Raw genomic sequence first — 72,089 nt, forward strand, 5'->3', positions numbered from 1 at the left:
ATTGCGGTATTAATCTAGTTAGTAAATTGTTCAGTCTGTATCGAAATAGATAAATAAAGTAAAAGTTGATAGTAAACTATATTCGAGTTCAAGTAATAAACCCAACAAATATATAAAATAAAATATATATATGTCCGAGATGAAAGGACACCGGAACCTTCGGATAGCCCCGCAACATTGCAATCTAAAGTCTACTATAACTGTAACTAAACTATTGTAGTTATTCAATCCGATTGTAATTGTTCGAGATTAGTGACGGTGAGCTTTGGCTCGAGGCGACAGTCCATCGCCCAACGTAGCCGCGGTCAAGGGATGAACGCTTTGCCCAACAAACATATGGAATAATTCTATAGCTCTCCTTAAAAGAAATATTCGTGGCGACACGCGACAGTAAACATTCCAACGGTTTCTGTCCCGTGGCTCGCCACACGCAGACCCTATTCTTCGAGTAAGATGATTGCCAGATGTCGATGCGTCTCCGCAGTACATGTTCGGCTAGCCCGAGGGCCCGTAATAAATCTTAAGGTTTAGTTAACTAAAGTCCTTCAAACAGACAAACAGTCTTTGTCCCAACTACGGGAAGATAGGGGAGACATATTTTTCAACGAGCGGCGTCTCCCACTAGCAACTTTCCCTCGAGGGCGGCTAGCATCCTTTTCTAACCACCGATATGGAGATTGACCAATTAGCAGCAACGTCAATTTCCCTTACTTCCTAAACGAAGGCTTTCCTCGACGAATCCGATGATCTCGTGTCCTTAGACACACCCCAGTATAGTTTTCCTCTGTGGAATCATCGGGACGGGACGCGCATTCTTTGACGCGCTCCCGTCGACTAAAGAGTAACGTCTTTACGCTCAGCAATTATCGTTTACGAGTCAGACTTAGATTCAGCGAGAACGCCTATCTGTCATCCCGTTGACCGCGGATTCGTTATTGAACCTGAGATCACTGTCACTAGTGTCGCGGACGTCTCACCGCCGTGATAGATTGTCAAACCTGTGTTATTCATACCTGTGTCAATAAATCGTATCTTCGCTACACCGCAACGATGGCTACCTTCAATGAAGACTCCTCAAACACCGACAACCCTACCCCACTGCTTCTCCGACATATATATATATATATATATATATATATGTATATATATGAGATGAAAGGAAAGCCGAAGCCTTTCCTTGGAAATTTTGGGAACATCCTCTAGTACCTTAGCCTAGATTTTATTATAGTTGTAATTGCTTAAGATTTGTAATAAGCGAGATTGGGTTCGAGGTGACAATCGGTCGCTGAACGTAGCCACGGTCACGGGATGGATGTTTTATCTAACGGAGGTCTGGAGTGGTTGTATGTGTTTTACGAGAAATGTGGTTGTGGCGGCATGCGGCCTCGAGAGCGGGCCTAGCCACGTGTGATGTTGCCTCGGAGGTGCCGATGCAATGGGACATACATTGTATTAGTAATCAAAACTCCAGGCAGAAACTGCCTAGCAACGGCGTTTGGAACTTTCTCGATGCTTCCAACGAGTGTGCCTAGCAACGGCGTTTGGAACCTTCTCGATGCTTCCAAACGGGTATAGAAAACAAAATGCAATCGTACAGGGAGAAAAATCTCCACGAGGCTGGCATTCTTGCGATTGCCTTGGAGAGTGATACATCGAGCATTTTCGACGATCGCATTTGCGTCTAAGTTAGTTTCGCTTAGTAAGGAGTTATCCCGGTGACCGTGGATTCGTTTGAACTCAAACATTGCTAATAGTACTATTTAATTTAATTATTCGTAGATCGTATTATTCATTAGGCTTAGTGTTTGTTAGACTTATTATTAGTTGCACTTATTATTTGTTAAGCTTAGTGATAGACCTGTATATACGTGTAAATAAAATCTCGGCTTTGTGAAACGATGGCTAGTCCACATGAAGAGTCGTCGCGCGCCCAAAATTCGAATCGTGATCCGACATATATATATATATATGCATATACGTAACAATCTAAATAATTCAACATTCAAATAAAATCCGTGCAACGAGCACAAATATTTATCTTACCCAGCTTTAATCCTCTCCCGTGCCAGTACCCTGCACATAGCAGGTTAGCCGAAAACGTGGAATTTATCTGTCAGTAGCCTGAATATTAGTTAACGCTACCCACGAGCAATTAATTCATTAATAAACCATCTAAAGAAATTTCTCTAATCGAAATAGTCCTTAGACTATTTCTGGTGGCAGCAACTACCGTGTAAATCGAAAGTTTCGATAAAAAAGAATTTTTTAAACTTTAGAAATAGAACTTAACCGGAAATCTTAAATCAATATCTTAAATACAATCATATCATTTAAATTTTCCCTTCCTATTAAATTCAAATTAAATCAAATCAAATTAAATTAAATCACCATAAACAAAACAAAAAAAAAATTGTGCAAATTTAACGGTTTAGAATCGATTTAAAACAAACAAGAACGTAACAATAAGAATAGGTAACGATGCCGTTTGGATTGAAAAATGCACCAGCCGTTTTCCAGAGAGCCATTTTCAAAGCCTTAGGCGACCTCGCTTATTCGTATGTCGTTGTTTATTTGGACGACGTTCTAATAATTGCCGACTCGATAGACCAAGCTCTAGAAAGGTTGCACGTTGTACTAAACACCCTCGTAAACGCCGGATTTTCTTTTAATTTCGCTAAATGTTCCTTTCTGAAGACGTCGGTACTTTATTTGGGATATGTAATTCGTAACGGAGAAGTTCGTCCAAATCCGGGAAAAATACAAGCTTTGAATTCTTTACCTGCACCGTCGACCGTCACACAGCTTAGGCAGTTCATAGGTTTGGCCTCTTACTTCCGAAAATTTATTCCTAAATTTTCACAAGTAATGAAACCCTTGTAGGCACTCACTTCTAGTAGCAAACACATAACTTGGACGGATAGGCACGAAAAGATAAGACAAAAGGTGATTTCCGTCCTGACCGACGCGCCGGTGTTAATGATATTCGATCCCAATCTTTGGGATCGACAAAGTATTAACTCGTCTCCCCGTGAGTTCTCTAATACTACCCAGTTTTGCAATTGCAAAAATACATAACAGATATGCAAGTAGTCTAGAATATATATTATTATAATATAATACATAACAGTCATAAGTTAGTAAGTAAATTTTCATACCCAGGAGACCCCTCATGAAAAACAAACGAATATTATATGATAATTTGAGTGATGAAAGCAGGAAATGTGATGGAGGCATCACAGGTTCATTTGAAATTAGTATTGGGTTGCTCGGAAAATTCGTTCCGATTTACATTTCGATTCGATATATATTTGTTGAATTATATAAATGTCATTTCGTTCCACAACCTTCCTTCACCTTTCACGCAACTTAAATATTCCATCCGTCCAGAACTTCTAGGATTACCGGCGAAAAACTTTTCAATATGAAATAAAAAAAGTAATGGCTCTCTTGATGAAGATTGTGACAATTGACTATTCATAATAGTTATTTGGAGGGAAGCAAACGTAAAAGTAAATCTTCCAAGAAATGCTTCGGTACTAAATGCATTTTGTTTAATATTTGACGATAATCACTCTTCCTTTAGCAAAAACAATGCCCCAACATCAACAAATATTAAAGAAGAGGAATATACGTTGTCAAACAACGAACCAACAAAATTGAAGCGACTACACCAAATCGAAATCAAAGCGAGCAGCTCCAGGACAAAGTTCGCTGAACTCACGCATACACCAATAACGCACAACAGGGGAAATTCCCTTTCTCCCAGAAGCATGGTGACGAAGATGTGCCTCCAAAACTTCTCCGGGAATTTCATTAGCAAAACGGACTTTTACACAACGATCGGTATCAACGACTTCAACCAGAGGGGGTTCCCACTCCAATCCGACGGTCTCTGCATCGAAGAAACTCTCATCGACAGTAACAAGATTGTCAAAGCTCTATTCCGACGGGAAATCCACGGCCTCGGCATCAATGTCGAATAGTTCCTCCGACCACTCTGGTACTTGTGGTTCATCACAGCGCCGCATGCGTTTGGTGGGTCTTCTCGAGTCGCCCATGGGTTCTTCGGAATCCCTCTTTCTCTTGCGCCGAAACAACACAATATAGTTTAAATAGAACGAAACAGGACGAATCAAGCGGACTAAAAACAAGACAAAATACGCCCCAGAGAAGTCTGCATAGGAACCTCTGATGGAAATGCCTCCGCAAACATTGTTCAAACGTCGATCACCCAAGCCTAGGGAAACAACAAAAAAAGGAAGAAGGATCAAAATCACGAAAACAACCATAATATGCAAATATCCATCTAAACCAAACTTACGCAAAATAACTCGAAGGAGGAGGTCCTTGTTATGGGAGAGTAGCGGATTGCGCGTGTTGCCCGAGCAAACATCGAAATGATAATGATGCTGCAGCCGCCAGCCCTTGCACGCGCCGAAGAAACACAGGTAATTCCCACGGTAGATCAGCAGGGAATGCTTCAAGCCTCCTAGACGCTAGCTCAGCAGAAACACTGGACCGATGGAAACTAAGTCGAAATACGGAATTTACATTCCCTCGCGTACGATTCCAAGAAACCCAAACTGCAACATCCCGATTCCCACGGAAGCGCACCCCCAGTGGACCACCACCCCGTGGGGGATGGCATTATAAATAATGCGTAGCAACATAGAGCAGAGCGCATTTTATTATAATTTTACGTACCATATTGTGCTCATTATTATTGTGATCTTTGTTATTACGGCTCATTATTATTTTAATCATTCTTTGTACTCAGTACTATCGTGCTTTTATTACTTTCGTTCAGAAATTTCACATAGCATTTACCGTATTAATCAGATTAGTAAATTGTAAGGCCTGTATCTAGATAAGACAAATAAAGAAAAAATTGGAAATTAACTATATTCGAGTTCAAGTAAAAAACCCAGAAGTAAAAACATCGACGATCACCGGAGCAGGCGAAGTAATGGCACCCGACAGCACTTTTTCCTCAAGGTAAGTGTTACGCCGCCTAAAACATCTGTACGCCAGCCCGCGCGACCGGACAACAACCGGCCTGCGTAACGTCACTTCGACCCTCAATAAACCTAAGGACCCACCGTAACTTTCACTTCCCTGTATTGTTTCGCCATGTGTCTTCAATCCGTTTGCCTTGAAGAATTTCTAAAGCTTCAAAATATTCTCGAAACACAGTCGGTTTTTAGAGACGTCCTTGGGTTTATTAGGCGCACTTAAAACACGGAGAAAGCTGGTATGCGCCCATTAGGAAAATCCGAATAGCCCTCTAATAAAACAAGCTGGGTTTTCTTCACGAATACGGTTATCTATCCACCACGATGGTAGGAGACTTCCTACTCATCCCTTCGAGCAGTAGGGCAGACCATTACCAATCAACACCGCGGTTCGTTACCCTCACTTTTCCTAACGAAAGTGGGAACAGCGAATCCGCGTTCTTTAGGCACAGGGGCACACCCACATCGAACTTTTCGTCCGTATTAGAAAAAGAGCGACAGTCAGTCTAAAACTAACGCCTAACGCGGCAGTCTACACATACTTCACGCAAATCTTTTGTCGGTTCTCGGTGTTGTCGAACATACATCTCCTCTCCTAAATATATTATAGTGCTACGTCCATTAATACATTAACTTCCATTATAAGAGCCCTGCTCTAGCGTACATATCTATCGCATCTTCGTGCGACAAGTGTCATCTATTTATTTCTCTTCGACAGTGTAATCTAAGTGTAGGAAATATATAATTTATAATTCTGTGAATCACAGTGTTATACAAACTCAATCACCCCTATTATCTCAGCGGAAATCAGGGGATCGGTCAATTCATGGTGTTACGCCATGCGGCTTGCCATAGATCATATTCTTAACTGTCGGTCGCGGCACTATAATGTCGCAGACGGATCGTCGCGGCTGCCCGGCAAACAAACATTGTAGTGGCAAGCGCATGGTTCATTAAGCAGGGCGACCTCCAGAAACGTCGATTCGTGGCCGTTATTTTACCTCGCGTAAAAGAATGTGGCGTGATCCGAACGTAGTGGGGGTCGCCTTCCAGAAAAAACGGAAAAAATCGAAAGGCGTGCAGAACGTTTCGAGAAGCCGAACAGTCAACACATATCTTATATCGCGCATTACGTAGTTACATTTCTTTTTGTTGTTCTCTTTATGTCTTCCTAGTTGATAATTTGTTAAAATAAACGTTAATTTATTTGTGTTAATACAGTGTTATATTCATTAAACCACCTCTGTTATCCTAAACGAAACAGGGGAACGACTATTTCGCGGCGTCGATTAACATGATCGTAGCGAGAATTTACAACTCTCGTTGACGTGCTATCTCGCGATCGCGTCTCTCCGCGAACGGTCGTAACATTTGGTCCTTCGAGCCGGATCACGTGCCAGTGAAGAGTGCACTTACCAGTGACCACACAGTGCCATGTGACTTTATCAAAACCAGCAGCGGGAGCAGGAGCATCCACTACAGCGAAACCAGTGACGTCAGGCGCGTCATCTTCGAAGAAACACATCCCATTGGCAAAGGAACGCAACCACGCAGCCTTCCGTCGCAGCTGGACAATCATCAACGCAACGAATTTCACAACTTAACACTACAACCGAACGAGTGGCCGTCGGGAAGGAACAAGGCGTTCCTCACCAAACATACACGCGACCTCACGCCGCACGACAGTAAGGTAAGCTCGTTCCTTATTTCGACCATCTCCTATCCTCGGCAACGATGACGAGCAAAGACCAACTCATCTCCCTGCGTCGGAAACGAGGCTATTGTAGAACGTTTAATAAAGGAAAAATTAAAAAGAAAATGATAGATACTTCTACCTCTCAGAGGGATCAAGCAAAAGGACCAAACGCATCGAGATCTACAGTAAGACACGGTAAACCGGCCTATCCTGTTCAATATCCATGTTTAGTGTCCTATTATAAATGTATGGCATGAACAAGAACGGCAATCAAAATAATAAATCAGCAATAGCATTCGTAAATGATATGGTAATAAACAATAAAACAAGAAACAATAAACCGTGACAAATAAAAATCCAGCTGCAAGACCTAGTCAAGAAAGTAGAAAATTACGCTTTCCAACACGGAAGCTAAGAATCTACACCCATAAATGTGAAACAATCTCGTTCAGTCCATATATTTCAAAAACTTCAAAAGCAAAGTACGGCGTGAGAATAAATTCGAAAATATTCTTCCATACAACAGAAAATATCAACGGAAAATTTTTCGATGCAAACAAAGTTAGATGCTTCGGAGTCCATCTAAACTTCGGGTTAAATCACAACGACAACATAAAGACACAGTTATAGAAAGCAAATAAATTCTTCTTATACCTCATAAGACTACCTTACTCGAAAGATTCGCACAGATCAATAAAACTTCACTGCTACAAAACACTAATTAGACCAACCATTCTAATGTATGGTCGTTAAATCTGTTTCAATGTAAGTGTCAACGCCACGGAAAAATTAAGAATCATTGAAAGAAAATACATCACAGCATGTTTAGGAATATATAGATTGCCAGAATTGAAATTTAGCAAATATAGCAAATCACAAGCTATACGAAGAGCCCAAATTAATCCATATCGATTGTTCATTCTTAAATTAGTCAGACCACTGGTCAAAGATACACAAAATAATCATAAACTTCATCGTCGCCCACAATCTATAGTCAAACCCGTTATACCATAAACACGTTCAAAAAACAGGTTATTTCCCCCCGGAATCCTTCACCTGTTTAGATAGCGTGAAATTAATCCAAAACAATAATAACTTAGCATTATTCTATCACTACAGCAGAAACGTAATAATAAAAAATACTGTACGATAGCGACATAGACCATAAGGATAGCAATATAAGACTTATGTATAAATTGTCAACCGTAGATTTAAGTAAGACACTCAAAGACAATAAAGATAAAAATAAATAAGACAATAAAGATAAATAACCACCGTAGAAAATTAAATTATAGCAATAAGAAAACCGTATGTTTAGTTAGTAAATGAACCAAAGATTGTAAGCAAAGATCACTAAAGAACAATGCAAATGTCACGTAAACTTGAGGGTTAGACGATAAAATAAAATAGCTGAGTCGTAACACAACTATTGATTTTGTTTTCATTAATCTTTATTATGAATTCAGCAATCACAATGAAATACACACTGAATTAACACACACAAATCACAATTCACTCCAATCACCTTATGTAAAACCTAGTTACACTGATACGTTAAGTACGCGACTGTTATAAGAATAGAGACCGGTAAAGATATGTTGACTATTCTAAGGATACGGAATAAGTGAAGTTTTACTGACGATACTGTGTCTGGGGAAAGCTAGGGATGGGTGTGTCTAAGGACACGGGACTATCGGACTTGTTGATGATAATTTTGGTTAAGGAAGTGAGGGTAGTAGACATCTTTCTCCGATTGGATAATAAGACGGTTGGTGGACCAGGAAGGGTTTTAGCCGCCCTCGTGAGAAAGTTGCTAACGCAACATAGCAGACGCGAGGAAAACCTACTTTCCCTGTTAACCCGTAGTAAACAATAAACGTAAAAGGAAATCTAAGACAAGAGATACTCGCTTGGCCTGAAGGACCTTAACTATGAAAATTCCAAGACCCCTGGTGGGTACTTAGGACTACTGAGGGCACGCGCCAAGGATGTACAGACATCTGGGCGCCATCCTGCCCGCGGTGTGTGGCCTGGTCTCTGATGTGAATTGACGTTATACAAACACAGTTAAATTAAGAAAATGTTCCCTGCAATTGTGTAATCATATATACGTAATTATATATCTCATACGTTTATTCTCTTTCTTCCCCCTCCTAAAATGTCAGCGATCCATAATACAATATCGGGCCTCCCTATACTAGTTTGTAAGTTCATAGTCTAAGGAATGGTTACATTGTAAGTCAATAAATGGTAGTATGAAGTGCAACGTTTATGTGAGCACCTATACTAGGCGTACATTACGCAAACATTAAAAACTTCCCACAAGCTGAGACCCTCAACTCATAAATCAAATTCTTTTTATTTTTGATTCATTGTAGTAAATGAAATCATTTACCAACATATTTGTCACACTTTTCTCATTCAGATAAGACCAAGCACGATATAATTTGGAGCATATTTGCTTACCGAGTAAATGATAATTAAATACATATCAATAAGTAAATCTAACATCACAAATATATTAGTAAAAGTTTAATTTTGGAAAAGTTAGAAATAAAAAAGTTTTACTTTTGATTCAGCACATAGATACATTGTCTCCGCGCTATCTGCCACTGGACCATATTACACCACCACAAAATATCCCGAAGTTCTTGTTGGACTCAACGGGTATAACATCGCATATACTTTGCATATTTACTGCATAGGCCTCCGCAGTTTATTTAATTTTTTATAATCATTGTAACAAAAGTTAGTGTTATAATTTCATTTTATTGCAGCATAAGTCCAGTTTTTGTGTGTGCAATAAAATATTGTTATACTACTATCACCAGGAACGATGTGTAAAAGTACACTTACAAGAAAAGATAAAAATTTATTTCACAGTTATACTTAAATGTGGCATAAAGAGTAATATGTGAAAGAAAATTTCAGAAACATTGATTTCCAGAATTATTTCATTACTTTCCACATACAGTTGTCAATATCCACAGTTGGCTGAATCCCACATGTAGAGTGTAATAAAAGAAGAACAAGACAATACGATAAAATGTTGTAAGAAACAAGAAATTCTAACAGTGAAATAAATAAAAAAACAGAAAAAGATAAAACAGATAATAGGAAACTACAACGGAACAAAGAAAGCTCAAGAAAGTAGACAGTTACAACTAAAATGGCAGAGGAAAGAAACACAAGAGGAAAATTAGAAAAACACATCATAAACAGCAAAATGGCAACAAAAGACAAAGAATAGATAACAACAAGTATAAACAAAGGAAATATAGTTGTGAACACAGGGAATAAAGGCATGAAATTTGAAATCCTGAAAAAGATAGATATGTTTAGGGAAATGAGAAATTTTTTTTTTTTTTTATTTATTTGTTGAAATTATAATCAATTCTCGCGTTGAGAAGAAATGAGAAATATGAAAGACAAATTAAAGGAGATAAGAAAGGCAAATAATATATTTAGTTACACCTAATACAAGATGTTAAGCTAGAGAAAAATAACAGGAGATAAGGAAATAAAATGGATAGAAAAAAGAAGAAAACTTGAAACTACAAGATAAGATAGATGAACTCGAAGGGATGACGATAAATTAAAAGTGATAAATGAAGCGGAATATATTCAAGAGATAAAAACAAAACACCATTAAAAGCTGTAACAGTTATACTTTCAGACCAGAAGAATAAGATGAGAGTATAAGTAAATGAAAAGATATGGAACATTCAAGGACATTAGATATAGCATTGCAAAGAAAGGACAAGATCATACATGATCTATCACAAACGCTATCATACTTTGAGAAAAATATATTTTTTATCTTTCTTAAAATCCTTTTTAAGAAGGAAAAATGATTTGAAACAAGAACAAAAGAAACTTTCAATCATTTTTCTTGCCTTAAATCGCAGTGTAAAAATAAAGATGAAAATTTGGGGAAATTAGGATTACATCAACATGGATTTTAGCAACAGGTTTGGAACCATGCAGGATCTTAATCCTACTACAGAATTTATCATCAATACTTTTGCGACATAAATTCCTGAAGATGGATTTCTAATATCTTCATTGGAATTTTGTAAATTTCTACCAGAATAAAATATCCAAAATTAAAGCTAGTGGTTTGTTGAATGACTTGACATATCTCATAGCTGTGTATCCTTATATTCTAGAATGAAGCTGATAAAAAATAAACAGTGTTCAATGTTATAGCGGATTGTAAAGACAATACAATGAACGAGCATACCTTGTTGTCGCGAATTGAAACGTTGCTCGTCACCGTGTGTGTCTGATTTGACGTGCAAGACATTTCCTTGCGGAAGTTGACCCTCTAGTTGTTGGCGCGAGGTTCGCCGCTAACGGTTGCTGCGATGCTGATGATGATGTGATCATGTGGCACTGTATGATTTACTGCTGTATCTCTGTTCACTTGATCGTCCAATGCTCGTGATCCGGCTCGAAGGACCAAATGTTACGACCGTTCGCGTAGAGACGCGATCGCGAGGGAAACGTGTGACCGGGAGACGTAAATTTTTGCTACGATTATGATAATCGACGCCGCGAATTAGTCGTTCCCCTGTTTCGTTTAGAATAACAGAGATAGTTCAAATGATTTTAACTTTGAATTAACACGGTTAATATAAACGTGCATATTTAACGATATTTAAAGTTATAATGAATACGTCACAAATGATTTAACGATGATACAATTAGTTTGTTACAGTAAGTTGACCCGATTTTATGATATTTCTCGATGTATTCGTTAGACTAAGCGACTTTGATTTTATTCGTCTGAACCTTTCGATGCATCCCGTTTGAATTCTCATTTGCCACTGACTGCCCTTCCATTTTGTCCTTTGTCTTCTCTGAGATACGACCCCCACTACGCTCGGATCACGCCACCGTTCGCGCCTATGATCACGTATACCAGCTTCTTTGTGCGGATAAAATAACGCACCGAAGGCGAATAGATGTTTCTGGAACTCGCTGCTTGACGACAACTATGCGTTTATCGCTACTTTGTGTATATCTCGACGGTCGTGTAAGACGATCTGTTTGCGACGGTTAGGAACACGGCCTATAGTAAGCCTTGGGGCGTAATAAACGGAGAGAATAGAATAATCTACAGGATTATCAACGGTGAAGTATATAAATATACTAACGACTCAGAAAACATAATTGAAGCGAGTTGCTTAGATATGAAATTATTGTTAATAACTAAAAGAATAATAGTACAAGTTAGATTAGCAGAGAGACAAACGTGATTGTGCAGTGAGTCTAGGAAACAGGATAAAATATAAAACAAATAAAAATGGAATATGCAATACGTCCTATCCAAGAAGATTGGATACCAACTAATGCATAATAAAAGAATGTCCGCAATATTTGGAATTAAGAACAAAATTCTTAAAATAAACAACCACCATCTTTATGAACAGAGAAAATTGATTATTGAGACTAAAGAATTTTATTAAGAAACAACATGACGCTCAGAGCATAATAACTGAAGTTATAATAACCTGAGCACAACTCAAAAACTTAGCTATGACCCTTTTGTAATAACTAACAAACAAACATTTCAAACTTAATTAATTATAAACAAGCTACAGATAATTTGAAGTTGGATATGAACAAGCTTAATAACAAAATTAAATAAATAGAATTTTTCTTTTTTAAATGCGACAGTTCGTAGTACAAAACAAATTTTGTTCAGGAATAAGGTTTTCTGAAAATTTCCAGCGAAAATTTTTGCAAAAATTTCCTAAAGGAATTATAACCTATGAGATAAATGAAATAAAAATACAAAAACCAACTGATATTAAAAGAAGAATGATTATTTTACAGGATAATATGGAACTGTGTAAGGGATTACATATGTAACATATTGTCCCGATGTACACATATCTGCGAAGCGACTTACTACCCTGTATATTCCAGAAACTTCTTAGTTTGCCCCAGCCTTAGCAATTTGAGACTATTTTATTAAAATTAAGAATTTTCCACATTAGATCGAACGCACTTCTAATAGGTACCAAACAGTATATATATATATATATATATATATATATATATATATATATATATATATATATAGCAAGATTTCACATATCTCTAAATTATTCACAGAAAATTAATACGGCACATAAATTAGACTTCGGATTGTAAAAATTAAGAATAAATAACCGATACAGTCTCACAAAAATAGAAGGATAAAGATAGAGATAAGGGATCAAAAACAACAGTTATTTTTCAAATTTGTATGAAAAGCCCTTAAGAAAATAAGTTCCTCCTTAAATTGAAAACAGTTATATGTATAGAAATCAAACTTGCGATAAAAGTAAAAAAGATAGAAAATAAGAAAATTGTATTTGTTTTTATGACTCACTTTTACATGTAGTATAATTTCCACCGCTATTTTAGTACAGAACAAATTTTTAGGTTAAAATTATTCATACAAAGCTAGTACGTAGTTGAATATTTTTTCATTTTATAGAAATTTATAGAAATTTCAGAAATCAACCTTCTAATAATCAAATTATGTTCTTCACTCATCAGATATTACCAATTAATGCTTGGTGGGCAAAAGAATTGTTTTAGTAAATGTCTATTTAATGTGTATCACGTATCCGAAAGACGACTCAACTCAGACGATAACTGATTCCGCGACACTGTGAATCTGACGACAACAGACTAATGCTGTATAAATACATATGACACTGTTATTTTGCGGCATGCTTGTGAAGTCTAGACGTGATTCTATTGTTAGCTTTTCATGATTGTACTACAAATTTTAGACTGATTAAATAAATATCTAATAACGGTTTTAACGCGTTGACTGTCACGCGTGTTTTCAAAGAAATCTCTGTCAGGCCACGCGTACAGCAGTACCGAGCGTTTTCTGCTAGGTGCTCCCCATCGATGTTTTAGTAATACGAGTTGCTCAAGTGGTGATCTCAAGAATGATCTTTCGTTTCATTTGTTCGCAACATTAAAACCACTATCTCTCGTTGAATATAATGAAGGAAAGTGTGGTATAGATTATTCCGACCAAATGGTTTCTTATGCCACCACAATTAGAAAAGGAATCAAATGGTACAGAAAACTTGGCATTCAATTCCTTCTGAGAATTTCTGTTGTAAACGCTTTGACGGTTTAGAAAATTGCAACAAGGAAAAATATAAATATTAGAATATTTAGACAATTATTAGTTGCAAAATTATTAAGGTTGTCTGAAAATACAAAAAATCCTTGTCTTCGACGGAGTCAGCATAATATCGCCATTCGCAAAAATTATTCCGGAAGAAGCATTAGACGCGCATGCAAACTATCTATGTTATGCAAATAAAAGACGTCGGGTGGACCGAACAATGGCACAAAAGAATTTGAAGAAAACAACAACTTATTGACCAAATTGTCCCGACCAACCTCAGCTACGTATAGAATGCTTTAAGGTTTTACATTCTAAATAATTTTTTAATAAACCATTTTCGTATTTCTATTTTATAACAATTCAACAGTTTTATTATTATGGAATATCTTTTCAAATACCTACGACGATCCTTCGCAAGTAGTCAAATAAGCGACATCCGAATATGGGTTACGCGGCCTGGTCAGAAACTTTGCTGACACCCGAATACAGGTGTCGTGGCAGTCAACGTGTTAATACTTAAAAATAATGATTATTATACCACGAATTTTTATATGGATAATAATATAATAAAATTTGTAAAATATGTATATGTCGGTCTAGCCTTTCTCAGACATAGTATCGCCAGAAAAACTCACTTATTCTGTATCCTTAGAATAGTCAATGTATCTATACCGGTCTCTATCCTTATAACAATCGCGTACTTAACGTATTGTTGTAACTAAATCTTACATAACGTGGTTGGAGTGAGTTGTGATTTATGTTAATTCAGTGTGTGTTACATTGTGATTGCTGAATTAATAATAAAGTTTAATTAAAACAAAGTTAATAGTTGTGTTACGACTCAGCTATTTTATTTTCACCAATCAACCTCAAAAATTACGTGACACTGTCGTAGTCAACGACGCGAGTGAACTAGCGAAGATGAGCACATCTGAGGGCAGATGTAATTACCAGTACGGCAGAGTGTAGTATCGTGGACGAAGGGTCTAGCGAGAGGAGGGGGGGGGGCGTGCGAATTATAAACAAGCGGTTGCTGAGCATGTGCGTGGTGCGGCTAAAACAAAAGATATAAGGTTAAGACAAAAGAAAGGGGGTTGCTAAGGGACGATAAACGAATTAACAGCAATATGAATTGAGAGGCCAGAGAGTGCGGGTTGCGTTGTTGAGATAGTGTTGTTAGCGTTGTGAAGAGAGAGTTGAATCTGTGTTGACGAGAGTTGTTAATTAATTATCTAGTTGTCTTAATTATAATACGTTTTTGCGATTAGTTCGTGTTAAATAATCATTGTTTTCTGTTTAATTAACATCTGTTTAATCAATTTATTATTAATAAACTAATTATAATAGTTTACGATACTACAATATATTTAAATCAATGACTTTATGTACATCTGTATCAAAAAACTGTATCAAAATCATTCACGTATATAGTGAAATCATTGACGTTGATGTTTGTATTAAAAATCATCTTATATAGACATATAAAGTGATTCAGATAATATGGGAAGTACGGAGGCCAATTCACCACACTAAAACGAGGAGAAAGGTCTATATAAACATTTACCCAATATAACCGGGGTTTCGAATGACAGCTTATTTTGTGTTGTAGCATGTAATTTTTCACAGAAATGCGACGGAATTGGTGGTTGGTTTAGCGCTTTTTTACGTTGTTTGAGTATCATGTAAACATTGTGTTATGTTAACGTACAAGTTACATTCACTGAATCAGAGTCTGTATGGGAAACGATTTTCGAATCGCCGTTTGCTTGAGAGGAAAATGTTACAAATAATAAACGAGCGTTTTCGAAATACCCGTTCTTAGAGGAAGCTTACAACAAAAGGAAATGCGCGTGTCGGTAAAAGTGTTAGACAAGAACGAGGTTAAGAAGTACGAGGGGGGAGGGGAGAACAAGAGGAAAGTAAAAAGTGATATGCAGCTTGGTAGAGGTTCAGAAGAAAAGTCTGAGGAAATTGTGAAAGGAAAATGTCTGACATAAAATGTGATGATTAAGAAAAGAGTGGGGCATGAAACATGTTATATAAAATATATCTTATATGTTCTATTTTGGTTCATATATATGTCGGAGATAAAAGAACATCGGTGCATTCCCTTTGGAACTTCAGGAAAATCCCTTAACACCGTAATCCAGATTCTATCATAGGCATAATTAAACAATTGTCGTCTTTTAATCCGATTGTATTTGTTCGAGATTTGTAATAATGAGCTTGGGCTCGAGGCGACAGCCAGTCGCCGAACGTAGCTGCGATCACGGGATGAACGCTTTGTCTAACAAAGGTATGGAGTAATTCTATAGCTCTCCTTAAAAGAAATATTTGTGGCGGCACGCGACAGTAAACATTCCAACGGTTTCTGTCCCCTGGCTCGCCACACGCAGACCCTATTCTTCGAGTAAGATGATTGCCAGATGTCGATGCGTCTCCGCAGTACATGTTCAGCTAGCCTGTGGAGCCGCTATAAATCTTAGGATTTAGTTAACTAAAGTCCTTCAAACAAACAGTCTTTGTCCCAGCTACGGGAAGATAGGAGAGACCTATTTTTCAACGAACGGCGTCTCCAACTAGCAACATTCCCTCGAGGGCGGCTAGCATCTTTTTCTAACCACCAATATGGAAATTGACCAATTAGCAGCAACGTCAATTTCCCTTACTTTCTGAACGAAGGCTATCCTCGACGAATCCGATGATCTCGTGTCCTTAGACACACCCCATCATAGTTTTTCTCTGTGGCATCATCGGGACGGAAATTCATTCTTTCTTGCGATCTCATCGACGAAAAGAGTAACCCCATACGACCAGTGAATATTACGCGTTTTATTAACAAAGAGTCCGACTTAGATTTTGTGAGCCCGTACATCTACTATCCCGTTGACCGCGGATTCGTTATTGCACTTAGGATCATTGTCATTAGTTTCTCGAGTATCTAATTACCACGGTTACTTGTCCGATTCTATAATAATCGCAGTTGCACTAGTCAATGTCTTCTCTATTGCACAACGACAATGTGTAATCCAAATGAAGATTCGTTTCACGCCCCTAACCCTAATTCTAATGTAAACCCGACATTTATAATGTAAAAAATGTATATGTAATACAAAAAGAATGCAGAATATAGGTACTAATGTTTAATCTGATTTTCTGTAATTTTGACAGTTTTGTAATCTTTTATTTTTATATTTTTATATTTTCTATATCTTTGTGCTCTTGTATTTTTCATACAATTCTATATTCAAGTAACAGTATAAAAAGGATACGAAAAGTATGGAATGGCAATGCATGTAACGGTACGTGAATGTTACGCGTGCGCAAGATAACCAGGAGAGGTTGTATAGGAATCAAGAGGTCGTTGGACAAAGAGAACGTTTTTTAGCATTACCTTATGTTTAAGACATTCATATATTCTGCAGATATTAGTTCCTATCAGTATACCCACGTCGTTATTAACAAGATGTTTATGTATTTCCATTATCTTTGTTCTAAAATTCACTGTTATTTTGGGAATTTGTTAAAAAATCTCTTAATCCTTTTAGGAGATGTATCACTCTAAACTGAGATCTAAACTCAGATCACAGTTTTTTTTTTATTTTATAGATTAGATTCACAATTTGTCCAGTTTGGACATTTGGTAGAATTTTTTAGCTGTTAGATTATTATGTGGGTAGCTACCCCCAGTGGGATACCATCTTCGTGTTTGTTTGGTTGTGTCCTTTGTGAGGTCTGCTGGGTATTTCCCTTTCAGCCTTCTATCCATGTTTGAGGTGTTGATCGTTTCCGCAGCTAGCCAGTTTGGCTGTGTTCCTATTCTTTCTTTGTATTTTTCTGCGTGTCTGCTAATTTTCTCTTTGACCATTGGTATTCCCAGGTCCTTCCGTATGCCTTCGCTTCTAACGTACCATGGGGCGTTTACTATTGTTCTAAGAATTTTAGTTTGTACTGTCTCTATTTTGTTTATATGGCTCATTGCCGCTGCCCCCCATAGTGGTATTCCGTACGTCCAGATTGGTTTTATGATCGTTTTGTATATTTTTAATTTATTTTCTATGCTTAATTTGGATTTTCGACTTGTTAGCCAATGCATTTGTCTCCTTGTTGTCTGTATTTTGTCTATTATTGATTTAGTATGCTGTTTCTATGTGAGTTGTGTTTCTAGGTGGTCTAGTCCTAGGTATTTGACTTGCCTTGTTTGCGGTATGTGCGTGCCGTTCAGTAGGATGTTTGATGGTGTCTGTTTTCGCAGTGTGAGTGTAATATGGTTGCATTTATCGGGGTTTGCTTTTATTTGTTTATCTTGCAGCCACTTTTCTATTTTTGTGATATGTTCTTGTAGTAATTTGACTGCTGTTTCTGGGTTAGTGTGCCTGACTAGTACAGCTGTGTCGTCCGTGAGTGTCAGTATTTTGCTATTGGTAGTTGTTGGTATGTTTTGTGTATAGTATTGATCCTAAGACGCTTCCTCGCGGAACCCCTGCCTTTATGTCTTTAACTTCAGAGTATGTGTCCTTGATTTTTATTACGAAGGTTCTGCTGCTTAAGTAAGATTTTATTAATTGGTATATTTGCTCCGGAAATTGTTTCCTGATTGTTTGTAGTAGGCTTTCGTGGTTTATTTTGTCAAATGCTTTATCTATGTCCATAGAGAGGGCTGTACAGTATTGTTTGTTTTCTAATGCTAGTATTATTTCTTTAATGAGCCTGTGCATTTGCTCTATAGTGGAGTGTATGTTTCTGAATCGAAATTGGTGATCTGGTATTAATTTTTCCTTCTATATTTGTTAGGGAAGTGATACATTTACACTGTACATGAGAGTGTGTGTGTAAGGGTTAGAGGGCGTCAAGGACTCAGTGGAAACAAAAGACTGTTGCCAGATGTTAGAAGAAAAACAATAGACAACGTTAGATCAGAAGGACGGTTTCAAGGTGGGACGACCGAAAGGTCAGAGTGTGCGAGTCGAAAAGTGTGTGTGTTGCGAGAGACAGAGCTAATCGAGTCGTCGAAGAGTAGAGTCGTTAGAGTTAATCGAGACACCGAAGAGTAGAGTCGGTTGGCAACCAGCGTGCGTGCAAGACGTTCTTAGAGAGGAATATAGATGTATAACTGTTGTATGGGAAATATAGCCAATAATTTGTATTCCCAAATCCTCGAATTTCCTTAACAATATTATTGGTTTTATGCGGTTGCATATTATTTCCTCTAGTATTTTGGAAAACACAGGAAGTAGTGATATTGGTCTGTAAGATGCAGTTTGGTGTGGTTCTTTGCCTGGTTTAGGTAACATTATCTCCTGTGCTAGTTTCCACAGTTTAGGAAAGTATTGGATTCTTAGTATTGCATTGAATATTATTGTCATTAGTGTTATCGCTTTTGGCGGAAGGTTTTTCAAGATTTTACCATTGATTAGGTCGATTCGTGGTGCTTTATTGCTTTTTGTTTTCTCGATTATGTTTCTAATTTCTTGTGCTGTTGTTTTAGGTATGGTATAGTGGTTGTCAGTTGAGGTACTAGTGGTAAACGCATCCTCGTCCGTATGACATTTGGGGTTGCTGTTGTTGATATTATGTGGTATAAATGTGTTTCAAAGGTGGTTGGAAAATTCTTCAGCTTGCTCTTCGTTGCTTCTTGCCCATGTGTTGTCTGCCGTCCTGATTGCTGGGACTAGTTTTATTGGTTTCTTTTTTTTTCGTGGCTTTCCATAGGGAGTAGTTGGAGTTCTCGTGAGCAGAGAGTGACTCTATGAATTTTGTGAATTCGTTATTGTTGTGCACTTTTATTTTGTTTTTTATTTCCTTTGCAAGTTTGTTTAGGTGATTTTTGTTTTCTCGTGTTCTATGTTTTTGCCATTTTGCTTTCGCTTTTCTTTTTTCTCTAATTTTTTCAAGTATGTCTGATGGAATTATTTTTGTTTGTCTGTTGGTTGGTTCAGGTATAGTGGTTGTCCATGATGCTTCTTGGATAGTTTCTGTCAATGGTGTTACTGCCTGTTCGACGTGTTCGGGTGTTTCCAATGGGATGCTGGAACTGGTTTTGCTCTCGATTATTTCTTTAAAAATTTGCCATTTGGTTGTTCTGTTGCATAGTGTCCCTGGATTGCTATAAAGTATTAATTTGTTTCTGTAAGCAATTGGGCTGTATGCAATGAGGCTGGGTGTTATTTTTAGTTTATTTGCGTTTAGTCCCTTTGTAACTGCAAAATCGAGTAGGCCAGGTATTTTGCTCAGGTCTGTCGGCCAGTATGTCTTCCTGTGGATAATATATTGAGGTTGTTGTTAATGTATTTTTCCAGGGTTCTACCTCGAGGTGTGGTAATTCTTGATCCCCATAGCGTGGGTTTGCATTGTAGTCTCCCGTTGCGATATACTTGTCACCTAAGTGTTGAAAGTACTCTTCCCACGTTTGTGATGTCATTTTGTGTCGCGGTAGTACATATACTGCTGACAACTGTAAATGGTTGCTGCTAGTTTGTACAGTAACGGTGGTTGCTTGTATATATTCCTTACTAGCTTGGCTGTGTTAGTGGTGTTTAATGTCGTTTCTTGTTATTACTGCGGTCCCTCCGTGTGATTTTCCTGAGGGATGCTTGGTATCATATATTGTGTAGTACGGTATTTTTATGTAATTTTTTATAGTGAAGTGTGTTTCCGATACGAGTAGTATGTCGATATTATTATTATACAGGAATGTTTTAGTTTCTAGGGCCCTTTGTTGTAGTACGTTAGAGTTCCAGGCTGCTATTCTAAGCATGTCCATTTTTATTTTTTACTTAGCAAGTTGTTTGTTGTACTTGTTGCCTTAGTATTGTGTTTTTCTCACTTACCATTTTTCTTAATATCTCTGTACCTTTAATGGATTGTCTGAGCATTTCTTTGATTTCTGTATCGTCTTCGGTGTTGTTGCTTTGATTCTGTTTGTTTGTGGGCGTTGTTTGTCTAATGTTTTGGGTTACTTGCGCGTAGCTGCGGTTTCCTTGGGGATCGGTGTTTCCGTTTATAGCTTTTGGTTCATTTTGTGCTTTCAATGTTGCTTAATTATCCGTTATACTTTGTTGTGGTTGGTAGTTATTGATTGATCTATTGCCAAGTGGTGGAAACTGTTTACGTTGTGATTGTTTTCTGATTTCGCATCCTTTATAGCTGGCTGGGTGGTTTCCATTACAGTTGTAACATTTTACATCATTTATTTTCCCTACGTATGGACAGTGTGTTGTTAAATGCTTCGTATCGTATCTTGTCATATTGTTTATTGCTCTTGTTTGGTGACCAATTTTTGCTAATTCGTCACTTAATTTTTTTTGTGTTAGTTTTTGAATGTAGTCCTCTTATAACTATTTCGTAGCTCCTTTCCGTTTTCAGCTGGTATGTGTGGTACACAGCGTTTTTTCTTTTAATTCTTTTATCACTTTCCTATAATTTTCTGGGGTGTTTATTTGAATTTTTACTTGTTCTAATTTTGTTTGTTTTATTGTGTAGTTTTCCTTCCCAACTATATCGTTTAGTCGATCAATAAGCGGGTCTATTATCTGGGCGTCGACAAATATTGGTGGTGGTTTTGTAGTTTGCGTTGATTTAGTTGTGTTTTTGGTTGTTGGGTCGTCTATTTCTTCCGTAAGTGAGCTGAAGGAGTTTCTTAATGGTAATTCTTGCAGCCATCGCTGCTTTTCTGTATCTGAATTTCCTGTTATTTTTCGTTTCTTGTTATAACTTGCCACCTTCCAGCTTTCATCTTGTTGGGTTAATTCGTTATTGGTAATATTCTCTTCATTGTTTGGTATTGTTTCCATATCAACTTCGTTTGTAGCTGAGCATTCCTGTTCTTCGTTTATTGGTTGGCTTGGTTTTGATATGTTTGTTGTTTTATTTATGTAGTATTGTTCGTCTTTGTTAATTATTTTTATCGGTGGGATGTGCTTTTTCATTTTAGTTTTGCTTGTAGTCTTCTTAGTAGAAGACACGAGTTTCCACCATTTAGCTATGGGCGTTGCCGTTCGTAACTTTTTCTTCCCCACTTGCCGCACTTTTTCTGAAGCACTGTTTTACACGTCCGTTTGGCTCGGTTGCTCTGGCAGAACTCGATTTACAACATTGAGAACATTTATATCGAAAATTCTTTCTCGCATGAAGCTTCTGTATTAATACAAAAGGCACGAATTAAGATATATGATTGTTCACAAGTATTAGAGCACTTGCTGATCTTATAGATTTTATAGAAAATGTGATACATGATTGACCAAGATTATTAAGAAAATGAAGTTTACATCCGTATGAGATTAACGATCCGAAATACACGCTTTGTGAAAATTCGTGACAGTTGGAGGAAAAGTAATGAATTAACGATTATGTGACAGCAATTAAAATCCATCGATCTAAGGTCTTTATTAAATTAAATAGTTCAAAATCGTTTACGTATTAGGTGATCCCATAAGTTTTTGTGTATATATTTATACACTTTTGTGTATATATTTCATGTGTCGATTTCTAAACATACGGCCATACGGGACCAATGCACTTGAGCTTAGCTGATCGAGAACAGGCTAGAGTAGATCTTCGTGGGCATAAGATCGTAATATAGTGAACACAGTGACTTCTAACAGTAAAAAATCACGAGTGAAATGCGTATCCATTTTCGACATCTCATGTTATATGAATTTCGGAAAGAAAGTTCGGTAACAATTGCCAGGAAAAACATATGTGCTGTTTACGGAGAAAATACGCTTTCATCTCGCACCTGTAGGAAGTGTTTCCAACGTTTTAGAGCTGGGAATTTCTGTTTAGAAGAGGAGGTACGCTCCGGGCGTCCTCCTCAGACAGACGGAGATAAAATTCGGGATCTTGTTGAAAAATCACCAAGTTTGACAGTTCAAGAGATGTCAAATGTCCTGAAAATACCTAAGACAACGATTCATAGGTGTTTAAAAGAAATGGGGATGGTGTCAAAGTTGAACGTTTGGGTGCCCCATGAACTTACGGAACGGAACCGTCTTGAACGAACGACAGCGTGCATGTCATTAATTGCACGTAATAAACGTGAACCATTCCTTAAACGCCCCTGGTAACTGGTGATGAAAAGTGGATACTTTTCGAAAACCCTGAACGGAAACGTAGCTGATCCCAACGAAATCAGCCACCTGAACGCTGTGCAAAACCAGGGTTACGTCCACGTAAAGTTCTTTTGTGTGTATGGTGGGATTATAAAGGAATACTCTATTTTGAACTTTTATCTAGTGGTGATACCATTAATTCAGACAAATATTGCGCTCAGTTAGAAAAATTAAGGGAAGCACTAGCTGAAAAACGGCCAGGTTTAGTGAATAGGAACAACGTTATCTTCCATCACGACAATGCTAAACCGCATGTCGCGAAAAGCGTTACAAAAAAATTGTCTGAATTTAATTGAAAAATTTTACCACATCCCCCATATTCCCCAGACATTGCCTCATCTGATTACCACCTGTTCAGAGCATTACAACACTTTTTAGTAGCTAAAAAATTTGAAAATATTGACACACTCAAAAATAGCATAGAAAATTATTTTAAAGAAAAACAAGAGAACTTTTATCGAGACGGAACCTACCAGAAAAATGGGAAGAAGTTGTACAACGAGAGGGGGATTACATTTTTTCATGAAACTGAAAGGTATGTAAACGATCTTAACATATATAACCTCTCGAAAAACGGCACGAACTTATGGGATGACCTAATAATTAAACAACTATAAATATATCAAAAGATTATAATAAAAGAATGTAATAGAATATCTAATGTCCGTACTTGTAAATACAACGAAAAACGTAACGTGTAGATTGCAGATGTTTATGAATGTAAAATTTGCGAAAAGCATATGAAAGTTATACACATAAAATATACAAATATTGATATATGCACGAAAACTATGCGTATATGCACAAAGATATGTACAATTTATGAGTAATATGTCTAATATTGATTTATTAACGTTATGTGAATTGATACAAAAGGATATTTAACAATTTCGTTTTAAATAAAAATCTATTTATGACGACGCGCCAAAATTCGCATTACGATAAATTACGATAAATTATAAATTACTTTTCCGTATCTGCAGCACTCGAATTGTACAAGTAATGTGTGCGTTTGAGGGCCCGACCTTTTGGTCGACCGCGCCATACCTGCAGTAAAAACGCATACTGGCTTCGCATTTAGATGTTCGCGTTCGACTTGGGAATGGCGCGCATAGATGGTCGGCGCGCGACTTGCCCTCTCCTTGCGGATCATTGGACAAGTTAAACCTACCCTTTCGGGCGGCAGCTCGCTTAGCTGGCGCCACGCGATACCTGCCACCATATAGCTCGGTCCCAGCAGGTTGGCTCTCCAGCCGATTATTCTTGCTCGGCAACCATTTTGTAGGCTTACCGCTTGCACCGACGGTCACAGTTTTCCTCTCCAGCTCGCACGCTTCGTGCTTTTTTCTGCGCCCCGGTTCTTCGTTACTGTTGTTTTCTTGGTTCTATCTTGTTTATTGTTCTATCTTCGATCCAGTGTTCTGTTTGTTGTATCCGTTTATTTCTTCGTTGCGATTCTTTGTTTGGTTGTTGTTGTTGTCTCTATAAACTTGAAATATAAATGCAATTTCCTTTTAAATACAGTAACGAGGTTTATTCAATTTCGATAACATTGTATTAGTAAGATATCGAAGCTAGCAACTTTTCGTTGAAGTTTATTTTATATTTCTTAAATTATTCGGGTAAAGATAACTCCACACTGACGGCCTATTGTCCACAGACAGATGTCGTAGTAATCGGCGGACAATGTCTGTCAGTGAAACTTAAGGCGCGTACGGGCAGACTACAGGCGTCTGTAGACATTGCCTGCCGACAACACATGCCAAAACATGTATATAAACTGCCTGCAAGCAACGTCGCTTGTCCAAACTAGAAGTTTGCCGGGTATCACTGCGTATCGATGAGTCGAAGATGCCTTGGAGATGCAACACACGGATCGTTTAAATCTACCTGTAATCCAATCAAGCTAGCCTAAAAAAAAGACAAATTCAACATTAAATTGTATCGGACATTTTGCTACAACGCTCAACTGATAGAAATCATGCTCAGGAACAAATATATGTCTTTGCTAACTTTCTAAATATATGTAGACGACGTTTTAAATTGCTAGTAGTTGAAACAAACAATATGATATATTTTTGAGTGATCTATAAGGATTTACAGGCCCACTGGGAAATCTTATTAGTGTTCTCTTGCACTATGTATTAAAGCGCATCAACACCGATAGAAGCACTGTACACGCGATATCGTCGCAGTGTCTCCTGAAAATCGGCGATAAGTCGCTCGAAACTTTACTGGAAACATTTCTCCATGTTCTACTGACAATCACATAGCATGTGTCATTGCTGGAATTTGATAAATTTGGTTGAGAACACGAAAGAATTTTCCGTTTACAGTAAAGCAAGGGACTATCGAGTTGGAACAATTCGCGTTTGAAAATAGCGTTCTATGCTAAAATAGCGGTGGAAATTATACTACATGTAAAAGTGAGTCATAAAAACAAATACAATTTTCTTATTTTCTATCTTTTTTACTTTTATCGCAAGTTTGATTTCTATACATATAACTGTTTTCAATTTAAGGAGGAACTTATTTTCTTAAGGGCTTTTCATACAAATTTGAAAAATAACTGTTGTTTTTGATCCCTTATCTCTATCTTTATCCTTCTATTTTTGTGAGACTGTATCGGTTATTTATTCTTAATATTTACAATCCGAAGTCTAATTTATGTGCCGTATTAATTTTTTGTGAATAATTTAGAGATATGTGAAATCTTGCTATATATATATATATATATATATACTGTTTGGTACCTATTAGAAGTGCGTTCGATCTAATGTGGAAAATTCTTAATTTTAATAAAATAGTCTCAAATTGCTAAGGCTGGGGCAAACTAAGAAGTTTCTGGAATATACAGGGTAGTAAGTCGCTTCGCAGATATGTGTACATCGGGACAATATGTTACATATGTAATCCCTTACACAGTTTCGTATTATCTTGTAAAATAATCATTCTTCTTTTAATATCGGTTGGTTTTTATATTTTTATTTCATTTATCTCATAGATTATAATTCCTTTAGGAAATTTTTGCAAAAATTTTCGCGCGTATTCCAAGTTGGCCCGTTGACTAGTTGGCAAAAAGAATTCCGCCGGCAGACGTATGCCGATGCCGTAAATCATTTCGGCCGCCGTTGCGTTTAGGTCCTCCTTTATCGCGGTTCCTATACCTAATAAGACGATCGGGAGAATTCCGACCCAGTTGCTCGTGTCGTGGCATTTGATCGCCGCCTTTAATTGTCTGTGTAGGCGTTCTACCATCCCGTTAGACGCTGGATGGTAGGCCGTTGTACGCAAATGTTTGACGCCGAGCAACCGGCATAATTCCTCGAATAAACGCGATTCGAATTGACGTCCTTGATCAGTCGTAATTTTCAAGGGTACGCCGAAACGAGATATCCAGGTAGAAAGGAGGGCCGAAGCCACGGTTGACGCTTCCATATCGGCGATAGGTATGGCTTCAGGCCAACGCGAAAACGATCGATACACGTAAGGCAATAACGGTATCCTTGCGAATATTGCATTGTGATGATATCTACGTGTATATGCTCGAACCGGCCCGCTAGCGTTCCGAACGTTCCGACGGGCGAGGATACGTGTCTGGTGACTTTGTTGCGCTGACACGGTATGCATTGTCGTGTCCACGTTCGGCAATCTTTATTTACCGACGGCCAGACGAAGCGCGTCGCTACCAATTTTCGTGTAGCTCGCATCCCCGGGTGGGAAAGTCCATGTAGCGCTTGGAATACGGTGCGGCGTAACGGTTCCGGTACGTACGGTCGCACGGTCTCGGTTTTAATATCGCAGTATAACTCGACGTTGTGATCGGGAAATCGTACTTTTCTCAGCTGCAACGCGCTCGAGCCAGCGTTGATAATTTTGCGTAGCTCGCTATCCTTTTCTTGCGCTGCAGCTAGCGTATGGTGATCTATTGGTTTTCCGATCGCTTCGATGCGAGATAGAGTATCGGCTACGTTATTTTCTACCCCTTTTATGTGACGGATATCCGTCGTAAACTGTCCGACGTAGTCCAGATGTCGAAACTGTCTCGGCGAACACTTATCGAGCTTCTACAAACATTGTGGCCTTTTTCCTACTTAGTTCGGTAATTTTCAATTTTAAGGTGTTGAACAATTTCGTTTCGTTGTAATTTAAGATTTGTTAACGAGCACTTTTCACAAACTGACCGCTGTTACTTGTCTTTGGATCGTTGTTTTGTGAATACGGTGAATGTAGGAATAAGAAAGAAGAGAAGCAATTGAGATACAACGAGATACCTTACAGATTTTATATCTAGACAAATAAAGTCAAAAGAAATATAATTTAACCAGTGTCTGGATCCATTTGGACTAGTCAGCAAATAACGGAAGTTGTTTAACTTAGTGTCATAAGAAGCCAAGGTATCTCTAAACGACGGATTTAGTATCAACATTCATTGTAACTTCAAAGAATTGTGTCGGACTTAGGCATGGTCTTCTGTGCAGTTGACCGAACGTTGCGCATTTCCAGAGTTTAGCTATCGTCCAATATCATTTTGATCGTGAGATTCTCGAAAATCCAATTAAATCGTTTTATAACAATGAAATAAAAAATATGAAAACTTCGTTTTTCTTATTTTGGCAATTTATGAGTAATTGCGTTATCGCTGGAGCAGACAAAGAAAACACCGGAAACTACTTGCAGTGATCAGTTCCGCGAAGTAGTGGGGATAACTCGTATCCGCTTAAAATTTGAAGAGACAAATTTTCGACTCTCTGAGCGACGTTTATTTCGTCAGGACTATCAATTGTCGTTTGAACGTTGTGTTTCGATCGTTCGCGGAGAGACGCGATCGCGAGATAGCACGTCAACGAGAGTTGTAAGTTCCCGTTACGATTAAATAATCGACGCCACGAACTGATCGATTCCCTTATTTCGATTAGGATAATAAGGGTAGTTCAATGAATTCCACAGAATTAACACAAATAAATTAACGTTTATTTTAACAAATTATCAACTAGGAAGACATAAAGAGAACAACAAAAAGAAATGTAACTGCGTTTTGCTTGATAAGTAATGCGCGATATAAGAGATGTGTTGACGGTTCGGCTTCTCGAAAAGTTCTGCACGCCTTTCGATTTTTTCCGTTTTTTCTGGAAGGCGACCCCCACTACGTTCGGATCACGCCACATTCTTTTACGCGAGGTAAAATAACGGCCACGAATCGACGTTTCTGGAGGTCGCCCTGCTTAATGAACCATGCGCTTGCCACTACAATGTTTGTTTGCCGGGCAGCCGCGACGATCCGTCTGCGACATTATAGTGCCGCGATCGACAGTTAAGAATATGATCTATGGTAAGCCGCATGGCGTAACACGTTGCATTAATTTCTCTAATATAATTTCGCGTACCTTTAACTGTAACTCAGTTCTTTCGGTACTTAACGAGAGAGCCGAAAATTTCGTCGTTTTAAAGTTTGACGATCTCGATAATTGTTAATTGTGTAATTTCGTGCTCCTGATAAGGATCGATAACTTACAATTAATATGCATAAAAATAATTACAAATATTGTTAAATATGCCCGCCTTGATATTCAGTACATTTATTATTTCTTCGTAACATATTTTTAAAGACGCTTAATAATATCTCTTCACTTATTTGTGACACTCGCCTTTCGATATTCTCCTCAGCGGTTTCGATTTGTACACATCAGTCTCTAACATCCCACAGAGAAAGAAGATTATTCTATTCTCTCCGTTTATTACGCCCCAAGGCTTACTATAGGCCGCGTTCCTAACCGTCGCAAACAGATCGTCTTACATGACCGTCGAGATATACACAAAGTAGCGATAAACGCATAGTTGTCGTCAAGCAGCGAGTTCCAGAAACATCTATTCGCCTTCGGTGCGTTATTTTATCCGCATAAAGAAACTGGTATACGTGATCATAGGCGCGAACGGTGGCGTGATCCGAGCGTAGTGGGGGTCATCTTCCAGAGAAGACAACGAAAAGGATCGAAGAGTAATCGGTCAAACGTTATAAATTGCTTAGTCTAACGAATTCATTGAGAGATATCGCAATGTCGGGTTGAATTCCTATAACATATCAACTGTATTTATCGCTAAATAATTTGTGACGTTCTTATTATTACATTCATTATTTTTAAATATACAAGCTATATTAACCTGTTAATACAGTGTTAAATTCATTGAACCACCCCTATTATCGTAACAGAAATCAGGGGATCGATCAGTTCGTGGCGTCGGTTATCTAATTGCAACGGGAATTTACTACTCCCGTTGACGTGCTTTCTCGCGATCGCGTCTCTCCGCGAACGGTCGAAACGCCTATTTTTTAACGAACGACGTCTCCCACTAGGGACTTTCTCTCGAGAGCGGCTAGCATCCTTTTCTAACCACCGATATACAAATTGACCAATTAGCAGCAATGCCAATTTCCCTTACTTTCTGAACGAAGGTTGTCCTCGACGAATCCGATTTTTCCTCTGCAATATTTTTAAAGCTACACATTTCGAATTTTCCAATTATGCCGAAACAATTGCGTGAACCACTCTATATATTCCATACAATAAACTATTTTTTGCGTTTTAAAGTAGTTGAATATTTTATTAAAATACTCTGAGCAATTCTCAGGTTTCTGTGAAAACAAGATAACCCAAATGTAGTTGTGTTTCCTTCAGAATTATGCAGATTTTATTTGAAATATGTGAGGTGTAAGTGACCCCGACGTGATCGAGCTAATGAGATTTCAATGATCGTGATTCCGGGCGCGCTAACGATATGTCAAACAAGAATAAAACAGTTACGACCAGTGAAGTAGTCCGCGTGCCTTTGACGATGCCCTAGAAGATAGTGCTATGGTTCTCCTTACTAGAGAGATAGCTCGCGGCGGCGAGCATCGCGGGCGATGAAGAAAAATCTACCGCTGGCTGTAGATGTCGCTGCTAGGGTACTGCTGTATTTTCTTTTCATTTAAGAATCGTGGAAGAAAAATCGGACTACGGTCGCCGGGATTTAAGAACCCAGATCCCGAACGTTCGTAACTTGAGGCGCTAACCACTGCGCTGCCGTTGTCTGGTATTAGTTAGTGTCGAGTTGTCGTATTTGTGCTGTCGAGTGCCGCCACATATGTATGCATTTATGAACTGAGTGGTTTACAAGTAATTACAATCGATATACATTACAAGTAATTACAATTTATTACAAATGACTCGCTGTGCATATTACTATAACAGTCAGTACTAATTCTATAGATCAGCAGCATTATAACTTTCCAATAAACAACCGAAAATCACGTCGTTGAATAATAAATGCATTCACTGTAGAACGAAATTAGTTCAATTAATAGAAATTAGGGTAGTTCAATGAAATTCCACAGAATTAACACAAATAAATTAATGTTTATTTCAACAACTTATTAACTAGAAAGATATAAATGGAACAAAAAAAATGTAACTGCGTTTTGGTTGATAAGTAATGCGCGACATACCACATGTGTTGACGGTTCGACTTCTCGAAAAGTTCTGAACGCCTTTCGATTTTTTTCGTTTTTTCTGGAAGGCGACCCCCACTACGTTCGGATCACGCCACATTCTTTTACGCGAGGTAAAATACGGGCCACGAGTCGACGTTTCTGGAAGTCGCCCTGCTTAATGAACCATGCGGTTGCCACTACAATGTTTGTTTGCCGGGCAGACGCGACGATCCGTCTGCGACATTATAGTGCCGCGATCGATAGTTAAGAATATGACCTATGGTAAGCCGCATGGCGTAACATTCTCTCCCCGTTGAGAGGGTACCGATCAAACTAGCGAGGTGTGGTTGAAGTTCCCATCTTATTTCGTCTCGGTGGCTAGTTGTTCGGGTTTCTCGAGATCGGGTTAAATTGGCAGTGGGACAAGCCTTTTGACGCCCCGATCCAAAATGCTCTTTGCTGTCTGAACTGTAGCTGTCCGGATGACACCATCGGCGCCTGGATGAACCTTGATAACTCGGCCCAGAGGCCAATGCATGGAGGGAACGTTGTCCTCTCTGAGGATGACGATTGTGCCCTTTTGGATGCTGTGCCCACCCTTGCTCCATTTATTGCGGTTGGTTAGCTCGTTCAAATACTCCTTATGCTAGCGGTTTCAAAAATGTTGTTTAAGCTGTTGGATATGCTGCCATTTGGAGAGTCGGTTCGATGGAATGTCTCTGAAATCTCGATCACGTAAGCACATTAATGAATCGCCAATGAGGAAATGTCCGGGAGTGAGGGCTAGGAGATCATTTGGATCGGTGGAGATAGGAGTTAGCGGGCGGGAATTGAGGACTGCTTCTATTTCTATGATAAGAGTATTACGGTGTTAAGCTCATATGTTTCTGTTTCTCCACTCGCGCTGCGCCATAATATCCTTTGATATTTCCGATCCTCTGGTCGTACGAGGAATTGCCGATACATTTTCTCGATGTCGCCAGTGAGTACGTGCTGATGAGCGCGGAATCTAATTAATATACAAAATAAATTGTGAATTGATTCGAGAATATAGGATTTCCCCATTTTCATGATTATCGTGATTTTTGTATAAATATATTTTTTAACATACTAATAATTAGGTACTTATAAATTAGTATTATCAATTATTTTGCATTTATATTTCCGCCTCTAGTATAAGTGTTAATTGAAAACTAACTTTATGTTTCAAAAAGTACTAGCAAAGTCGTTGAGTAACAAGCCACTGATGCTAACACAAATAGCATTGTCGTAATTAAATATTTCTAAATATTCATTTTTCATTTTGAACCTGTAGAAACAATTTATTATATATACTATTAGCTAAGTAATTACATATTTAATTAAGTCGAAATATAAAACTTAGTTATTTTAATAATTTAAAAAATAAAAAACTGACAAACATTTCCACTTAATTTATGGTTGGAACAAAAGACAGTTATTTTTCATTAATTGAAATATTGCAATGCAGAGTACTTTCCAAAATACGCCGAGAGTATTCCTGATGGTGAAACGAGCGTTGCTTCATCGAACGCAGCTAAAGAAAACAACATCTATGTAGTTGGTGGTACGATGCCTGAAATAGAGGGCGATAAATTGTACAATACCTGTACTATTTGGGGTCCCGATGGAACTTTGATAGCAAGACACCGAAAGGTAAGTAATATATTCCTTTATGGCTTTGAATTTGAAAATATCGGGGTGAAGAAAGTGACTCTATCTAGGAATAATTTAGGAATATACATATGTACATACGTATACTATAACCAATTCTATAATTTACGGTTTATAAAATACGTTATGATACGGGAAACGCCCATTTTTGTTGTAATGTGTTTGTTGTTGTATAAATTTTTCACATACGAAAATACTTATTTTTTCTCCTTTTTAAACATTATTAAATGATAAGATTTTTTAATAAAAGAAAGTGATAAAAACGCTGTCAGTTATTAAATAAAAAATAATTAAAGTTTAGGAGTTGGTAACTTTGATATTAAATTACAAAAGTTGCAGCAATATAATTAGCGATTACATTTTTATGTTATTAGGTACATCTATTCGTGTTAAGGAAATTCGAGGATTTGGGAATACAAATAATTGACTATATTTCCCACACAACAGTTATACATCTATATTACACTCTGAAGAACGTCTTGCACGCACGCTTGTTGCCAACCGACTATCCTAGATTCTTCTAACATCTGGCAACAGTCTTTTGTCTCCACTAAGACCTTGACGCCCTCTGGCCCTTACACACACACTCTCATGTACAGTGTAAATGTATCACTTCCCTAACACAATTATCCCGGTTTAGGTTCAATCAGGTTAGTCCCACGCGAAATTGATCCAACCATGCGAAAACGAGTGTATTCTGATTTCTGTCGCAGATACTTCTGGCTAGTGCACTTCTCTTACGCTTCTCATCGCTACTTCTGACGACTAACGAAGATGTACGGCATTTTGACAGTCTACATGAAAATGATGATAATTGCGGTCCGTGTACCGCCTACCCTTCTTTCTGTTCTTCCGTTAAAGACTGGTAAGTTGATACTGATTAATTATGCGATCGAAATCCTATATAATGGCTACAAAAAATATTTGCATCATTATTCTCGTTTCCTAATGAATCGCTGTTTTAATCAAGTTTTATATTGCATCAAATTTCTGTAGTTACACGAAAGTACTAAATTATAGAAAACTTGATATACACGGATTTAATTAATTGATAAATTAGTCGATATATAGGCATTATTATTTCACGTGAAATTTTACAACGTCAAAAACCTAACATTCCTGTACGAGCAGTATTAATCAAATTGTGAGAATGCCTACTGATAAGGAAGAAAGATAATATAGAGAACGCAGACTTATGGAAAGAGAATCCCTGACATTAGACACGAATACGCGATTTCACGAAATATTTTATGGTATATCTAAGATAGAGAATATATATAGAGTACATATAAGTATATATAGAGTAAGAATATATATAGAGTATATATAAGTACCAAAAATACACCCTAAGACGTGTATGCGATCTACGCTGTATGGGACGTGTTATAAATGGTTTCCGCCACTCAACAATGACAGGAATAATTTTTTGTTACGAGTCGTTTAATTTATTCGTTCGTTAGGACGATTGGTCTGACAAATTCAAAGTCTTGTTCCGTATAAATATTTTTAAACAAGCACGTCATAAGCTTTGTATATTTTTTTTATCGCAACGAAGAAAGTTCAGAGAAATGTTGAAATTATTAATTACAAAAGAAGACATTTACGTTGTAAAAATGTTAGCGAAAACATTTGTGAAAAAGTTACTTTGTTTAAAAATTCTACAAAAAGAAATATTGAAAATCACGCCCCATTTATTCAGTTGCACGTATGAAAAGTATTTTGCATTCGCGCAAAAAAATCCCTTAAGGATACATATTTTATAATAATTGGAGTGTCAAAGTTATTACGCGGATTGGCGTACCTTAACCACGTGCCTTTTAATGAAACTACGTTATTCATTTGTTATTCGTTCCTAACTTTCAACTTTATGATTTTTGCGGAATAAAATTTTATATTCCGGTTCAGTTTATAAATGATTCAGGGTAAATACATTTATTACGATCGTTTAAAGTTTAAAGAAACACCGTTATAAAGTCGTAATACGAGACAAAGCGATTCAGAACTCGAATTCATTTGTTGGAACGACGCCATGGGCAAAAGTAGATAATGGAAAACTTTCTTCCAAAGACCATTTGATAGCGCCGACGTAATCAAGAGTGTGACGATATTGCCAGAGACGTTTCTGCAAATAGAAGACTAACTTATTTACGAATTGCCGTAACACGATTGCCGCTGGTAGTATGGTTAGTAATCGCTTTATTGAATTTTCGCTTGATGTGACATCGTCGAGAGTTTCTAGCGAAATTCTTCTCCCTGTAAAACTATGTTTCTACAGCAATGGCTGTAATTTTCGAGTTACCGTTTGCGAAGAAATCCTTTTCTTTGTTACGTGTAATAGATTATTTTTAAGTTTTAAGTTTTAAATTACATTGGTAACCTTCTATAATTTATTACTCGAAGGTGGTAATTTTTTCTTAAATAGTTTGTTTTTCCTATAATTTATTATAATATATTTTACTACAGAATCCTCAAAAACATGATGTATGTATATATATATCCTGAAATATTATCAGTCTATTGTCAAGTTATAGAACATTATGGAAATTGCCAATTAAAGTCATAAAAAACAAAAAATAAGGAAGTTCGTTAAAATATGTGATTTTCCAATCAAGATATAGAATTTATTCGAGTAATATAGATTACGGTAGAGATGGTGACGGTAACAATGAGTGGACTGATTCTTCGTGCGAAAACAAATTGGAAGCGCAGAGCGATGTATTGTTTCAGCGAATATCGATTTTAAAGCACGGTTTTAAAGCACGGTATAATCAATTTTTTTACATAAAATTATATTGTATAGGCTATTGTTATTTAAACATTTTAAATTGGATGGTTTTTACATATGCTAAAAAAATGGAAAATGATGATGATGAATCAATGACACGTAGAAAATTATAATCTATTGTATTGCTGTTATCTAATGGTGTTGTAGTTGACTGTATGTTGTTCAATATTGCTATGAAACTCGTCTGATTCATTGTCACTTATACGAAGGATGGAAGTATACGAAATTGATAAAATTATTAATAATATTTACGAAGAGAAAGTAAACTGTTGGATATATGACAAAATAATTCTATTTTAAATGAGAGACTGGTCAGCGTGGTTATTTTGTTTACAAAATCAAACGAATTTAATGAATGTAATGGTAAGGAAGTAACTATAAGTGGCTGTTAAACTATTTTTATGCTTGAAAAGTAATTCGCAAAGTAATGTAAAGCAGTACTACTGAGTTGTACATAACCTCTTTCAGAATTTGTTCTTAACCTCTTGCTTCATAACTTCCTTAATTATACTCTTCAAACTTATTGACTACTTCGATGTTGTTACGAACAGAAACTGATAAAATATTAATCTTAAATATAGATTGAAATGAAAGCTTGTCACGTAAATATATATATATATATATGTACTACTTACTCAAACTATGGATCACATAACCTATACGAAAAAAAAAAAAAAAATTATTGTACACTATAAAGCAAGAGGTTAAATCTTTAATCTGTTAAGAATTAAATTTTTTATTGTAACTGCGAAAATTATAAAAGTACCAAGCGAAGCAAGTACGGAATATATGCGGAATATGAATCGCTCAACGAACCAAAGAGCGGCTCAGTGACAAAATTAGTAAAGTAAAGACCACAAATATTACAACATTATATTCTACCACAAAATAATTCTCTATACAAAAAAGGTACACAACGAATCGATTTTTCACAACGATAAGAGTCAACAGAACCAATCAAGACCAGGCGAGACTCTCATAAGACAACGATATCAGAGGGATCAAATCAGCGACTTCAATCTATGTTACAGAGTATAGTTATCAAGAAAAATTGCTCTTTTCATGAAAAGTATGGTAATGATACTCTTATAATACATTGTATATCTGGCAGTCGGATGTGCCCGTGGCCATCGGAAATGTAAAGACGACGCTTTTAGAAAGTGATAGCGCTATCGCGTTTTAAAAACGCGTTAGAAGAAGGACGGTTTCGCTATCCAAGGCGAATCGAAAAGTGTGCGTGTTGCGAGAATCAGAGTTGATCGAGACGTCGAAGCATAGAGTCGTTAGAATTGAGTTGCGAGTGTTGTCGAGTGTTAGAGTTGCTAGTGAGAGAGAGAGAGAGAGAGAGAGAGAGAGTTACCAAATAGTTGTCAAGTTATTTGTTGTAAATACGAGCGTTGCATTTAGTTTTCCTGTTAATCAAACATCGTTTCTCTGTCTAACTAATATCTGTATTTTCAATCCATTATTAATAAATTATAATTAATCGGACAAAATTACACCTTTAATATATTCCGATATTACATTATCGCGATGTAATATTTATCATGCTTATTTTGTACGTAAAACGAATCGTTGGAATATTCCCGAAGCTAACGAAGCATTTCCCAAAAGTTAAACCGAAGAAATTAACGCGAATAGTTAAGTGAAATGTTTCCATTAACTTGCTGACCAACCGGCAAATAAAAAATCATAAAAATTGTTTCAATGTGTTGAGGTCACGCATAACTTCTTTTTTCATTGACGATTACCAAACAGGTAAAATTTCGAAATTGTACGAAGGCCACGTGACCAGATCGTATTGGAATTTGAAGTGCATGGAAAAAGACAACTCGAAGTACAAACCTTGAGCTGTACTACTCGAAGTACAAACGTGAACTAATGGATGCAGAAAAGCAATTAACGCCAAACATCCGAACAGCATCTTGGAGCCCGTCATTGTTCTGAAATAAAAGAAGTGACGAATTAAAAAGACGCAGGACTAATAATAATAAAGGAAACTTAGTTCGTATTATAAATTGAATTTACATCAGAAAAGAAGCACGATCAAGCGAAACAGATCGTAGAAATGACAAATATCATCGATATACGTTTCAGTGTAATTTCACTTTTGAAAATTATTTAGTTTAATACGATCGTATTCATCGCTCTGAAACTTTCATTGTGCTGCAATTTGTGCTGCGTCTTTTTAATTTCTCTATCTTTCTGTGTTTTCGGAAAAATTACTTGAAAGATTAAGAATTGCTTGCCTTATTTTATTTTCGATTAGTTAGGATTTGATTATTCCAGGTAAGCTTTATTATTTATAACAGGTTTTATCACTTGTTTATTATTTAGGAGTTTGTTATTTTAGGATTAGTACCTTTTAGGATTTCTTATCCTTCGAGTTTCTGTTTCAGATATCTAGGTCTATTTCAAGATGTTTTATTACATTAGGATTATTTATTCGATTAAGATAATTTAAGAGTTTCACAATGTACAAAGAAATAATCGCGTGAAATTTAGATTTATGCTTTAAACGTATTAAACACGCGGTAATTTCAATGTCTATAGCCTCGAACGTGTTCTGATTAGTTGTGTCATTGTCTGTGACATTGAAATCACAAAAATCCATTGCAAGTGTGCTGTCATGCAATGTGGATGTAATTGGGTTTTTTGGGTATTTCCTGTATCATCTGATTTGTACAGTACTATTTTAACGCAAGGACAGGAAACTTATTATATATTTCCCGTCCATTATTTGAATCGTTGTGAAGTGTAACGAATTATATTCGATTCGAGGAGATGTTAATGAATTACCCATTTCATATGTAATTACATGGAAATAAAAATCATTGCAAAAATAATTGATCTAATGACAACGGAATTTCCAATATTTTTTTGTTTCGTCACGTCTTTTTCATAATATATCTTTTATAGGTACGTGATTTATTAATCGTTCGAATGGAAATAATTATTCGTATAATATTCAAATGATTCTAGCCATAAAATAAATTAAAACGATACCTGTCAATGATATGCAATCTGCGTATGACGTCAACCTCGATCTATGCTTATACAAGAAATTTTATCAATCAATGACTAGATATACAATAATCAAATATTATAAAATTTCCTGAAAACCTTTAGGTGTTAATATTAAGGTGTTAATATCTTTAATATTTGCAAGTTATTGTTTAGCGCTAATTAGTTAGAATGTAACAAGTGGTGTACCAGAATTGAGATAATTAAGCCACACGAACAATCTTATTTAGATCTTTTTAATTTTTTAATTCTCTTTTGCTCCAATACTTTGTAAAATTAATCTTCATTAGCTACTACACATCATAGAATAACAAGAGATAATTTTTCTTATATAACGTTTCATTCATAAAATCTATCATTAAAGTATATCTTCATAAAAATATCATTCCATACTAACGGTATATTTGGTGTCATACGAGATAACAGTTACCAGTGATGACATATGTAACTTTATAAAGATATCTCGTTTTATTATATATTAAAAGAATGTACTCATTGCTGCTATATTTCAGATGAAAAAAAGGAGGCAACGATTTTACAGTAAAATCGTTCGTTTACAACTGATTCATTTACATTTCATGATAATACTGTGCATTCTGAATATGCTATGATTTGGTTTAAAATAATAAATAGTCCATTCTTGCATACTATTGCTCCAGCTTTACTTGTATTTTCGATATTGGTATAAATAGAAAGACAATTAATGTCGTTCGAGTCTATTTTCGGATCATTTATATTACGTTTAATCCATATAGTTATTATATGAGACATAGTATCGTAAAATTTGGAAGAATAAAACGTTCGTACAGGGTGTACATTTTATAAGAACTCCAACAAATCTGCGTGTGCACCTAAAATACAGACTGATAGTGATTGTTCATAAGTTTATATACATTATCTAATGTCAATCGAAGGTATCAATTCTTTTTCTCCATAAGAGTACTTTTTCATTTATATGTGTTCAAAAATACATGTGCTCAACCGTGAAGCATATGTCACCTACAACGAAAAAGAGTTTTCCTATACTTAATATTTCCTTTATATACCTATGAAAGTCTATTCTTCGCGTAGTATGAAATTATGAATAAATCTGGAATATTGTTCAATCTGAAAAGAAAAATAACTTATTGACATCATTCATTGATACGAGATTCAGAATGTTTGTTTTGTCTTGCAGAGAAAGAAGGCAGCCCTTTCTTTTAATGTGAAATAGAAAGCGAAAATTTGAAAACAGATTTTTTGGAAATTTACTTGCAAATATCGTTTTCAATATCGTGATTTTCTTCCCAATGGTACTGTACTTTCAAATTTTCCAGTATCCCTCTAAAAACAAAAAGTCGAACCTCGTTATTATTAACGTAGGCACTACAAGGAAAAGAAGTATTAGAAAGCAGCTCCTTTTTATTATGGATTTCTTTATAATCATGTAAATAAGAAATTCCGGAAATTTTTTCCTCAAGAATTTAATTCTTGTGTTTTGATTGATAATTATTACACTGCATACTAACTTTTCGCATACTGTTCGCGTCTAACAATTTCCTAATAATAACTACTTCAAAATTACATATGTTCTTGCACGAATTCAAAAGTACGTATGATACAATTACAATTGATTCTAAAATAATAATTATTTAAAGATATTAAGATACTAATTAAACGTTTCACTATATTTCAAAATCTGGAACAACAAATTTTTATTTATAAAAAATGAAACTGTGTTTATATATTCTTTGTCATGATGCTATTTCTTATTACCATGTCGACATTTTTTAAAATTCATTTTGTTATCTCTACGCAATATGAAAATTCATATACTGCTTAATATTTTTTACATATTATCCATCCACCGCATGATATCTCCTGAAAAATCAAAATATTAATGTTATATTATTACAATGCTTCTTAAATTTCAATTTTTGACAAATTTGAAATCCAATATATTTTGCACAATTATTATTTATCAAAAAATTCTAAGTTAGTAACTTTCTTTTCAAATGGCAAATAACATATACATTGACTTACCTGTAAGTTTTTGTTCCCAATCATCATTTCCTCTTATAGAACATCATTATTGTTCTCATAATTACTACCAGTGTCATAGATATTGTAGTGGCTACAACTGAATTAATAGAAAATGATAAATAACTGTGTATAACAATGACACATAACTTTTACTTACATATCAGTCGATAAGGGATTACTGTGATATCCTGTTGATGTTTCTTAAGGCACTTGATTAGGTGCGATACGGTATCATTCCTTATGGTATACTGTAGATAAGTATTTTAGAAAATGACAAGAATAAATCTAAATTATTCAGAGGTTCCAGTTTCGACTTAGACATAAATACAGGACCATTTGCAAAGAAGAAAGGGTGCGTTTCTACAGCCTCGTTATAGTAACCATGAATACCAATCTCTGAATTACTGGTTACTAAACATAAATATCCTATAAAATTTAATATATTTCTTTAATTTTTAATACATACATGAGTTAGTAGTTCTAAATTATGAATCATCCTACCTGTGATATTACACTTTTCCTTATAATATCATCACTCAAGTGAACAACATTAAGATCATGTAAACCATGTCATCCTATCTTACTGTGAAGATACTTAGTTATGTTATCTAACATTATAAAAATATCATCAAATTCAAGTCCTTTTATTCACATCACATGGCCACGACGATCTGGTTCTTCGTTATATAATGTTCTAAAATTTGTCGTACATATAGGATGTACAAACCGTGATATCAAGGTATCAGTTCTTCCTTCCCAAGGGACAGTTTCATTAAAATTCTGATAGAATTAAAAATTAATTATTAATATTCTAACAATCATATATGTTAAATACATTATAGTCAACGATATATACCTGAGCGAATGTAGGGGTGATTCCTTGATAATTATAAATGTCATCAGCCCACATCATTGTGCCACTTCTTTGTACTCCAGCCTCTGGATTAACAGCCTAAACAAACATACAAAATTTTATAGAAGCTGCACAAAATATAGTATATATGCGCAATATTGAAGCGTTCAAGGGGATATAAAGGTAATGTACATCGCATACACGTGTACTCTCATGCAACAAAATACAATTAGATTTAATAGTATAAGCTCTTTTATTCATCATAATAGATTGGAAATTTAAGTGTCTTACGAGGGTGAGTAAAAAGTTACCCGCTCTGACGGTGTAGAATTTATTTTAAGCAATTGTCAAAAAAGACATACATCATTTTTTGACATAATCACTCAATTTCTGTATACACTTTGTCCATTTGCTGAAGGACCTTCGTATTTTCTGATTAAAAAATGTTTTGGGCTGAGCTGCGAACCACGAATGCATCGTCGTCTTCACCTTTTCATCAGCTTTCTCGGCATCCATCTCGCACAAACTTTTTAAAACCCAAATCTGTCGTGCACTATTGCATAAGCAGAGCCGTGGCTGATTTGCAAATGATTTGCCACATTATCCAGCGTCACTCGTCTATTCCATAGAGCATAAGTTCATGAGCACGTTCAATGTTGTCATCGTGGATGTGGACGGGCGTCCAGCTGTTTTTTCATAACACTTGTGCGATCTTCTTTGAACTTTTGTGCCCATTCAAACACACTTCGTGACAAAACACTTTCTCCATAATGTGCATTAAATCTTTGATAAATATAGGCATCAAACATAACCTCCGACCACAAGAAACGAATCACAGCATCCTGCACTGTTTTCCTGCAAATCACCATTGCAAAGCGCCATTACTCGCGCAACGGTCACAAACGAATTGACGTAACACAATGAAACCTGCGCAGCAGCACTGAACAGATATTGACGTCATACGAAGAGTGCAGATGGATCAATACGGTCGACAGAAGTTTTAACTATCTGGAGTGCGGATAAATTTTTACCGAGAGTCGTATAGGAATCTATAATCTGTAAGTACACCTTTGGCTGAATGGAAATTTCTCTTACATATAGTCAAAAATGCAGAAACAGTGTATTGAATTGGAAAGTGATAAAAAATAAGTGAAGTTTCGAGGTTGCATGTGCTTGCATGAGTACACAGGACGTTTTTAGCGAATAAAAAATAATTTTGAAAGACACGAGACTTATCTTGTATTTCATGCACTCTCTGTGTCCGAATTTCCAGAAGCTCTCTATCTTATGAAGTGTTTTAGATTAGCCGGAAAATTTTGTATGTACATACAAGAAGTATACGATCTAAGTGGAATATTCCATTATTCTCTTGATACAACAGAAACGAAATTTACAGAACTTCTCAGAAAGTTGGTTTATTATTACCAAATTAATAGAATTAATATACGTTTATCATCTTTACATACCTAAGTCGTGGAGGTTTATCGTGCGTAAAAAATTAGTGTCGTTTCAAAGTTACATTTCGTACATTTTAAGCCTATAATTTGTAACGTACAAAACAATGTAAATTTGAGCTGTTTCTTATCTCCACAATAAGAAAATCCAACTTTACGTTTTTTACACAATGATATTTATGGAACAGTAATATCATATTATTGCATCGCTTGGAGAATGAAGTCAAGGTACGATGTGACCCTAGTGTAAACGCTGGGATAGCCAGCTGTGCCGCACTTATAAACGTAAGACACAATACCTATTAAATACGAGGTTAATTCATGTTGTATCAGCAGTGGTCCGCCGCGGTCAGCCTGAAAGGATCGTTAAATTTTTAATCAAAGATACTGAAATATATCGATCGAATTGTATTGAAATTATACTTATATACAATAATAATCTTCTATTGATTTGTGTATAGAAATACTCCAATTTATAATGTACATGTTATATGTATTTTGAACAAAACTAAGATTAGAAGGAAATTAGATTAAATACCATAATGAGGTGTGAGAAGTGGGCAAAACTATTAAATTGTGTTTATCTATTATTTCTAATGTTTAAGACGTCGATTTGATGTTAATTCGAATTGACGTGTCTTCAGATACCGTATAGTTTGTAGTAACTCTGTAACTTAATTACCGTACAAGAATCCTCTCCACCCTGAGCATGTTCCGCGCATATTATACCATCAGCGATATCAGGTGCATTAGGAAATTTGGAATAAGCTATTTTGCATTCGGCGTTCTTAATCACTGGCATTTGAACTTCCATTAATGCATTACGTCGTGGTCGTCCTACGAAGAAAATAAGAAAGATATTTAAGACTGGAACTGTTTAATTTTATTATAAAATTGATATCACTTACTATATCTTAACGCCCCCATCCAGCAACAAGGGGGTTATAGCCGACGAAGTTGCTCTTTCGTAGGGGCTCTTTCGTACAAATGGGATATACGTACCCTGAAAAATAAAAAAATAAATGAAAATGCAGGAAACGAATGACCAAAAGTATGAGAAAGAATTGTACACGCTTTATGACACAATATATGTGTACAATAAGAAATTTCAGGATATGATACTTCAGTAATACTCAATAGCATATATATATATATATATTTGTGGACTTACTCGAAAATGGCACCTCCTCCACCAATCTAAGAATGGCAATATTATGATTGTGTATGTTTTCTATTCCATCCATATGTGCACAATGTGCTGCGGTCAAAACATGCCTAGCCGTTATCAGGGAACCTCCGTACTTCCATAGTGGTTTGTCTGGGTTTCGGGGATTACGAAAACTTAATGCAGCGATCCATGGCCAAGCGCCTAAAATGCAATAGTCATAGTTGTGAATATACATAATTTTTTCTCACATAATGAGTAACAACGATTATTATCTATTTGATATTCGATCATACAGCAGACGATAAGTACATACGTACAAATACTCTGAAATAGAGATTTGATAAAGACAGAAATTAAATTTTTATTCCAGTGGAATACAAATTATTAAATAATTCTATATAATTTCTATTTGAACTATACTGAACTATAAAGTTCAAACGTGTAATTTCTGCCCTAACAGTTTTTGATCTCTATCTATATTATTACTCCTATATCAATTTTTTATTTCAAGCAAAAAGATACTCTTCCTAACATGGAGTAGAAGAAAGAAATAATTCAAGTTAATAAGTAAAGTTACTACCGATAAAATCATAGCATTATTATTTAGTCTAATTGAAATGTACATTGATGTGCTGTTTAATGCCTTTAAAGTTCATTCTTTGCAGTAAATGGCTTATTATTAATCGGAAAGAAAGACATAAAACGTGCCTTCTTGATTGTCCGGTGTGGTACGTACATTCTGGATCAAACAATTTTAAAACATTTATACAGTTCAAAGATGCGTAAGAAAGCGACACCGATTACTCAACTTTCGAAGTAAAAAGCCGATCAAGTCCACCGGATTGCCCTACAGACACGTATTAATCCGTAAGAGTTAGTCATCATGTTGATAATAATTATCTAAAGAAACTTTCCACGTGAAAATATAAAATTTTAATTGATTAGATATTGTGTTAGCCATACTTAAGAAAGAAAATGAAAATGAATGAAATGAAAGAAAAGGACTACCTTCAACCTCATTTTTTAAATAAACACTTTGTCAGTTTTGCGGTAAATAAATTCTTAGGAATTCAGGACAGTTTTTAGTGAATCATTTTGTTTCGACCGTTCGCGGAGAGACGCGATCGCGAGATAGCACGTCAACGAGAGTTGTAAGTTCCCGTTACGATTAAATAATCGACGCCACGAACTGATCGATCCCCTTATTTCGATTATGATAATAAGGGTAGTTCAATGAAATTCCACAGAATTAACACAAATAAATTAATGTTTATTTCAACAACTTATTAACTAGAAAGATATAAAAGGAACAAAAAAAATGTAACTGCGTTTTGGTTGATAAGTAATGCGCGACATACCACATGTGTTGACGGTTCGACTTCTCGAAAAGTTCTGAACGCCTTTCGATTTTTTTCGTTTTTTCTGGAAGGCGACCCCCACTACGTTCGGATCACGCCACATTCTTTTACTGCGAGGTAAAATACGGGCCACGAGTCGACGTTTCTGGAAGTCGCCCTGCTTAATGAACCACGCGCTTGCCACTACAATGTTTGTTTGCCGGGCAGACGCGACGATCCGTCTGCGACATTATAGTGGCGCTATCGATAGTTAAGAATATGACCTATGGTAAGCCGCATGGCGTAACATTCTCCCCCCGTTGAGAGGGTACCGATCAAACTAGCGAGGTGTGGTTGAAGTTCCCATCTTATTTCGTCTCGGTGGCTAGTTGTTCGGGTTTCTCGAGATCGGGTTGAATTGGCAGTGGGACAAGCCTTTTGACGCCCCGATCCAAAATGCTCTTTGCCGTCTGAACTGTAGCTGTCCGGATGACACCATCGGCGCCTGGATGAACCTTGATAACTCGGCCCAGAGGCCAATGCATGGAGGGAACGTTGTCCTCTCTGAGGATGACGATTGTGCCCTTTTGGATGCTGTGTCCACCCTTGCTCCATTTATTGCGGTTGGTTAGCTCGTTCAAATACTCCTTATGCCAGCGGTTCCAAAAATGTTGTTTAAGCTGTTGGATATGCTGCCATTTGGAGAGTCGGTTCGATGGAATGTCTCTGAAATCTCGATCACGTAAGCACATTAATGAATCGCCAATGAGGAAATGTCCGGGAGTGAGGGCTAGGAGATCATTTGGATCGGTGGAGATAGGAGTTAGCGGGCGGGAATTGAGGACTGCTTCTATTTCTATGATAAGAGTATTACGGTGTTAAGCTCATATGTTTCTGTTTCTCCACTCGCGCTGCGCCATAATATCCTTTGATATTTCCGATCCTCTGGTCGTACGAGGAATTGCCGATACATTTTCTCGATGTCGCCAGTCAGTACGTACTGATGAGCGCGGAATCTAATTAATATACAAAATAAATCTTCCTGTAACTTGGGTCCTGTGTAAAGTGTATCGTTTAGGGAGGTTCCGGCAGTGCTTGGTGCCGATCCGTCGAAAACTACACGGAGTTTGGTGGTTTGACTCGATGCTTTGGTCACGCCATGATGGGGTAAATAGTATCCGTTGTCGTCGGAGTGGTTGACATTGACCTTCGTCATGTGTCCCAATGCCAGGTATTCCTGTATTACCGTTCGATATTCTGATTCGAAGCGTTTGTCGTGCTGGAATCGGCGATTGAGTGAGGCGAGTCGTTTAATTGCCAGCGTTTTAGAGGATCCGAGTGACTGAAGCTGATCATTGAAAGGTAGAGCGACGATGTATCGTCCTTCGCTGGTGCGTCGGGTGTGGGCTTGGAAGTGTTCTTCGCATCGTCGATCTGCCCTCTGAGATATGTTTAATTGAGGGTCCTTCATCGATTTCCCAAAACCGCGAGGGGTCTGCTTGTAAAGTCGTCGTGGATGTGTGAAATATGTTTGTCGCGGTTTGGGAAGTTGGACTCCCCAACTATAATTATTTTACTACAGAATCCTCAGAAACATGATGTATGTATATATATCCTGAAATATTATCAGTCTGTTGTCAAGTTATAGAACATTATGGAAATTGCCAGTTAAAGTCATAAAAAACAAAAAATAGGGAAGTTCGTTAAAATATGTGATTTTCCAATCAAGATATAGAATTTATTCGAGTAATATAGATTACGGTAGAGATGGTGACGGTAACAATGAGTGGACTGATTCTTCGTGCGAAAACAAATTAGAAGCGCAGAGCGATGTATTGTTTCAGCGAATATCGATTTTAAAGCACGGTTTTAAAGTACGTGTGCGTTTGACTAGGTGTGTTAATTAATATTGCTGTCTGATTTTCGATATGTAAATACAATATCTACATATCTTTAAACTTATGATAATTGAACTAACAATTTTTTTAAATTTAAATTAAACTTATGATAATTGAACAAACAATTTTTTTAAATTTATATTAATATTTATCCTTTTAAATGCAACAATTTTTTTTAATAATAACTTCACTCGTAAGTCAGCTGCGCACATATTTGATCGTTCTTTAAAGCTTGAATCTCTGCGAAGAGAAAAAATCTTTCAACCAACAAGAACTGGTTCTACGTTTTCTATCCATTTCCTTCCAGATAAATCTCTCTATCTAAAATCCTTATTTCCGTATTTCCTTGAAAAGGTTAAAGTCGTTTTGTATAAAATCCAATGTAGAGAAGAAGGAAGATCCGCAAAAGATTCTTTCAGCTTTCCCTATGTTTGAGCTCGAATCAAAGCAATCCTATTCCCAATAGGGTGACTATGCGTTTAACTTCTCATAGAATCTCTCTGATTCCGTGTGATACCTTCGGTGTTTTTGAAGTATGTAATTGATATCGTAACGTCAACGCTTTGCAGTGCGAATTCAATTTTGAGTTGCAATTTCCCTGTTTGCGTGGCAAAAGCATAAAATCGATAGCGCACGTTTCGATAAACACGTTTTCTTTGCTGATGCCGCACTGTAAATATAAATATTTGAATAAATATCGCGAATTTCATGTTGCTAAAAGATTTATACTATTTATTCGTAAATAACTGTTGGATATGTTTAAGTTGAAACCACTGCATTAGGTCTTTTTTCTTGTTTAAAATTATTTGTATTGGTAAATTGAATGAAAGTTCTAACATGTAATTTGTTCTTCTTTTATAAATAGTTTACAGAGGATAAAGCGTGGGTAACTCAAGACTGTCGCGATCATGACACTATACATACTTATGTATAGCACGTATACTAAGCTAACTCAAATAGCAAGTCAGAGAAATGGAAACTTAGGAAAATCTAAAGGAAGATAAAACGTTCGAGCCTTGACAGGAATATGAGATGCTAAGTAATCTTCCTAAGTAATCTCCTCCAGCTTTTTCTATTTTGATCAATAATTATTAGTACATGTTAGGAAAACAAATAGAATTTTTGTTCTCAAGCGAGGTATAATTTAAATTTTGTATGTACACAAAAATGTTAAATATCTGTAATAAACATGGTACAATCAATTTTTTTACATAAAATTATATTGTATAGGCTATTGTTATTTAAACATTTTAAATTGGATGAAGGAAAAAAATGACGCAAATAAAACGTAGAACATTTTAATTAAAGAGACTAATATAGAGATTTATCTACTTAACTGTGATTAAATCATCTCCACTTAACGCTCTACCTCTTCTATTAATTATGCTTCGTTAAACTATGATTACAGAGAATGGGTTTTTTGATAAAATGACATTCTGACAAATATATATAGATCGATATATATAGATATAGATAGACAAATATATAGATTCTTACAACAGTAGTTACGAATGAACAGTAGTTATTGTATCAATTCCGTTCTTCAGAAGCTTCATTTGTGAAAAGACAATTCGCCAGAATATGGATTCACTGTAGTTATAGCTATAGGATTTCAATCTAGTTGACAGACTTGCTTTACGTAGAGAATATCTGTCTCTTGTTCTACCTTATCGCGATTCTCTCCTCATCTTATACGCTTTGTCGAACAAAGTAATATTGGCATATATCTCGGCTCTGGTTACAATCATTAGTTTCCGCCTAAACGGTTAGAATCACATAGCTCGCGCTCTACTCTCGTTTATTGAACATTCAGGCCATATGGTCGCATGCGACTAGTTTTATGTTAATTCCGACCGATTACAATACCTTTCTTTCGTTTACAAGGAACGACGAGACTGGCAGTTGCGTGATTTCCAATGCAAAAGCCGCGATATCTGCACGATAACCTAACCTCAACCGATTTTGTTGTACTATTCTTATGTGGACTTCGTTTGTACCACTTTCGTAACAAAAATAGAATACGTAGAACACAGCATTCCGTTATGCGATATTGTCGACTCCTAACATCCGAAAAATCAGAGATAATTTTTTCCCTACAGTTGTACATTTGTGTGAAAAATTACGAACGTAAAGTTGTTTGGTGCATGCACAGTCCTCCCCTACCCTGCATTTGCGTGGACATGCTAGAAAGATTCACTTTTCCACGGTGAAACTGTATGTATTATAATTTCATTTTTACAAAGGTCGAACATCCTACTATGCATAAATTTAATATTAATATAAGCAGGTTTCCTGTTAAGTATTACATCTGACGTATAAGCACACGTGTGTACGAGCCTTGGTTTTAAATGTCTTATAGTAGACACCGAAAAGATTATTCAGTTGGATATCTGACTCAACATCAATATTTTACTAGGAGATAACATGTTAAGAACACGTTGGTGGATGGCATGGGAGATGATGAATGAAGACATACTTCTGTGAGATACATAAAATAGTAGTCAGAACGTATTTTGGCGCTTGGGGACAGCAACAGCTGGTGATACTGTCATACACCTCCATTTATAAACTTTCGAAAATCGATGTGACCTTCAAACTTTAGTGTATTCTGTTTCACAGCACAAAATGTTTCCGAAACGTACGTTTATTGTTACAATGAACTTGACTAATGGCTCTGAAATACTATCCTTGAAAAAACAATGGGGGAATTGGAGCAAAAAAAAGAAGGAAATAAACAAAGACCTTGTTGGTTCGTAAAAATAAAATATGCTACAGGAAAAACTTTTTCCAACTGATTGAGATGCGACAAGCTTTAAAAGCTATGACGCGAATCGAGCGTTTGTCTACAAGAGCGCATTTTCGGTGGATATATAGATATACATGTATATGTGACGAAATATACTAAAGCAATATTGACCCTTTGTCGCTGAAAGTATCAAACTACAAAACTTCCTTTCAAATTTTCAGAATAAGGAAATCAGGATCATGATAAATAATTGGAACATAATTAAAAATAATATATCTTCTCTATAAGATAATGAATACATTGGTTCATTTAATTTTTATGGATATTCAAACGCTTCTGTGAAATAAAACGTCAAGATTATAGAGTATAAAATTCATAGCTATGAAATAACTAAAACTCTGATGTATTATTAAAAATATACGTTAGGTTCTATGTAGTGATACATACAAAGATTACATGTACAAACCCATAATTAACACAATGCTACCGCAACCATTCTGCAATCTACCTTGCCCAAAACACTCTTCCAGTCACCTCCAAACTCTTCAATTCTCTCCACCTAACCACCCACAAACCATTCACAAACATGCAATTCTCGACAAAAGAAGAACTTGTCGTCAGTTGTCCTTAACATCTCGTTCATTCATTTGGTCCCTATCCCCCTATTTCCTCCCACTGCGATGATCGCACTACATTTTTCCACGTCTCTATTCTATTCTCTGGATGACCTGAATTCTCGAGCAGTCGAGTGACGATTGATCTGTACAATTGATCGATTTCTGTTTACTACAGCCATGCAGGAAATTTCGTCTTGGAAAGCGATGTTGTGATTTCGAATGCTTGGACCATGTAAAAAACATTACCGGAACCGGTGAAATTTATGTCCTTGAGGATGAGAAATCCTCCAGCTCCTCGACTCACCAACAAACGTGATGAGCTCAATGGTGCTGTTGCGGCTATTTGAATTTTTCAACAAGGATCCAGATGGCGCCGTGGACGAAATTCAATCATTATAAACGTCAACGATCAACATCAGCCATCAGGTAATTTCATATTGGTGACTTATTTCTTCTGTGTTATTTCTTCTAATTTTATTGTTAGTTCTTCCATTTGTATTCCAAAAGATTGAACTCTTTTTACGTGCGTGTGTGTTTTTCTTTTTTTTGTAACTCGTCGAGTTGCAATTCTAATTTTTGCACTTCCTCCTTCATGTCCTCTATGTGCTTCTCGAACTCTTGTGTCGTCCTGTCTTTGTCGGAACATTCTACTTGAAGATCAGCGAGTTGATGCTCGGGATCGTAATTCAATTTTTGGTCATTTTATTGCTGTCATTTTATCAACTTCTTTCTTCTTCTTTCTTTTTTTTTTTTTTTTTTGAACTTAAAATCTTGATTTAAGGTTTGTGTTTCACTATATGATTTATTATTATTAACTAGTTCAACATTATTTTCAGTAGATTTTTTTTTTCGCGTGATTTTTATACTTATTTAAATAGTTTAACATGAGCAAATGCATCGTACGTCAGATATACCATTTTTAATAAATTGTCGCCTTTACAACTCGAGTTACCTCTGAACGAGTCGCATGATTGATCAATAAGCCGTGAGTAATTATGCAAATTCAGTATTTTTTTCATCTATCTATCTGAATATTATAACAAAGACTTTACATTGAATATTTTATTAAAATTGTAAGTTTTTCATAAACGCTTCAAAATCCACAGTCTATTGATCAACTCCTCTATCCTTTCTCTTTCTCCTCACTAAAATAGATAAATTCCTAATGTAGTTTGTGGATAATATTTTTTTTTTTTTTTTTTCTAAAGCAAATCACATTTATCATCTGATATATTTTTTGAAATAATTTCTGTCTGTACATTTTCTTCTTTTCCCTTACTCCTCTTTCTCTTTCTAATGAATTCTTTTTATTCCGTAAAATAGTTTCTGTATATTCAATTTTGTTAAGTGCAATCCTTATTTCTGATAACTTACTTTTATTAGATAATTCTTGTGAATCTTCTACTACATCTTCCATATCATTTTGAGTGCGGCTTCTACCTTCAGTAAATTTAATATCTTGAACCGTATCATTAATTTCAATAGCTCTTTCGGTATCAAGTAAATCGCACTTATTATTTAATATACCTTTTGAATTGACTTCTGTCTCTGTAGTTTCTTCTTTTGTATCTTCTTCGAGTTTTCTTCGTTCTTCTAATCCACCCTTCTCATTTTCTAGGATCTTCCTTGTTGTTACGCCGCCTAAAACATCTGCACGCCAGCCCGCGCCAGCTCGCGCCACCGGACAACAACCAGCCTGCGTAACGTCACTTCGACCCTCAATAAACCTAAGGACCCACCATAACTTTCACTTCCCTGTATTGTTTCGCCATGTGTCTTCAATCCGTTTGTCTTGAAGAATTTCTAAAGCTTAAAAATATTCTCGAAACACAGTCGGTTTTTAGAGAGGTCCTTGGGTTTATTAGGCGTACTTAAAACACGGAGAAAGCGGGTATGCACCCATTAGGAAAATCCGAATAGCCCTCTAATAAAACAAGCTATGTTTTCCTCACGCACACAGTCATCTATCCACCACGATGGTAGGAGACTTGCTACTCATCCCTTCGAGCAGTAGTGCAGGTCATGACCAATCGACACCGCGGTTCGTTACCCTCACTTTTCCTAACGAAAGTGGGAACAACGAATCCGCGTTCTTTAGGCACAGGGGCACACCCACACCGAACTTTTCTTCCGTATTAGAAAAAGAGCGACAGACAGTCTAAAAACTAACGCCTAACGCGGCAGTCTACACATAGCGCGAGAGTCGCATACTTCACGAAAATCTTTTGTCGGTTCTCGGTGTTGTCGAACATACATCTTCTCTCCTAAATATATTATAGTGCTAAGTCCATTAATACATTAATTTCCATTATAAGAGCCCTGCTCTAGCGTACATATCTATCACATCTTCGTGCGACAAGTTGTTAACTATTTATTTCTCTACGTCAGTGTAATCTAAGTGTTGGAAATATATAATTTATAATTCAGTGAATCACAGTGTTATACAAACTCAATCACCCCTATTATCTCAACGGAAATCAGTCGCTGCTTTAATAGTCTCCTTTAACAGTTTTCTTAACTTGATTTCGTTCTGCTTCTACATAGCGTCTAGTATGGCCCGAATACTTGGATCCACACCAGTAGCCATAGCCAAGCCGGTGAAAATTATCCTTTGTTCCGTGGTATATATAGGGTAAAACGAATGGTAGACCGCAGCATAGTGGTTTCCAACGATCCACACTTGTTCTAATTCCTCACTCAACGTCTTTCGTGTCCATTGACGTAGAAAAAGGTAAGTTATTGTAATATCGGAATATATTAAAGGTGTAATTTTGTCCGATTAATTATAATTTATTAATAATGGATTGAAAATACAGATATTAGTTAGACAGAGAAACGATGTTTGATTAACAGGAAAACTAAATGCAACGCTCGTATTTTTTATATTTGGTAACTCTCTCTCTCTCTCTCTCTCTCTCTCTCTCACTGGCAACTCTAACACTCGACAATTCTAACGACTCTATGCTTCGACGTCTCGATCAACTCTGACCCTCGCCAATGCATTCCTGCTCGGTCGTGCTCGCTCTTGCTCTCGTCCTCTCACACACACACACACACACACACGCACGCACACACGCACACGCACACGCACACGTACACACTTTCTGGCTCACATGCTCTGGCCTCTCGATTGCCACTCCTTGAAATATGAAACCGTACTTCTGTTTTGACGCTGTTTATCTTTTCTCGCGTCACTGTTACTAGGCGCTCTTGGATGTAAACAAACTACAAAAAGACGACGTACACGGTGTTTTCTAATTTCAGCCGATCTTCAATCAAAGCTATTCTACGATATTACAGAATTATATTTCCCCCTTTTTAATTAATTATATGTCGGAGAAGCAGGGGGGATAGGGTTGTCGGTATTTGAGGAGTCTTCGTTGAAGGTAGCCATCGTTGCGGTGTAAAGAAGATACGATTTATTGACACAGGTATGAATAACACAGGTTTGACAATCTACCACGGCGGTGAGACGTCCGCGGCACTAGTGACAGTGGTCTCCGGTTCAATAACGAATCCGCGGCCAACGGGATGACAGATGGGCGTTCTCGCTGAATCTAAGTCTGACTCGTAAAAATAATTGCTGAGCGTAAAGACGTTACTCTTTGGTCGACGGGAGCGCGTAAAAGAATGCCCGTCCCGTCCCGATGATGCCACAGAGGAAAACTATAATGGGGTGTGTCTAAGGACACGAGATCATCGGATTCGTCGAGGAAAGCCTTCGTTTAGGAAGTAAGGGAAATTGACGTTGCTGCTAATTGGTCAATCTCCATATCGGTGGTTAGAAAAAGATGCTAGCCGCCCTCGAGGGAAAGTTGCTAGTGGGAGACGCCGCTCGTTGAAAAATATGTCTCCCCTATCTTCCCGTAGTTAGGACAAAGACTGTCTGTTTGAAGGACTTTAGTTAACTAAACCTTAAGATTTATAACGGGCCCTCGGGCTAGCCGAACATGTACTGCGGAGACGCATCGACATCTGGCAATCATCTTACTCGAAGAATAGGGTCTGCGTGTGGCGAGCCACGGGACAGAAACCGTTGGAATGTTTACTGTCGCGTGTCGCCACGAATATTTCTTTTAAGGAGAGCTATAGAATTACTCCATACCTTGTTAGGCAAAACGTTCATCCCGTGACCGCGGCTACGTTCGGCGACTGACTGTCGCCTCGAGCCCAAGCTCATTATCACAACTCTCCAACAATTACAATCGGATTGAATAACTACAATTGTTCAATTACAGACTCCGGTGTTCTTTCATCTCCGACATATATATATTTTTTACATTTGTAGTTGCGCACAGATTTTATTAAAGAAAAGTGTTAACAATGTGTTTTCATGATTTATTTCTCGCGACTGACTTCCATTAATCCCTAATATTCCTGTCGCTATACGCGTGTAAATCTAACATGGCTGCTCATAAATGTCATCAGTAAAGTTATAGTGACGGGTCTTTAGTTTTGCTTAATATCGAAGTAATTTTCCGTCTGCCGCTCGTTTTTCCTTATTCTACCGCAATTAGAACATTTATTTATTAATATTGCTTTAAAGTGACAAAAGTATTGTTCGTGTGAATATACGTATATATTTTACAAAAAGTGGACAATAGAGATGTTAATCAGACAGAGAAGACGATTGTGGCTTAACTTGAACTACTCATACCAAACGTACAGAACACAGCGCAATCCACACTCTCTCGGCAACGCCACTCGCAACCTCCGTCTCCGCTCAACTCGCACTCGGCTTCTCCGACTCGCACTCTGTTTCTCGACTCGCACACTGTTTCTCGACTCGCGCTCTGCTTTTCGACTCGCGCTCTGCTTTTCGACTGACCCTTTCTGGCCGTTGTCGCATTCTGTTGTCCTTTTCCTAGGACCACCGCACACGTGTTCCGCAGACGCTCGTGGCCAGGGTCACGTAGGTCTTTTCCACGAAACTATGCACTTGAAAAGACCGATGACACATTGATGGGCCCGACGGCGCCTCGGCTCTCGCGACACTGTTCATAGTTCGTCCGATATTTCCCAGGCCTTTCGTCCACGATACTACATATATATATATATATATATATATATATATATATATATATATATATATATATTTATGTTGCGTGTTATTTTAATATGGCTAATGTTTTGTAATTCTTCGATTGCGTTATTTATTGTTTTGAGTAGTTTATTTTATAGAGTATTCGATAATATAAATATATATATATATATATATATATATATATATATATATATATACGTGTTCATATGCATATTTCTCTTGGCAGTGTAGTATTCATACGAAATGAAATGTCAATTATTTATTTATCCTTTACCGGAATGTAGGCCAGTTTTAAGTATGTATCTTAGATTATCGGTTTGATAGAATTCGCACACATATATATATTTCTGACAATGTAACCTTCATTTCTTTAATAATACAATATTGTATGTTTTATGTATTCGTTAAACTATTAGTTTTTGACTTCATGTATACTTATATTTCATAAATTGATAATATTGTATTTATTACATAGTATTCGAAGCACTGTCTCTAATATTTACTAGGTTATTACATGTTCGGCATATATGTTTATACTTATATGTAACTCTCCAAATTGATTGATTGAAATATATTTATATATATATATGTCGGAGATGAAAGAACAGCGGAGCCTTTGGAATTTTGGATAATCCCGCAACATTGTAACCTAGAGTCTACTATAGCTGTAATTGAACAATTGTAGTTATTCAACCCGATTGTAATTGTTCGAGAGTCGTGATAATGAGCTTGGGCTCGAGGCGACAGTCAGTCGCCGAACGTAGCCGCGGTCACGGGATGAACGTTTTGCCTAACAAGGTATGGAGTAATTCTATAGCTCTCCTTAAAAGAAATATTCGGGGCGACACGAGACAATAAACATTCCAACGGTTTCTGTCCCGTGGCTCGCCACGTGCAGACCCTATTCTTCGAGTAAGATGATTGCCAGATGTCGATGCGTCTCCGCAGGACATGTTCGGCTAGCCCGAGAGCCCGTTATAAATCTTAAGGTTTAGTTAACTAAAGTCCTTCAAACAGACAAACAGTCTTTGTCCCAACTACGGGAAGATAGGGGAGACATATTTTTCAACTAGTGGCGTCTCCCACTAGCAACTTTCCCTCGAGGGCGGCTAACATCCTTTTCTAACCACCGATATGGAGATTGACCAATTAGCAGCAACGCCAATTTGCCTTACTTTCTGAACGAAGGCTTTTCTCGACGAATCCGATGATCTCGTGTCCTTAGACACACCCCATTATAGTTTTCCTCTGTGGCATCATCGGGACAGGAAAGGCATTCTCGCTCGCGATCTCATCGATGAAAGGAGTAACCCTTTACGACCAGTGAATATTACGCGTCCGACTTAGATTTTGTGAGTACGTTCATCTATCATCCCGTCGACCGCGGATTCGTTATTGAACCTAGGATCATTGTCATTAGTTTCTCGAGTGCCTAACTACCACGGTTACTTGTCCGGCTCTATAATAATCGTATTTGCACTAGCCGATGTCTCCTCTATTGCACAACGACAACGTGTAACCCAAACGAAGATTCGTTTCACGCCCCTAACCCTAATTCTAATGTGCGCTCCGACATCAGAAGTGGGATCAGTGCCGGTTATAACAGTGCAAGAGCTTACGACCATCGTGCGCGAGTTAATTCCGTCGCTAGTGCAAGAATCGAGTGTGGAACCTAACAATTTTTCGACTCCGCTGCATGGTGCGCAGCTACCAATCTGATTATGGAGGAAAATCCTTTACAAAGCAGTTTCCTGAATATAATTTCAATACCGAGTGTCGAATCGACTTCCACGTAGTGGAGGCGCCAACTGGTAGATCAAGCCATCCGGGTGAGTCGTTTCCATTTTACCCCGATTTCGGAGCCGAGTGTTCGCTAATTAAAGAATCCGTAGTCTTGAGAATTTCTGGCAAAAGAACGATTGATATAGTAGTAATGCGAGGAATAAGAGATATTGGTACTAAACGTATCGCTCAAATCTTGCCCGTTGCAGGTGTTAGTGGTTAGAGATAAATTTTTCATGTCCTGGCTGATAGTTATTTAAAAATACGATATCGCGATTGCTCGTCAAATTTTAAGCCAAGATCTTGACGTAATATTACACAAACTAGCCTCGCTATGTGTAAAACAAAAATAATTCATGCCCGTAATAAAACCGCTGAAAACGAGATCGATGTCAATGAAGTTGACAGTGAGGTACGTGGTAGTGATAAAAGTCGATTAATCTTTCTTTTCGAAAATTCAGAGATTCATCCGTTACGGGTTCCCTACGTACTCGTACAAAAAATACAGGACAGTTAGAAGTACAATTAATTGATCCTAACATCGCCGTACAAGGAGTCCTAATAGACTTCGCGAGCGCAGAGTAGTACGTGATAGAACAAGCGACTTAATTACAGCCAAAAATCATAAAGCCTAGTAATTCACCGTTCGCGAGCCCCGTGTTACTCGTGAAGACGAACAATGGTACAGATAGATGATAGACAGATTTTCGAGAACTAAATAAACATACGGTCGCGGATCGGTAGCCTTTACCCCTCATTGCGGATCGAGTCGCGAGATTGCAAAAGCGAGATATTTTATTATTCTGGACATGGCCGGTGGGTTTCTCCAAACCCCTATTCATCCTAATTCTAGGAAGTATACAGCATTGATTACCCTCGATGAACAATTTGGATAATAAGTTGTTGTTTTCTTCGAATTCTTTTGTGCCTTTGTTCGATCCATTCGATGTCCTTTATTTGCATAACATAAGTGCGTGCGCGTTTAATGTTTCTTCCGGAAGTCATTTTCGGGACGGCGATACTATGCTGACTCCGTCGAAAATGGGGATTCTTATATCTTCGGACAACCCTAATAATTTTGCAACTCATACTTGTCTAAATATTCTAATATTTATGTTCTTCCTTGCTACAATTTTGTAAACCATCAAAGCGTTTACTACGGAAACCCTCAGGAGTAGTCGCGTGCCAAGTCTTCTGTAGCATTTGACCCTTTTTAATTGTGGTAACATAAGAAATCATTTGGTCGGAGTGATCTGTACTACACTTTCCTTCATTGTATTCAGCAGCGGCTGCTGATTTCGATGTTGCGAACAAACGAAACGAGAGATCGTTCTTGAGATTCCTTTGAAAACACGTATAACAGCCAACGTGCCATTCGTACGTTGTCGTCTATTTGGATGATGTCCTAATTATTGCCGACTCGATAGATCAAGCTCTAAAAGTATTGCACACCGTACTAGATACCCTTGTAAAAGCCGGATTCTCCTTTAACTTTTCAAAATGTTCTTTTCTAAAGGCATCGGTACTCTATTTGGAATATGTAATTTACGTCGGAGAAGTTCGTCCCAATCCGGGTAAAATGCACGCCTTGAGTTCTTTACCTGCGTCAACGACCGTCACACAGCTCAGGCAGTTCATAGGTTTAGCCCTTTATTTCCGAAAATTCGTCCCTAAATTTTCACGGGTAATGAAACCCTTGTATGCGCTTACTTCCGATAATAAAAACATGACTTGGACAGATAGGCATGGAAAAATAAGGCAAAAGGTAATTTCCGCCCTGACCGACGCGCCGGTGTTAATGGTATTTGACCCGAACTACCCGATAGAACTTCGTATCGACGCTAGTTCGGATGGATAGGAGGTCATTTTAATGCACAGGGTTGAAGGTAAAAATCAAGTAGTGGAATATTACAGCAAAAGAACTAGCCCTGCAGAATCTAGGTATCATTCCTACGAATTAGAAACGCTAGCAGTTGTAAACGCCGTCAAGCACTTCCGTCATTATCTCCACGGACGAGAATTTCTTGTCGTCTCCGATTGTAATCCTTTGAAGGCTTCCAGTAGTAAGGTAAATTTAAATGACAGGGTTTACAGGTGGTGGGCTTACTTACAAACTTTTACTTTTGACATTCTGTACCGGGAAGGTAAACGAATGGCCCACGTAAATTTTGTCTCGCGAAATCCCGTAGACTTGGATCACCTTACGATCAACGAAGTCATAGAGAAGGAAATCAATCTGACCGAAATCTCCGAAGACTAGCTATTAGTGGAATAACGTCGCGACTCCCAAATTTCTGGGATCGTCAATAAATTACAGAACGAAGAGCTCGCGGAAGACGTCGCGAATACGTATGAGTTACGGTCCGGTACCCTTCATCGTAAAATACAGAGAAAAGGCAGAACTCTCTGCTTGTCCATTGTCCCCAGAGGTTTTAGATGATCTGTTATTAACCATGTGCAACAGTCAATTATGCACTTAGGTTGGGATAAAACGCTTGAGAAACCGTGCGAGTGTTACTGGTTCGAAGGAATGGCGGAGTATGTTCGCCAATTCGTAGAGAACTGTCACGCTTGTCAAGTTTCAAAGGCCAGTTCAGGTAAAATACAAGCTGAATTACATCCTATACCTAAGACCAGCATACCTTGGCATACAGTTCACGTGGACATAACGGGCAAACTAAGCGGTAAAAGTGGTTCGAAAGAGTATGTCATTGTTTTGGTCGACGTCTTCACTAAATTCGCATATCTGCATCATACTCGCAAAGTAGATTTCCTTAGTACCGGTAAAGCACTTAAGTACTATATTTTTATTCGGCAGTCCTTGCCGGATAATAGCGGACCAAGAGAGGTGTCCTAACGGGTAAAGAATTCCAAGATTTCTGGCAAGGTGAACACTAAAACTCCACTTAATCTCAACCGGTGCGAGTAGGGCCAACGGTCAGGTAGAGCGTATTACGGTACGTTGAAAATTATGTTCACGATCATAGAAACGACCGGGCGATCGTGGCTAGACGCGGTTGGCAAAAATACGGCTGGCTTTAAATTGCACCACCAACCGCGTGACTAAATCGAGCCCATTGGAACTATTAATTGGTGGAACAGCAAAGACCTTACGACTCATTGATACCCGATAATATCGAAGAAAAAGAAGTAGATATCTCTGATGTAAGACAGCGGGCAATAGAGGATATAGAAATTAGTGCTAGGTACGATAAAGGTGGAGTTGACAAAACTAAAACTAAGGTAGTTAGGTTTAACCTTGGTGATTTTGTATTATGCAAAAACGAGGAAAGAAACTAGACGAAGTTAGATCCGAAATTCAGAAGTCCATTCGAGATAGCAAAGATTTTGGAAGGAGGTAGATATACTTTAAAAACCTTAGACGGCAAACAATCACATAAGGACAGACATGACAGACTGAGAAAGATGCTAGAAAGTTGCGCCCCTGCTGAGATGGACGTCTGTGGTGATGACAACGATGGTGATAATAACGATGCAAGTGCACTGACCTCAGAGGATCATTAACACCACGTTGTGGTCGTAGTGTATACCCACAGTGACGTTTTGCGTATCTGCAATATATCCACTGTGATGTCTCACACATCTGTAATATACCCACAGTGACGTTTTGCGTGTCTGCAATATATCCACTGTGATGTCTCATACATCTGTAATATACCCACAGTGACGTTTGCGTATCTGCAATATATCCACTGTGATGTCTCATACATCTGTGATATACCCACAGTGACGTTTGCGTATTTGCAATATATCCACTGTGATGTCTCATGTATCTGTAATATACCCACAGTGACGTTTTGCGTATCTGCAATATATCCACTGTGATGTCTCATGTATCTGTAATATACCCACAGTGACGTTTTGCGTATCTGCAATATATCCACTGTGATGTCTCATACATCTGTAATATACCCACAGTGACGTTTTGCGTGTCTGCAATATATCCACTGTGATGTTTCATACATCTGCAATATACCCATAGTGATACACCCAACGTAGCAATATGATCCAACCAACTGAGATTCATCAGTGTACGAAATCGAACATGATCTGTCGTGTCATTACGGTCTGGTGACTCACAGAACGCAACTAGCACTTTGAATACAAATTATAACGCTACAAATTCTTGTTCTCTTTTAGTTTTGTGTTGTCAAGCCTCCGAACGAAATTTTGTTATTGCACTGGACCCTTGACTTGCTTGGACATTTAGTTAAATCGTAAATAATGTCAGTTGAATCTAATGAAAGAAAACACGATATTTTAGTTACACACGAGGACGTGTGATAGTCAGGAAGGCCGTGTCGGAGATGAAAGAACAGCGGAGCCTTTGGAATTTTGGATAATCCCGCAACATTGTAACCTAGAGTCTACTATAGCTGTAATTGAACAATTGTAGTTATTCAACCCGATTGTAATTGTTCGAGAGTCGTGATAATGAGCTTGGGCTCGAGGCGACAGTCAGTCGCCGAACGTAGCCGCGGTCACGGGATGAACGTTTTGCCTAACAAGGTATGGAGTAATTCTATAGCTCTCCTTAAAAGAAATATTCGGGGCGACACGAGACAATAAACATTCCAACGGTTTCTGTCCCGTGGCTCGCCACGTGCAGACCCTATTCTTCGAGTAAGATGATTGCCAGATGTCGATGCGTCTCCGCAGGACATGTTCGGCTAGCCCGAGAGCCCGTTATAAATCTTAAGGTTTAGTTAACTAAAGTCCTTCAAACAGACAAACAGTCTTTGTCCCAACTACGGCAAGATAGGGGAGACATATTTTTCAACTAGTGGCGTCTCCCACTAGCAACTTTCCCTCGAGGGCGGCTAACATCCTTTTCTAACCACCGATATGGAGATTGACCAATTAGCAGCAACGCCAATTTCCCTTACTTTCTGAACGAAGGCTTTTCTCGACGAATCCGATGATCTCGTGTCCTTAGACACACCCCATTATAGTTTTCCTCTGTGGCATCATCGGGACAGGAAAGGCATTCTCGCTCGCGATCTCATCGATGAAAGGAGTAACCCTTTACGACCAGTGAATATTACGCGTCCGACTTAGATTTTGTGAGCACGTTCATCTATCATCCCGTCGACCGCGGATTCGTTATTGAACCTAGGATCATTGTCATTAGTTTCTCGAGCACCTAACTACCGCGGTTACTTGTCCGGTTCTATAATAATCGTATTTGCACTAGTCAATGTCTTCTCCATTGCATAACGACAACGTGTAACCCAAACGAAGATTCGTTTCACGCCCCTAACCCTAATTCTAATGTGCGCTCCGACATATATATATTCCTGGCGTTTCAATTATTTTCCCCTTTTGTAGTTATTCTTATTTCCTGGTTTATTTAGAATTGTGTGTATATGTATTTTGTTTATTGGTTGGATCCGTTAATCGCCCTCGTTTTGTTAATCCTTCCTTTCGTTTCGTAGTGCCGTGTGTTCGTTTGTGCATTCAAATCCTTATTCGCGTGTTTTGTATAGAATGGTTTTCTTGTTCTTGTTACGGCGCGTGCGGAGCGCGGGACGTGACATCCCCGCCCTTGGAGTTCAAATTTCCAAAGGAAATTTGACTGATGGTATCTCTGAGTTCGCTCAAGGCGGACGTAGATGTCGTTGGTAGTTGAGTGACTACCGGTGTTATCGATATCCCTTGAGGTTGTGCTGTTTGATCATCGATATTTCGTTTTCTTTTGAGGTATAGTAGCAGGTGGGTAACTGAGCCGCATATTGCTCCTAATAGGGCGATTCCACATCCGTAAGTTTCACGTAACTAGTATCCATGTATGGCTATATCTATTATCGTCTTGATTAGTTTAAATATTACAAGTATTCCAAATATTGCTGCACTGACGGTTCCAAATTCCATGAAACCAATCCATAAGCTTGATATGGTATTTTTTGCTATTGTCGTTAATGTGTTTTCGTCCATCATTCCCAGAATGTTTACTGTTCCAGGGACGATTGTTTTTCCTGTTGCTCCTCTGGCCAATGCGTTCAAGACTGCAGATTTTCTGCCGGGAACATGACGTGGTCCCGTAGTGCATCGAGGTCTTTTGGGTATACATTCCGCTTGTGGCCAACGACGATGGTGCTGAATATCGCCACGTTTGGCGCACGTCCGGGCGGAGTTCCTGTGGTGCGATTCCTTTGCCAAACGGGTAGTTCCGAGTAGCATTTTGTTGTATGTCGTACCTTTACTTGTACCGGAATGCATTTGACTATATGGACCGCTTCTCCTGCGATCAAAGCCATGTGTCCTGGGTTTTGGTTATGGTGTATGCAAATTCGTCGGGCGGTAAGTTTGCCAAGCTTAAAGCGTTCTCTATTAGTTTCTTCTGTGTGGTGTATCTTTGTGTCAGTGTATCATGGTATAATGTTTTCATTTCTCGAGTTTATCAGAAATAGGAATAACCTTTTATAGAAAAAGAAAATTTTATATTTATATATATTTGTTAAGGAAATTCGAGGATATGGGAATACAAATTATTGCCTACATTTCCCACACAACAGTTATACATCTATATTACTCTCTGAAGAACGTCTTGCACGCACGCTGGTCGCCAACCGACTATCCTAGATTCTTCTAACATCTGGCAACAGTCTTTTGTCTCCACTAAGACCTTGACGCCCTCTGGCCCTTACACACACACTCTCATGTACAGTGTAAATGTATCACTTCCCTAACAATGTTATATTTTTTTTCTTTCCTTTTTTTCTTCTTCCCCCTTTTCTTTTTTTTTTGTTTTTTTTTATTGTTAAAACCTTTATTTTATTTTAGGTTTTACGTGCTTGTTATCAGTGAAAATAAATATTATGAATACTACTTGGATTGTAATTATATACATATATGCGTACGTATTGGTAAGTAGTATAAATGAGATTTGTTTTATTGTTATAAATATATAAGTATATATCATCAATAGGAATAAATATCACAAATGTACCTTGTTTTCGAGTATATATATATATATATATGTGCGTGCAATGGTAAATATGACGGCTTATTTTTATGAGTCACTTGCATTATCAATGGAAGTGAATGTTATAAATATCGCCTACTTTACAACATGCGTGTATATATATATAGTGGTGAACATAAGTGAAAATTATATGCATAGTTATAAATGTTGTTTGTTTACAGGTGGATAGCATCAGTGTTTGGTTTCGTGAGTGGCGTACAAATACTTTACAGTTCCACTGTGTGGATGGCTATTCATGTTCTTCCATCCGTCGTTCAGAAAATGGTTGATGAGTTCGCCATCAGTTCTGTACACACATATAAAAATAGTTAATGTATATATGTAGTATCGTGAGTGAGAGGCCTGGGAGTTGGCGGGTGAACCGCGTGGAATGTCGCGAGAGCCGAGGCGTTTGTTTTTGATCGCGTAGTTTTGGAAAGAGGAGACCTACGTGATCTTGGCCACGAGCGGTTGCCAAGGGACGGGAAAAAAGGAATCAACAAACAGAGTTTGCGAGTGGCGTTGCCGAGAGAGTGTTGATTGCATTTTGTGAAAGTCGAGTCGTTATCTAATTATTTAGTTGTGCTGTTTTCTGTACGTTTGGTGTGAATAGTTCAGGTTGAACAACGATCGTCTTTTTCTGTCCGATTAACATCTGTATCATCCATTCCTTGTAAATATATTATATCACGATATTACATATATATATTATTTATTTTTTTTTATATATATAATTTTCGTTTGGATCTGTTCCTTTGTACGAATACTGTATCCCTGTATATAATATAATATATATAATATGTTATAATTATGTTAGTTGTTATTTATTATATATATTTTCCTTAACTCTCTCCCCCATTTTCTTGTGTTTTTTTTTTTTTATTAGTACCTAACATTGCTATTATGATGCTGTATTGTATTGCATTGGCTGTTATTTGTATGTGCGCGCGACAAATTTTTCAACATGGTCGCTCGCGTTTCTCTTTGGTATGGCGTTGGTTTAATGTCAACAGTAACGTGTTGTTGAAATAACTAATTAATTGTTAATCACTATAATTTTATTTAGTAGTGTTTTGTAATATTGTTTTGTGTTTCGTGATATTGTGTGTGTCAATACCGTGTGCTACTTTAATGCGATAGCATGGATTGTATTGTTACCGAATTTCAATAGTCATTGTTTCGATTATACGTGACTTGCATTTATGTAAGTCTCGTTTAATTTAGTTAATGTTTTGTGTATTGTGTTACCAGTTATTTCGTGTAGCATAACTTTATTCCTTTGCACCGAGTTCAGTCATGTCTTGTCGTTAATATTTAGTTAGTCTATCTTGATTAATATATATATTTAACAAATATTTAAGAAACAATGGCGAGTGTAGTGGAATCGTTGGACGAAGAAATGGTTTTGACATTGTCGGAAAAGCTTAAAGCATGGGATGCGAACTTTCGCGATATGAGTGCAAAACTCGCCGAATTACAAAGCGGCTTATTCGAACTTAAAACAGGAACCTAAAACACCCGTATCGCCGCCGACAACGCAACAAGAGACGGTCCAGCCGAGTGGACATACCCAGCCAATTAAGCTAAAAGATGCGATCGAATCGGTGCCAGTGTTTGACGGATATCGACCATCGGTATTCCACTTTTTAAGAGCTTGTGAGCGCGCGCGAAATATGATTCCCAGATATCAAGAACCTCAATTGGTAAAATTGTTAGTAAATAAGCTCCGTGGACACGCGCTCCTCGCCATCGAAGACACAGAATTAATGAGTCTAAACGGTTTCGGAAACAAATTAAAGGATCTATTCGGCCCAAAGAAATCTCTTAACGAATATAAAGGGGAATTAGGAACGATATTTCAACGACCCGGGGAAGACATATTACATTATATGGATCGCGTTAGAAATCTTAGATTGGCAATAATGGACGGAGAAAGAGGCGACTACGGCATCATATCCCCCGATATCCAAGATACTATAGATTGGGAAACGAAAGAAGCTTTCGTTAAAGGACTTCCGAACGAGGTATATGTGCGAGTAAAAATAGCAGGGTACCATACTTTAGAAGATGCGTATCGTCAAGCCGTCAAAGCAACACACGAATTGAAACAAATAACCGATAGAACGCGACCCCAACGACCGACACCCTCGAACTATTACAGACGCGACAACGCACATCCTTCGAACACTAACAACAATATCAGGAACAACCGCCAAGATCGAAGATCGCTACCTCCATCGCAGAATTTTTTGAATTCTACAAGACAAAATATCACGTGTAACTATTGCAAAAAACCCGGGCATCTAGTGAAAGACTGTTACAAATTTAAAGCCCGAGTAGATGCCGGATTAATCGTACCCTATGCTTCGAGACCATCGGGAAACCAAACACGTCCTTCGGGAGAATGGAGCGAGCCACGAAGGAACGATACGCCGAATCGCCCAAGAGTACAGGCGGCAACCAGGCGACCGGCGCCGACGGCAACAAACACAACAAGGACAGCCACCTCCGCGAGATCGACTCCACCACCCATAACGAGAGACAGAGCGAACGCAATGCCGACCATAAGATCGAACGAACAACCACTAAATATTGTGGGGGAGTCATCCCACAATCAAACGAGGTCACAGACAGAGAATCCAGAATCTCAAGGCAAAAGGAAAAGAGTGAAGCACAAGCAACCGGCGAAGGAAAATCATCAGGAGTTGAATTCAGATTCGGAAGGCGACCTCTCCGAATTATTTCAGTAAAATTTAACGATTCTCCAACGACCCCAACTGCACGAATAGTTTCCCCAAATCTAAAAACCAAGACGAGTTTATTGTTAGACTCTGGATCGGAAATCAATATTATCAAGAAACCTGCTTTACCCGATGCAGCCATCATCGACGAAAAGGAATCAATCGAAGTGCGAGGAATTACGGCAACGAGCCTGGTCTTCTTAGGGCAGACAGTAATACAGGTTGCGGGCCATCCGGTTGTTTTTCATGTAGTCGATGATTCATTGCTAATCGATCAAGACGGAATCCTAGGATCCGAATTTTTTGCAGGTTGTAAGGCTCGTTTAGATTATGAGGGAAAACATATCAGATGGGGAAATATTTATATTCCCTTCGATACTAAAGAAAAAATAATTATACCGAAGCGAAGTTCAATAACGTGTTCGATTAATATCGCTAATCCAGAGATAAAAGAGGGATTTATTCCAAGAATCGAGCCGAACAAGGGAATCTATTTTGGTAATGCAGTTGTGAGGAATCATAAAGGAAAAGGTTACATAAGAGTAATAAATACTACTTCGAGAGATTACGTATTTACAACACCAACGATGGTAATTAAAGAATTTGAAAATCCCCCCCCCCCCCCGCACCCGCTTCCTAGGACAGCGTGCAATACAGTTCTAAGATCGGAGGAAAGTAGATACGATAAAATAAATGAGTTACTACGACTCGAACATTTGAACGAAGAAGAAAAGGAAAATGCTAAAAAATTGATTCGTAATAATCAAGATAGGTTTCATATTCCAGGAGATACATTGGAAGCAACCGAAGTTCTGGAACATAGGATAATTACAACGGATAATATACCCATCAATACTAAACAGTATCGATATCCACCAATACATCGAGAAGAAATAAATCGACAGGTCCAAGAACTACTAGATACGGACGTAGTGGAACCATCAATATCTCCATATAACTCCCCGTTATGGATTGTGCCCAAAAACCCGATTCGCAAGGAAAGAAGCGCTGGAGATTAGTCATCGATTATAGAAAATTGAACGATAAAACGATTGGCGATGCCTTCCCACTACCCAACATTACAGAAATATTGGATCAATTAGGAAGTGCAAAATATTTTTCCACGTTTGACTTGGCATCGGGCTTTCACCAGATCCGTATGTCACAGGAAGATGCCCACAAAACTGCATTTTCGACACCATACGGGCATTTTCAATTCAAAAGAATGCCCTTTGGATTAAAAGATGCCCCAGCAGCATTTCAACGATTGATGAATTCAATATTATCTGGTCTGCAAGGAATAGAACTATTCGTCTATGTGGATGACATAGTGATTTATTCCACGTCTCTCCAAGAACACGAAATTAAATTTAATAAATTAATGGAAAGACTGAGGAAAGCTAAATTACGATTACAACCTGATAAGTGCGAATTTTTACGACACGAGGTGAATTATTTAGGACATGTAATTAGTGAGGATGGCGTGAAACCCGACCCAAAGAAAGTCGAAGCCGTATCAAAATTTCCACGACCAAAGAGGGCGAAAAATATCAAACAATTTCTGGGACTAGCAGGATATTACAGAAGATTTATACCCCGATTTCCCCAAGGTCGCGAAACCATTGACACAACTATTAAAGAAAGACACTCCCTTTAAATGGACAGAAAATCAAGAAAACGCATTCAATAATTTAAAGACAGCGTTAGTGACGAAACCCATCCTGCAATATCCAGACTTTTCTAAACCCTTTAACCTTACTACAGACGCATCAGGATATGCAATAAGCGGTGTACTGAGTCAAGGGCCAATCGGAAAGGATTTGCCGATTGCGTATGCCTCAAGGCTATTAAATCCCGCCGAACAAAACTACTCTACCATAGAAAAGGAGTGTCTGGCAATTGTTTACAGCGCAATGCACTTCCGACCGTATCTTTACGGAAGAAAGTTTACCATCGTAACCGATCCTAAACCTTTAGTGTGGATGCATTCTATCAAAGATCCTACTTCAAGAATTTGGAAATGGAAATTAAAGTTATCGGACTTCGAATTTGATATTGTATACAAAGAAGGCAGGGCGAACGCAAACGCAGACGCATTATCTAGGAACCCTCCGGAAGTTTGTTTACCAATCAGAAAGAGAGAGGAAGTCTCACCGATTCGCTATCCTGTCTCAAAAAGATTCGAAATAGATACGTCAACCGAAGACTCTCCCATATTCGAAGCTAAACCACACGTCTTGCCTCAATCCAGTGATTCTAAAAATCAAGGAAAGGGTTTTACCCGAAAACATTTTACAATAGAAGAAACCCCCATAAAATATTTAAACCAAGCATTAGCAGAAATCGATGTAAGTACAGATAGAGAAATAACCAATCGAGAAAAAGAAGGCACGGATACAACAAGCGAAAAAGAGACCTCCACTGTAATTCCAGAACTAATTCAACAACGAGAAAAGGACACGAGACCTACGATAATTGCGGAACTAAGAATTTCAGAAACCCGAGACTCAATTGCGAGAGTAAATGACCATAAAGTAGTATTTATAGATATACATGGCAATCCGATAGATAAAGGAACCTTAGAAATGAAGGAAACGGGAAAATTACCTCGTTATGAAGATTTAATGTTAGAAAAAGCAAGATTGAATTACGATTCTGGAAAATACATTGTATTCCTACCGATAAAGGAAAATAGAAATATTCCAATAACACCAGAAAATTTATTAAACTCGCTAAGATCTCTATTAGACGCAGTAAATGAAAAACAGTTAACTTCGTTCAGCATTAGCAAAGGAAACTTGGAGGAAATACCCTGGCGATATACAATCAGAAAATTAAAGGAAATATTTATGGAAAAAACCTTAACCATCACCATTTGCACTGGGGAAGTAATTACCCCATCTGTGGAAGCGCGGGACAACATAATACGAGAAAAACATGAATCAAGCGTAGCAGGACACAAAGGAATAACAAAAACTTATCAAAGAATACGACAACATTACTATTGGGAAAATATGAAAAAGGAAATTCAAGATTACATAAGAACATGTAAGGAATGTCAATTGAAGAAACTCACAAGAATAAAAGCAAAGCAACCAATGGTACTTACAGACACACCAGGTAAAGCGTTCGATAAGGTTAGTATGGATATTATAGGTCCATTACCAAAAACCCAAAAGGGAAACGAATATATATTAACTATCCAAGACTTATTAACAAAATACTCAATTGGGATTCCACTAGGAGGAATCTCTTCAGCCGAGATAGCGGACGTTTTTGTAAAGCGATTTATTTGTCGTTTCGGGTCACCGAGAGCTATTCTCACTGATCAAGGAACGAAATTTACATCCTCACTAATGAAGAAAGTAGCAAAGAGATTCCGCATCAAACAATATACCACGACGGCATATCATCCACAAAGTAACGGTTCAATCGAAAGACCTCACCACGTGCTGATAGAATATCTCAAATTATACATTGAAAATTCCAAAAATTCGGACGAATGGGTAGAATTAGCTATGTTTTCCTATAATACCTCTGTACACGAAGGAACGAAATTCTCCCCGCACGAATTAGTTTTTGGACATCTAGCCAGAGAACCTACTGGTGAAGTAATAATCGAAGAGAACATGGAACCAACTTACGCAGAATATCTCGAAGATCTGTTCGATAAAATTAACACCGTACAACGAATGGCAAGAGAAAATTTGATAAAATCCAAACTAAGATCAAAAGAATACTACGACCGACGAATCAACCCCCAAGATTTTAAAATAGGAGATTCGATATATTTACTAAAAGAACCCAGTAAAGGAAAATTCTCCGATCAATATACTGGACCATACAAAGTGCTAGAAATCTTGCAGAACCAAAACGTCAAGATCGAAGTAAAAGGGATTCCGCGAACGGTGCATTTAAACAAGTTAAAACTAGCGCATAATCGAAATAAGCAATGAATAAAGCGATTTCAGTGGACAACGTAGTGCGGTGGTATATGTTATAGTGCTGTTCGTCGAATAATACAGATATCGAACACCTAAAAGGAAAAAGGAAAATTATTATACGTGTTTCAATTATTGCTTAAATATAAAACGTGTTAACTCAATGAACAATTAACTAGTGAAAGTGAAAGTTACCTTGTGAACAAGTGATCAACATACAAGAAAGTGTACGTGCAAGTATAGGTTATGGATCATTGTTCATGGAACACAATGTATGACAGCTACCTAAAATAAGTGAATAAATTAGTTTCAATTGTCTCGGTGCAAAATACAAGGTTACTAAATGTTATAACTATATTATGGATAAATCAAAAGGAGGTGTAACACTGTTCGTCGAATAATACAGATAGCGAAAACCTAAAAAGAAAAAGGGAAAATTATTATGTGTTCTCCAATTATTGTTTGAATATACAACATGTCGATTCAATAAATAATTAAAAGAGGGGATGTGAAAGTTACCTTGTAAACAAGTAATCATCATACAAGAAGGTCTACATGCAAAATAGGTTATGGCTCCCTGCTTGCGGAACACCATGTACCAGCTGAAAATAAACGAACGAATTAACTTCAATTGCCTTAATGCAAAGAGCAGCATCGCTAAATGTTATAACGGTGCTGTGGAGGCGTGGCACTGTTCGTCGAATGACACAGATAGCGGAAACTTGGAAAAAGAAAAGAAGTTTATTACGAGTGTTCCAATTACTGTTTGAATGTAAAACGTGTTAGTTCAACGAATAACGAAAACAGTGAAAGTGCAACTTACCTCGTGAACAATCAATCACCATACAAGGAAGTGTACATGCATGGATTTCGCAGATTAACAAGAAGAAATAAAATAGCTGATAAATATAGAAAGTGGTTAGAAAATAATTAAGATAGATTAATTGAGAGTTAGTAATAAATATAACCGGAGTAAAAGGATATTTTATTATGTATTAATCTACGTAGTATTGTTATATTATTATATCTAACATGTAGAAATGGATTTTGTACGCATATATGTATATAATTCCAATCCAAGTAGTATTCATAATATTTATTTTCACTGATAACAAGTACGTAAAACCTAAAATAAAACAAAGGTTTTAACAATAAAAAAAAACAAAAAAAAAGAAAAAGAGGAAGAAGAAAAAAAAGAAGAAAAAAAAAGGAAAGAAAAAAAATATAATATACATAAATATAAAATTTTCTTTTTCTATAAAAGGTTATTCCTATTTCTGATAAACTCGAGAAATGAAAACATTATACCATGATACACTGACGCAAAGATACACCACACAGAAAAAACTAATAGAGAACGCTTTAAGCTTGGCAAACTTACCGCCCGACGAATTTGCATACACCATAACCAAAACCCAGGACACATGGCTTTGATTGTTATTTAATAAGGTTTTGGGTTTATAAAATAACGATTCACTTAGATTCGTTTTCTCCAATATATTTCAGTCTTATAACACGTCTTACTACACAGGAATCTCCAAGTCAATAGAACAACGTGGTCGAC

At 37.3% G+C, this 72,089-nt stretch overlaps 1 long non-coding RNA gene across 1 annotated transcript; it reads left to right on the forward strand.

The window, feature by feature from the left end:
• Positions 1 to 46,374: 46,374 nt before the first annotated feature.
• Positions 46,375 to 52,463, forward strand: LOC143304511 (uncharacterized). Its single transcript, XR_013061171.1, has 2 exons — positions 46,375 to 50,458; positions 51,651 to 52,463. It is a non-coding gene; the product is annotated as an uncharacterized LOC143304511 (long non-coding RNA).
• The last annotated feature ends 19,626 nt before the right edge of the window (positions 52,464 to 72,089 follow it).

This window comes from Bombus vancouverensis, unplaced genomic scaffold, assembly GCF_051014615.1.
Source record: "Bombus vancouverensis nearcticus unplaced genomic scaffold, iyBomVanc1_principal scaffold0038, whole genome shotgun sequence".
Classification (NCBI taxonomy): domain Eukaryota; kingdom Metazoa; phylum Arthropoda; class Insecta; order Hymenoptera; family Apidae; genus Bombus; species Bombus vancouverensis.